This window comes from Lycium barbarum, chromosome 8 (assembly GCF_019175385.1).
Source record: "Lycium barbarum isolate Lr01 chromosome 8, ASM1917538v2, whole genome shotgun sequence".
Taxonomy (NCBI): Eukaryota; Viridiplantae; Streptophyta; class Magnoliopsida; order Solanales; family Solanaceae; genus Lycium; species Lycium barbarum.
This window is the reverse complement of record NC_083344.1, coordinates 130,499,623-130,556,935: the sequence shown is the minus strand read 5'-3', so window position 1 is coordinate 130,556,935 and position 57,313 is coordinate 130,499,623. Positions and strand designations below refer to the sequence as shown.

Sequence of the window (57,313 nt, the reverse complement as noted above, 5' to 3'; positions counted from 1 at the left end):
GACAGGACAAAAAGAGAAAAAAGGTCAAGGATTCTCCATCTTTAATCATTTAAATGATCAGTAAGCTTCCAACTCACTTTAATTCTTGGAATTCTAGGAATTTGTTTGCAGGCCTAAAATATAAATTAAGATGCCCCCATGTCTAATAGCTCAACTTCTTAGACGTGACAATTAGTTTAATATTCCCTCTGTCCTATAATAAGTGTCTATCATAGCAAAAAAAAATACGCATATTAAGAAATTAATACTGAAGTATAAAGTTTATTAAGTTATCTCTATATAATAAAAATCTAAGTTACTAGGACTCTTCACTTTCGGTGCCGCACCAGTGTTAACATGACGTGGGTGTGGGATCCTTACCCGATTTGGTCAAACGATTGTGTATACTTTGACCAAAATCGATAGATAAATTTGAGACATACAATGAATTCTGAAATCAAAACAAAAGCTAGGGCTATTACAATAGCCATTTTACACCTCTATATCATCCGCAACAGTCACGTTACACCAAAAAATAGTAAGAAGATGCATCTATACTTAATATTAATTACAGGTTCAAATTTGTCTCAATTTTTTTTCCATTCTTTTCCTTTCAAATAATCCACTATATTCTAGGCGTATTTTTATAAATCTATTTTAGATATTTGAATTATTTTTAGCCGAATTTCAGCACCAGTATCTATACCTGGATTCGTATCTTCGAATCTTAAAATTTAGATCATGAAAGATCCAACATCTAGATCCACACCTATATCGGACTCGAGTCCGAGTAACTTAGATAAAAAGTAAATTATTTTTTCCTCGTGATTAGAGCATGCACGAGTGTACTCCTTTTGACATTGAGAATCCAACATGCAAGTTACTATATGACTTTTTCAATCATTATTTAGATGTTATTTTAATTTTTCATTTTTCGTCTAAGAGTAGAGTTGGAAAAAACTAGCCAATTTATGTCTTGGTTTTCTAAAATAACACTTATTAAGGGACAATTTTTTTTTATTAAGATGACACTTATTATAGGTCGGAGGGAGTATCAAAGTGGAGCGAATATTTGAATTTCAGATTCTTCGTCACCGATCAACAAAATATTTCATTATGGAACCCGTTTGAGATCCCGAAGAAACCTCAGAATGAAAGGATAAAGAAGATCATATTCATATACTCCTTTTTTTTACTGGCCCAATGTAAGTATATCAAGAATATTAATTACTCCCCTGTCTTAATCTATGTGACACTTTTTTTTTTTGGTCTGTCCCAAAATGAATATCATCTTTTATATTTATAAACAATTTAATTTTATGAGATGATTTATAGCCACACATTTATATAAGACTTGTTTTGGATCAAATATTTTAAAAATCTTTCTTTTTTTTTAAACTCCATATCAAGTCAAATAGTGCCACATAAATAGGGACAGAAGGAGGAGTAGTTATGTATTATTCTTAATAGCCATCCAAAAGTCTCAGTGATGACATACCATTCATGTGCTTCAAAGTAGTAAAATAACACAACTAAAATAAAAAGAAAATACAAACTTCATAAATTAAACGAGTACAAAGATTCATCGCCGTCATGGCAGTAAGGTAATAGAAATGATGAATTCAACAAACATGACACTCATTATTTTCTGAAGAAAAGGAAAGAAAAAAAATGTTGTTTATTTGAATCCTATCATTACTGTCTCTATGTCTCATGAACTGCATAATAGGTTTGGATGCCTGATAGAACAGTATCAGTCACTTGCAAACCAATGATAAGAATTGCTACAATAAATGTAAAAAAAGTCCAAGGGGTGATAAAATGCGTGTTCTTCCACTCAGCAATCCATGCTTTTCCTTTGCTACTGCATTGTATCTCAATTTTGTATTTCACGTCAACAAAGGCACGTGGATTAGGCACCAAATCTTTTGCCATCTCTTTGAAGAGATTTGTTACTTCTTGATCAGTTCGAAGAAAGTTAAGAAGTATACCTTTTGATCTGAGCTCCTTCACATCTTCTGGATGATCAATAAGTGAATCCATGAAGCATAGATAAGATGTAACACTAAAGTCATCTGGTGTATCAGGGCATGCTTCATATGCAGCCAAGTTTAAAAGCTCCGACTTGGTTGAATCATCTATTGTTATAAATGGAAGTGTTAAAAGAGCTGTACAATCAAAAGATTTGAACTTAATGTCTGAAAGAGGACGACCCTTTCCACGCGCGAAATGGATTCCTGCTCTCCTCAGCTCCATGGCTGAGCGATACGAGCAGCATTCACCCCTTAGATAGCGTCCACCTCCTAAGAAAGCCTTCGGGTCTATGAGATGTGTTCTTAATAGCTCGAGGAGATGAGAAGGACGCTCATGATCATGACCTTTCCCATTTGTTGTCTCTGGAGAAAAGGGATTTCCCCCAAAGAAATCCTTGATACTTCGAATGAATCCATGCTCTTGAGGAGGGCTTACGTGTGAACTCGATATGAACTGGTTAATCATCTTCATTCCTTCATCTTTATTGAACTTATAGGTCATTAGAACCTGCAGGACTTCAAATGGTAACTGATTTTCAAGTAAGAAAAGATCACGGCGAATGAGAGCTATATCAGTGATCTTCATGTGAAGCTGCTTAATATTGCCAGGGACAAAGCCGCGGAGAATATATTGGAGGATGAAGCAGCCATCCACAAACATCATCTGTGCAAACTCCTCGTCATTGTAATCTTTAATTAAGTCCTCAGCATAACAATCCCTGACATTAGGCACAATGTTCTTGACTCTTATGTAAAGCTCATCTTTGGTCACTGAATTTGTTAATAGCCGTGATGAGACCCCAACATATTTACTTTCTTGATCAGCAAACTGAAATGCCAATTTCTCCTTGTACTTCTCCATAGGTTGAAGCTTTGGTTTTCCATGGTGAAATGGACCAATAGCTACAACAAGGGGCTCGTAGCAGCTAATGTTGGATTCAATCCCACGTAGGATTTCAGGGACCATTTGAATTTTTGGCTTCTGTGTTGATCCTTTGGCAGGGTACCCTCCACTCTTCTCCAAGGAATTTAGCCACTGTATCTCATTTTCACTGATTTCATGAGTATTTGAGTTTGACTCTTGATGGATTGTAATGCTGCATTCATCTTGATTATCACCAGTCTTTTCTTCTATAGTAATCGTTGTCCCTTTAGCAGATTGTTTATCCATCTAATTTTGTGAAACCTCCTCAAATTAAGGATCCCAATCTTGATAGTAATTGAAATTTAGCAAACATGTTTATATTTGTTTAAACTGAAACATTGGACTAGTACTTCATGATCAATATTCTCTTTTACTTTAGGCAAGGTGAATTCTCTTCATTGTCAAGTCAGGTATTTTCACACCAGATACATTTTTTCGCTTTCGGTATGAAAAATAGAATAAGAATAGGATTGGACAAAAAGAAAGAGCATTTAGTTATTTCATGCCTGCTTGTAAGAAACATATAAATAGAAAAAGGGCAAGGATTCTGCATCTTTTATCAGTTAAGTGATCAGTAAGTAAGTTTCCAGCTCTCACTTTAATTCCTGGCATTCTTGAAATTTGTTTGCAGACTTAAAATAAAGTAAAAATGTCCCATCTCTAATTTCTTCTCTTCAGCATGTTAGGAACACTAACTAGTACACCTCCGTTTTGATTTATGTGTCATAGTTTGAGTTGTTACTGAGTTTAAGAAGAACAGAAAAACTTCTGAAACTTGTGATTTTAAACATGTCATAACATTTGTGTGTCTGTGAGATAGTTGAAACTTGTGATCTTACGCAAGTAATAAGTAACATTTATGTGGCTTTGAAAAGTTCTCATTACGGGAAAAATGAGAGTTAAAGTTAAATTGGATTATATATTATTCTAAATAGTCATCTAAAGGTCTCATTCATGATCATGTGCTTGAAAGTAGTAAATTTACACAAATAAACACTAAGAAAAGAAATGCTCGAGTAGTTATATAAAGAAGAGACAAAGCCCAATAACAGTCATAGCAAGTAAGGTAAAAGAAATGATAAATTCAACAAACAAGCACAAATTATTATTTTCCACAGAACAATGAAGCTGGCTGGTTTTGGATCCTATCATTACTGGGTGTCCTTTTTTTGGACAGAATAATAGGCTTGAATACCTGATAGAACTGTATCAATCAATTGCAAACCAATAGCAAAATTTTCTGCAATAAATGCAAGAATAGACCAAGGGTTATCAAAATGAGTGTTCACCCACTCAAAAATCTATACTTTTGCTTTGTTATGTTGAAAATCTTATGGAAAATACTTAATTACGAACACTTGTATGAAATTCTTGAACAATTTCATAGCTTGAGGCATGTCACTTAAGACACTGTCCTTAAGGATATTTCACCCGGTATAGATGTATCCCAGGATTCAACAAGCTCTTCTAGTACAAAACTAAAAACCAAAATCTAACAAAGATTAAATAATATTATAAAACCCAACAAAAGAAAATGAGAACAAGAATAATGTTTGGCTCTACTGATCTCTATCAAATGAAAGGACTAAGATAATATATATATATATATATATATATATATATATATATATATATATAGGAGGATGGCTAACTCTTGATAGTCAGCCAACAGTATTGCCAAATGAATGGTCAGTTAACGATTGCTATTCAAGTAACCTTATTAGAGGACATTAGGTAACGGTAGTAACATTTTGATAGAGAAGAAGAATATCTAAATATTGAATACTAGTAAATGCCATTAAGGCTATTTCAATGGTCTTAGCCGTTAACAGCTAGTCACAAGACATATTTACAAAAAAAATAAAAAAATATGAAGAGAATAAATTCAAATATTATTCTAGTAAGAATAATTTTAGACACTTCTTTTTGAGATACAACATTTATTTTTTCAACAATGCCCCACATATCTCAAAAGGAATATTGAAGAATAAAATGAAAAGAGAAGTTTTGTTGGGTTTTCACATATGAATATAATGCATCGAATCTGGTGTTTGGTAGACTATGAACTAGACCTAGATAAAATAAGATTAAACTTAAAGAACAATTGGTGAAGTTTAGAACTTATATGATCCAATAATTCTTTTGTAAGCTCAGGAACTTATTCTATCACATTATACTCGCACAATCTTTATCGTTATCACGACTTTGTGCTAAGAGGCTATGCGCATGTCTTGGTATTCATGAGTGCTCTAAAAATCTATCACAATTTCATATGAGCGGCACCACCCCACACTCATATAATTCCAATCATCAAGTGTATTCTTCAGAGCAATACATCATGATATGAATTGGATTAAGAGTTTAATTCAACCTCATTTTGCCTTGCAGCAATGCACAATATTCACACATTATAGGAAGGAACATAATTTATTAGTGCACTTTTGATCAAATAATGGCTTATTGTTACTCATATGAACCTAATTCATGGGATCTTCAGTCACATAGGTTAGGTTACCATCATTGTTAATCTTCTCAAATGACAAAAGTCTCATTCCCCTTGATGTTTCTTTTAGTCTTGTAAAGTCATACATGCTAAGTAGTTTCTTAACCACTCAACCTCGTAACCAACCAACTCCAAAACCTCAATTCAGATATCTATTTATAAAGTAATTATGCTTTGTTTGGCTGATTTATATGTCATTTCAACCCCACAAAAGGCGAACACATAGTTTCTAGTGGACTTTGTGTTATTTGAATAAAAAATCCAAGTATCACCATTGCATCTCTCTAATACAATGGAAAATCCATTTAATACAAAGATTCATGGTCAAATATTATTTCAAAAATAGAACTGAACTCATCATCAATGGCTTCTTTCCAAAACTTTATTTTCAAAAACATCTTGAATAATCAGACCAAGTAAAATATTATTTCTTTTTGAAAAATTCTCTCTACATAACTCTAGCAAGACACCATGCACGATCTCCACATTTTAAAAAATTTAAGATAGGAAATACTATTTTCATAACTCATGACACCGTAGCCCCCACATTTTCAAAGCTTTTAAGATAAAGAATAATATTTCCATAACTCATGAGAAGTATTATTACAAATTTCTCATGAGAGATCTCATCTCGTAAATAATAAGGTAATAATATAACTCACCCAAATAATTATACTCACACTATGTCATCATATCAATGAATATTCTAAGAAAGCAATATGAGAAAAATAAGTATCAATACTAATATTTCGTCATTTATTTAAGAAATAGTAAGCACAAATAAACTATGATTACAATATTGCTCACAAAAATATTATTTTGGTTGACACAACCTTATCATACTCAAATAAACCTTCACTTCATTTTTTTTTCTTTTCCAAATGTATGTTTAAGAAGAACTTTTCCTTTTCAAGGACTACTCAAGTTCTTTTATTACCAAGACAAATAAATCATTATTTTTCTTCAAATTGAGTGTAGAACACAAAATAAATTTGTTAGCACAAAGAAGTCTAGTAGCACCAAAATCGTCTAACACCCAATGTCTCACATTAGCCACAAGATTCGCTTGAGAAATGACTACAATAATTATATTATCCGCTTAGTCTACTTTATTTTTATTTAGCGGAATTATTATTTTTCTGAATATTCTTCTACTTTGAGGATTATGATGGCTCAATTTGTCCCACACAAAACAATTATTATTTTCATTAAAAATTGATAGCACGTATTGTTGTCCGGAAAACTCTTCACGGCTGTCTCATTTACTCTATCCGATAAAGGAAAACAAAGATCTCATTTTGACTTACTAATGGAAAATAATCAAATAACCTAGAACTTGAACGAAACGCATATAAGCATATCACATCTAATGAAAAAATATATTATCCAAGCTATATATGATGTAGCTTTCTCTATTAAACACGTCATAGCATCATCCTTAAAGCATTATCCTCAAAATCAGTTTTGCTATTCTCACTCTCCTATCAATTACCTTCAATGTTTAACATAAACATTCTCAGGAGTCACTCCACTGCCCAAATAACTCATAATTTTTACACTAGGAACCAGCCCCACAACTCAATATTAAATCTTAGAGAAGATAATCACTGAAACTCACATAGAAATTTAATTGCAATTTTCAGAAAAGTATTTAGTTCAATTGCACATACCTGGTACTCTTGATATTATGTCATACAAAAATATAAGTACCCGTACAAATATTGTACGGTTCGTACTTTGTATTCTCCATAAGAACAAAGTGAAAATATCCTTAAGAACAATATCTTAATTGACATGCCTCAAGCTATGAAATTGTTCAGGAATTTCATACAACTGTTCCTGATCAAGTATTTTTTGTAAGATTTCCAACAATATTGTAATGATTCTCAATTTTGTCTTTCACATCAACAAAGGCATTTGGATTAGGCACCAAATCTCTTGCTACCTCATGGAAGAGATCTGCCACTTCTTGATCACTTCCAAGAAAGTTAAATAGTGTACGTTTTGATCTCAGCTCCTTCACAACTTCAGCATGATCACTAAGTGAATCCATGAAGCATAGATAAGATGTAATGCCAAAGTCAACTGGTGTACCAGGGCATGATTCATATGCAACCAAGTTTAAAAACTCCGACTTGGGAAAATCATCTATTGTTATTGGAGGAAGTGTTAAAGGAGATGAGCAATGAAATGAATTGAACTTAACCTCTGAAAAACGACGACTCTTTCCAGGCCTGAAATGGATTCCTGCTTTCTTAAGCTCCATGGCTGAACGATACGTGGGCCAATCACGTCGTTGATAATATCCGCCTACTGAGAAAGCCTTTGAGCTTATGAGTTGTGTTCTGAAAAGCTCGAGAAGATGAGCAGGAAGCTGATTTATTGAGCCTTCTTGTTTGGTATAGCTTTCAGGAACCTCTAGATGGGCACCTTCTTCATGTTTCGTCTATGGAGAAAAGAAATAGCCCCAAAGAAATCCTTGATACTTCGAACAAATCCATCTACTTTTAGGAAACTGAATTTAAGGATCCCAATCCAATCTTGATGGTAACTGAAATTTCTTGAACGTGCTTATATTCGTTTAACCTGAAACATTGGATTAGTATTTCAATATATTCCATTACTTTAGGCCAGGTGATCTCTCTTCATTGCCAAGTCAGGTATTTGCACATCAGACACACGTTTTGTCTCTTGGCACTGAAAAGTAAAATAGAATTGGATTAGAGACAAAGAAAGATCATTAATTATTTACCTACTTGCTAATAAGAAACATTAGACATGGATCGTATTATACTAAAAGTGAGAACACTCCAACTCAAAAGTTAGTTTATAAAAATATTAGTTTACGAAAATACCCTTTAAAAATAAATGACAAAAATATCCCTCACCTAAAAGTAAAATTACTTCTCATTAAATAATGTTATACACTACTTAATGTCACCATGCTACTTAATGGGAGGAGCTTTTCATTTTCTGCTAATTATTTTTGGCTCTCTGATATTCAGTTTTGTTTCTACGAACATGGTCATTAGTCATTTGGCCAGATTAGAAAGGGAAAAGTGAAATATTTACCAAAATTAAATAAAAATGAAGATGTAATGCAGCCCATCTAGAATTGTGGAAATTGAATACCATGGTCCCAGCAGCTAATAAATTGAACCTTTGGACCTCTTAGGTGGAGGATAATTGTCTAATAATTAATATCCACGTTCTCCAAATGAATTGTATAATAAATACTAAAAGAAGTATCTAAATTCATGGAGTTATATTAAATGGTAAATAATAGTTCCGTTGGACTGTTATATGGAAACACCGTGTTATCACAATCTTAAGGCTTTTCGCCACCAAAACTGAAGAACTTTTGGTTTTTCTTCAGTCACCTAACTTAATTGATAATGAATTATCTTATCTAATCCATTAAATTCAGCTCAATGATCAGCTTATATAAATAGACTAAAAATCAGATATGTATAATCTTCACCATTAGAAGAAACAGTATAGGAAAGCTGCGAATTTACCAGTAAGTTCATTTTCCTTTGTTACTTTTTATAAGAATTCATAATTTGTTTTTTTAGGTAATATTTTATTGAAATGCTTGACACTGTGAAGATATTCATTAAATGTCCTGTTCAAAAAAATATTCAAAAATCTATATTTTTGCTTATATAATTTTTGATGAGTTTAGTTTTTAAACATTGTCACTGTAAATTTTTTTTATATATTATCAGGTCACCAAAAAGAAATCTCAAGCCTTCGAAATGTGGGTTTAAAATCTAAAAAATAAAATGTACCTGCTACAATAAGTAAAAATGATTTGAGGGTGCAAAAATTATTTCTACTGACAATGTACATTAAGCACCTACACCATAATAGCCATTTTCACCGGATAAATGCACAGAAATTTTATAAAGTCTTACTGTCCATCCACAATAGAGGCAATGAGCTTTAGCCACCCTTTTTTTTTTTTTTTTGTAAATCTTATTATCACAAGCACACAGTTTACAAATTAAACTGATGTGTTTACATAGAAGTGGTCAGAGATTAACTTTTAGGTCTCCTACATGTCATGCCTCAACATAAGCTTGAGCCTTTGTTTTATAAAACCTGTGGATAAATGAAATGGATAGCTAAAGTCGGTAGCCAAAATAATGAAGTGGAATACACTAAGAACATCGTTTATAAAGAAATATCAGGTAACCTACGAATATATTACATATTTGCACCTAATAGCATCTAAATGTAACTTATTATACATTTTAACTACCTAACTGAATTTAGTTGTTCAAGTTTGCAGGTTCAGATAATATCTAATCATCTATAATTCAACAAAAGAAGTCATTCAAATAGATTAACTATTCATCTATTTCAGCTTGTACTTTTGTAACACCCCGTAAACTTGAACTAGGTGTGAATATGTAAAAATCTAGTGTTAAGATGATATTTTATCTATGTGAATCCATTCTTGATGAATTCGGGTGGAGGATGGTCGTTTTGAAGTCAAACCAACTAGTGAAGTTCTTAAGGGCTCTTAAATTCGTCTAAAGTTTGGTAGGTCTGTCTTCTGGGCGATTTTCATTGAAAATGTGTTGCGAATTTGGAAAAACTTCCTTGATGAAAGTTGTAGATCTTTGAAATAGATTTCCAAAGCTAGGTTACCCAGCTCAAACAAAGCTGCGTACAAAAAGTTATACCCGTTTTACTGAAGCCTGTCTTCGTTGGAAATTTTGCCTGTGTTACGGTGAGACGTTACGGACCGTAACACGTGTTACGGGCCGTAACATGAACCGTAACGTCTCAAAAATTTCCAGAAACTCTCTGGAAATTTCCACTAAGGGACGTTCCAAAGGACGGTCCGTAACACAAAGGACGGTCCGTCCTTCAGAGGCGTCCTTTGGTCCGTTTTCACCAGAAAAATATAAATAAGACCCTTGTTTTGTTTATTCCTCCACTTCCTAAACAACTGTAAGGACGAAAATCTTTCCCCCAAGTCTTAAAATCAAAGGTAAGGGCATCCTTAACATTACTAAATCATTCTAACATTAAACCCATGATTCTTAACATGATTTTTGTGATCAAAACCTAGGATTTGCAACATAATTCTTCCCAAAGTGATTCAAGCCAGGGTTTGGGTGTTCTTCATTAGAAAAGTGATTTGTTAAACCTTGTTTAACAAATTAAGGTATGTCTCTCTTTTAAAACCTTATTTTGAATGAAAGTCACTTTTTGAAACTATTGTTGGAAGTATAAATTTTATTCAAGATTCTTTAATGAATGAAAGGAAAAGCAATCTTTTCATGTTTCTTGAACTCTAATTCATGTCTAAATGGTGGTTAATGTGTGTGAGGGGACAAACCCACATTAAACCTAGATTGTAACAAACCCTATATATGTATAAGATGTTATGAATTTTTTCCTCTATGAGAGATGCTTAGTAATGCTAGTTAAGAGTTGGTAATAACATTCTCATTGGTGAATTGGGACATGGAAACCTTTGTAAAGAAGTTGTACGTTTCCAAAACATTGATTGGAATGTCTTATTCTTTCGATATGCATAATGAACGTTAATGTTATTGATGGTGTGACTACTTTGAGACAAATTGTGAATCGGCTTCTATGCCATGGACTTTGTTGTTGTGTTTGCCTTGCTATTCGGAAGGAAAAGTAGCCACTATGGATCCTAGTGTATTAATTGTCTTGCCATTCGGGGGGAAGAGTGGCCACTTCCGGGTTCGCTACCTGGGGTGTATTAATTGCCTTGCTATTCGGGAGAAAGAGTAGCCACCGTGAATCCATATTCCGATGTATTGGGCAGTGTGCCTTGCTATTCAGGAGGAAGAGTAGTCACCGTGAGTCCATATTCCGGTGTATTACGCAGTGTTGTTGATATTGAGTTGGGCCTATATGGGCGATTGTGATATCCATCTTTATTATGAAACTGGAATTTATGCCTGATCGATTTAAAGCATAATTGAAATCGAGATTTTGAAATGGCTTTATAAACTGTGTAATAAATGATATTAAGAATCATAAAGTGGAATGACAGTTTTTATACCATCTTTTCAAAACTGATTTCTTTATGTATTATTATATTTTATTTTTATATTACTTGTCGTCCCCGAGGCACTCACTGAGTACGAAGTACTCAGGCATACCATTGTTGTTTTTTGTGGTATGTTAGGTAACGGAGGAGAGCAGGTTCTTGATACTTCAGGCGCTTAGGAAGGACTTGCTGTTGCTGCTGATTTGGTGAGCCCACACATTCAATCGTGGGACACCCTATTATTTTGTTCATTTATTATTAGTTTTTGGGCTGCGTCCCGATGAGTCAAATTATTACCTCTTTATCCTAGAAGCTCCATAGTATACATTTTTGTGGGTAGTTGTTGAGTTTTGTTAACTCTTGGGCGTTGTCACGTTTTGATTAACTTTTATGATATTAAAGACTTCCGCTGATTTAGTTCATGTATTCATGATTTGTTACATTTGATTTATAAACTGTCGGAGGCGAATGTTGAACCTGGCGGGTTCAAGTATTATTGTTGTGTTGTTTAGGTTCTTCCGATGTTGTTCATGACGTCAGATGCTGGTCACGTCTAGGGTGGGTTTTGGGGCGTGACAACTTTCCAATTAAATTTTCAGTTACTCGGTACATTGCAGTTGTAAATTGATTCGTACCGTATATACTACTTGTATGAGGCACACGTGCAACACACGTGTTCGAAAACTAGTAAAGAGAAAAAGGGCAAGGATTTTCTCCATCTTAGCTTCCAACTCACTGTTATGACGGTTATCACAAGTCACACTAGGGGTGGCAAAATCAGCCCATGAAAGCATGACTCACTCAACATATCCAAATTTGGATTGAGCATTGACCTACCCATTTATTAGCTTTTATTTCAGCCCATAAAAGTTGGGTTGATATTTAGCCCAAATTGATCCATGAGAAATCTTATCAAAATACTTTCAAAAGGACATTTTTTAATATATATATAGCCATAATAAAGAAAAATAATTATTTTATTAAGTGCTAAAAAATTGTAAAAGAACAAATAAAGCAAGTAAGAATTGGGTGGGTCGGGTTTTGACCCGCTTTTTAGCCCATTTCAGCTCAAGTAATATTGACGCGCCCATTTATTAAGGGAAAACTACATATATATATATATATATATATATATATATATATGTATATATGTTAAGGAGAAATATTTACGAAATGTGACGATGGTTTTCCTTATTTAAAAAATATAACGATTTATTACGAAACATGACGGATTTTCATATATTTTTCGTTTTTTTATTTTTTTTCCAGAAAATATATATATATATATATATTTTTAACAAAATTAAAAAAAATTATTTTAAAAAAATTATTTTTCTATTTTTTTAAATATTTTTGCTCAAAGGCTTAAAAAATTACCTCAAATTTTTGTGTATAAAAGTTGTATGAAATGTGTATGTATGAGCGAAATTTTCAATATAATTTTCATACACAAAATTGTGAGCGAAAACTTTAAGCCTTGCCTTGAATATTGTATGAAAGTTGTTATAATGCTGTTGTAGTTGTATTAATTTTTCAGAAACCTAATATGAACATTATATACGAAAAATGTGAATGAAATTCTAAGTCTTGAGCGAGATATACACATTTCATACCATTCTCATGCATAGAATTTTGAGTGTAATGTTTAAGCCTTGATCGAGATATACACACTTCATACATTCTTCATAAATAAAATTTGAGCGAACTTTTTAAGCCTTGAGTAAGATATACACGTTTCATATACAAAAATTTGAGCGATTATTTTAAGTCTTGAATGTTGTATCAAAGTTGTATACAATGTTGTTGTAGTTGTATTAATTTTACAGAAATCTAACACACAAAAATGTGAGCGAATTTTAAGACTTGAGCGAGATACAAATTTCATACACACAATTTTGAGCGGATTTTTAAAGCCTTGAATGAGATATACACATTTCATACATTTTTCATACTGTTTTCATACACTAAATTTTGAGCGAACTTTTTAAGCCTTGAGCGAGATATACACATTTCATACAACTTTCATACATAAAATTTTGAGAGAAAATAAAGAAATAAATAAAAAATATTAAATTTTTTTTTTAAATAAAAAATATTTTAAAAAATATATTTTTTAAATAAAAAATATTTAATTTTTTTTTTTAAAAAATTAAAAATTATTTTAAAAAAATATTTTTTTTATTTTTTTTTAAAAGCATGTTTTGTACAGGGTTTGTAATGTTATGTTTTGTAAATATAAAACTATCATCACGTTTTATAAATAGTTCTCCTTAAGATGTATATATACGCAGTTGCCCTATTTATTAACTCAGTCCATTTAGACCAACCCAAATTCAGCCCAACTCGCTCATTGGCCACTGCTACAGTCACAACTCACAACTCAATTTGATACCAAGCAGATAGCCTTTAAGTTTAGTCTCACTGTTACCTATCAACAAAATATTTCTCGTGTTCGACTCTAGATGGATATGACCAATTAGGAATAAAGAAATATATAACAAGTTGCTTTGAAAAATCATTATCACTAATTCTTGTATTACTAATCTCGAAATTATAATCCCAACCTAAATTGTTTATGAATCAAATGACGATTAACCCTGGAAAGCCAAATTCTTCATGTTAGTTCTAATTTTCTTGGCTTTTCTGATACTTGGAGTAAAATGATAGGTAACCTATAGGATCTTTTAATTTTTACTTCCTCTAAGGTTTCATTTGATGTCAGGTCTAGTATGTTCTGTAATTGTAATTACTTTACTTTACTATTACTACTATATAGAAGTATGGGTTTTATCCATGCTTCGTCGTCAGTCACCTTTTAAAAAAAAAAATTTATAAGGTGGGCCTCATACTAAAAACACTAAGCAATATAAAAAAATAAAAAAGGAGAAAAAAGTGAACCCCACCATCTCCAAACTCATCTGAAAAAAAAAATGGACCCCATATTAAAAAAATCAAGCAATATAAAAAAAAGTGAACCCCATATTGTTTAAAAAAAAAAAAGCAAGGTCAAAATAATAAAACATGCACCCCGTATTAAAAAATCATACCTCTATTAAGTCAATAATGGTGGATTCATTGCCACATGCCTATCAACCCATTAGTGGGAGCAAATGAAATTATTGTAGAGCAAAAAACATGGACCCCATATTATTAATTTTCTTCAAAAGGTTAAGTAGCCAAATCATACAATTTTCTTTCTTTTCTTATATTAGCCTGAGATCTAATCTAGATATTTAACTGTTGTATTTGCTATTCCGCGATGTCATTTATTTTTTATGTTTACTAAAATAAATATACTTAAAATATTTATATTTTAAAATAAGATAGAATTTAATTACTTTTTTATTTTTATTCTCACTCTAATAAATGTGAAAAGAGATTAATGTCGTAAAAGAAAAAATAATATTAAATGGAGATCAAATAATGAATAAAGTAAATTAGTCAAATTCTAATTCTAATTGATGTTTCCTTAAAAAACCGTGCAAAAGACAACATGACAAGTAAAATGAGCTAAACCAAGAATATTTACCAAAAACTAAAAAAATAGTAGTTCTTCGTTTAAATAGAAAATCAAATTTCTACTTTGTTTCATTTTAAACATGTAAAATTAATTTAATAATTTGAATTAGAATTATCCAAATCAAAAATTGATAAAAAATAATAATTATTGTTTAGGTCCAATCTACATACATTAACAGTAGAATTATTTCTACATTTAAATTAATCGAATTAAACTTCAAAGTATCAACTGATGCTTAAATATTGCTATTGTTTTATCTCAAAGAGAGGAAAATGGTTTCCTTTTAAACAAGTCTTCTCTTTTAAAAAATATTAATAAATTTTTGCCAACTTTGTATTCGTAGTAAACACTAATATAATAAAGTTTTGGATATGGAGCACAAACTACAATGTTATATTAATCGTGTTTTGAACATAGTATATATATACATAAAAACAGTGCTAACTTATGTATGTTTATTAGCAATATAAAATATATATATTATCATTACCCAAACACAATTGGGGTAAGAAATGAATAACTCGCACCACGTGTTCCTTGTTCTTTAGAATAATAATAAGTTATAGTCCGAAGTATCAGCCACTTAAGTTTTACTTAAACATCAGATTCAAAGAGCCATTGAGAAGCCTAATCTCCTTTTATATTAAAAAAATATTCGAAGTCTGCTTTGATATCAAATTTAGTCGTGTAAACTATCACATCCAAGAGCTTAAGCAAATTAGAGATGGGGCATACTTTATTTGTTTATTGGTTACTTAGATGATCAAAGATGGAGAATCCTTGTCCTTTTTTAACCCTTTTGTCATGGCAAATGTTTCTGAGCAGGCAGGGAAAGAATAAAATAATGCTCTTTTTCTTAATGGGTAAAATACCAGACTTGACGAACAAGAAAAATCACCTTTGCTAAAGTAAAATACTAGTCCAATGTTTCAGTTTGAACGAATATAAACATGCTCAGGAAATTTTAGTACTATCAAGATTGTGGCCCATAGTTTGAGGAGGTTTCACTAAATATGGACAGACAATATTCTCTAAAGGAACAATAGTTACTAGTGACAGGTGTTATTTGAGTTATGGTTTATAATGTTCAAAGTAACGGATAAGTCAGGTGGTTCCCGGCCTACGGGTCGGAACCCGTCATACTCCTGATAGGGGTGTGACACACACGTGTCCGAAAACTAGTAGAGAGAAAAAGGGCAAGGATTCTCCATCTGTTATCATCCAAGTGATCTGCAAGTTTCCAGCTCACTATTATAACAATTATCACAAGTCACACTAGGGGTGGCAAAATTAGCCTATGAAAGCATGACTCACCCAACATATTCAAATTTGGGCTGAGCATTGACCCGCCCATTTATTAGCTCTGCCTATTTCAGCCCATAAAAGTTGGGTTGATATTTAATCTAAATTGATCCATGAGAAATCTTGTCAAAATACTTTCAAAATGACATTTTTTTAATATATATAACCATAATAAAGAAAAATAATTATTTTATTAGGTGCTAAAAATTTTTAAAAGAACAAATAAAACTTAGTAAAAATTGGGCAGGTTGGGTTTTGACCCGTTTTTTATCCCATTTCAGCCCAAGTAACATTGACCCTCCCATTTATTAACTCAGTCCATTTAGACCCGCTCAAATTCAGCCCAACCCGCCCATTGGCCACCTCTACTGTAACACCCGCATCTTGGAACTAAGTTTAAGCTCATATCATTAGAGTTCTAGTGAAAACACTGAAGGTTTGAGCGTTTGCGAAAATGGTTGATAGGCTTATTTCGGGCAGCGATAACTCCTTGATCCGTTGCGAATCTGGAAGAACCTCCTTGATGAAAGTTGTAGCCCTATTGAATAGCTTTCCAACGGTATATTATGGGGATTAAACGGACATCTGTGCAAAGAGTTATGCCCATTTGAGTGAAGCCTGTTCGCTGGAAAATTCGTCTGCGTTACGGTGACGTTACGGACCGTAACTCGTGTTACAGGCCGTAACAGTGAGCCGTAACATAGAGAAAATTTCCAGAAACTCACTGGAAATTTCCTCCAAGATACGGTCCCAAGATACGGTCCGTCCTTCGTGTTACGGGTCGTACCTTGTGTTACGGACCGTAACATTGGAACGTAACACAGGGAAAATTTCCAAAACCTTACTGGAAATTTTCACCAAGGTACGACGCCAAGTTACGGTCCGTCCCTTGTGTTACGGGACCGTAACATGGGCGTATCTTGGTCCGCAATTAAGTTTCGGGTCACCTGACTTCGGGAGGCCATAACCCTATCGTAAGTTGAGAATTTGGGAAAACTCAAAGAATGAAAGTTGTAGATAATTGACATACCTTTCCAACCATAGGTTGTGGGTTCACAGGCGACGTCGGAATAGGGAGATATGAACGTTTTAAGACAGATAGGTCCCAACCCGTTTTCAAGTTGGGTCAACCCATTTTCCCCTTAGTATTTAAGGGAAATGAAAACCCTAGCAGCCTCCATTTCCCTCAAATTTCAGATTTTTAGAGAGAGAAAGTGAGAGAGAGGAGATCTAGAGAGAGAAAGTAGAAAATCAACCAAGTTTAAGGCCCCAAATCCCGAAGCTCGTGAAGGACAAAGTGTGGTACAAATTGTTGCCGTCATTTTAAGATAAAGATCGGACTTGGGGGTGTTGATTTCGTGGTGACTACCCAAAAAGGTAATGTTTCTACTCCCTAATCATTTATAGTTGTGAATTGATGAATTCTTGGGAGAATAATAATTGGGTTTGTTGAAGAGAATTATATAAACTATGCTAGAATTGTTGGATTGTTGATTTGGGATTGTTGTATTCATATGGATGATGAAGAATGATGTTAATTACATCTAATTGAGATTGTAGTATTAGCTAGAAGTAAAAGAATGGGGATTTGGTGAAGAAAACACCATTAATGAGGGTTATAGAGCTTCATGCCCACTAAGTGTTTGATAAAATGCTTAGATGAACAAAACATGGATATTGTTGCTAATATAGAATCCCTATGACTTGTATTGCTATAGATTGGAGTTGAAGGGGTTGAAGAACATTGGGATACGCTCAAAAGTGGGAAGTTAAGGTATGTAGAACTTTCATCCACATGTGGGAACCTCTACGTTCTTCCCCATGATCCGTTTCGTAAAATCTATGAAGTTCAAATCCTAGGGCATTAAACCCAACATATTGGTAGCCCGTAATTATGTATGTATGTACATGAATCCCGTATATATGTTCGTTATTGTATTCCTAACCTTCCATTACGGACATTAGGAATCCTAGCTTAATCCATGAATCATGAATTCTTCCTCATGTGTTCTCATTATGTTCATATGAAACTGCATGAGTTATTTTGTAAGTTATAAACATGTTTTCAAGTCAACTACAAATATATGATTATGAACTATTGTATTACTCATAAATCAAGAACATGTTTACAAGCTATTTCATGAAACCATGTTTACAAGTTATTTCGTGAAATCATGATTCCAAGACAAGTACAAGTAAATTCACGAAAGTCATGGGCTTCTTAGCCAAATATATTATGTTCATATTTTTGGGAGTTGCACAAATTACCGAGAAGGCTCAGATAGCCTGAAAATACGGAGCCACCGTAGGACAAGGATCGCTCCGCCCAGATAGGACGATACCTTAATTTTACACTGAATGGATCCATCAGGTACCTTACTACCTTATACTCAGGCAAGGTATGAGGGCTCTGCTGGTCCGGTGATGTACCAGACTCCACGTACCCACGTGGTAAATTACTACCTTATACTCAGGCAAGGTATGAGGGCTCTGCTGGTCCGGCGAGGTACCAGACTCCACGTACCCACGTGGTGATAAGATATGATATGATATGTCGGTTTATGAAATGCTCTCCCTACTTATCATGTTTTACTCATGTTATGTATACATACATGTACTTATGCTCATGCTCATGTTCATGTCCAAGTTTTCAGTTTCAGTCCTTACCATGTTATTTCATGTCCCATGTTGTTTCTTCCGGGTGCTTTACATACCAGTACATTCAATGTGCTGACGTCCCCTTTTTATTTCCCGGGGGCCTGTATTTCACGATGCAGGTACGGATTTACAGGACGACGCTTCTGACCATTAGGATTTGCTCGTACCAGCTTATTGGTGAGCCCCATCTCATTCGGGGTTTAGACATTGTATTTCCTTATTTAGTGTTGCATTTAAAGGTATGCTGGGGGCCTTGTCCCAGTAAATATATTTTTCAGTTAGACTCATGATAGAGGTTTCATAGACTAGACCAGTCAGTTATGTTATGTCAGACATTTGGAGTCGTATAGCCATTTTGGCTCACTCATGTTTAAGCAAGTACTTTATTAAGTATTATGAATTATTACGTTTTACAAAGGCTCATCATGCATTCACGTTATATTCTGCTTATGTTATGCATCATGATGATTCAGCAAGTCATGTGGTTCGCTCGGTCACATGTAGTCAGGCACCGAGTGCCGTGTTACGTCCAGGCCATGGTGCGGGGCGTGACATCTACAGTCACAACTCAATTTGATACCCAAGCAGATAGCCTTTGAGTTTGAGTCTCACTGTTACCTATCAACACAATATTTCACGTGCTCGAATCTAGATGGATAAGACCAATTAGGAATAGGGATACATAAGAAGTCGCTTTGAAAAATCATTATCACTAATCCTTGTAATACTAATCTCCAAATGATAGGTAACCTATAGGATCTTTTGAATTTTACTTCCTATAAGGTTTCATTTGATATCAAGTCTAGCATGTTCTGTACTTGTAATAAAAAATAAAAAAAGAAGAGAAACACATGATGCTCTTAGTGTAAGAAATGAATAAGTCGCACCGCGTGTTCCTTGTTCTTGAGAATAATAATAAGTTATAGTCCGAAGTATCAGTCACTTAAGTTTCACTTAAACATCAGATTCAAATAGCCATCCAGAAGGCTAATCTCCTTTTATATTAAAAAATATTCGAAGTCTGCTTTGATATCAAATTTTAGTTGTGTAAACTATCACATCCAAGAACATAAGCAATCAGAGATGGGGCCTACTTTATTTGTTTATTCGTCACTTGGATGATCAAAGATGCAGAATCCTTGCCCTTTTTTAACCCTTTTGTCATCACAAATGTTTCTGAGCAGGCAGAATAAAATAATGCTCTTTTTCTTAATGGGTAAAATACCAGACTTGACAATTAAGAAGAATCACCTTTCCTGAAGTAAAAGTAAAACCTAATATACTAGTCCAATGTTTCAGTTTAAACGAATATAAAAATCAAGATTGTGGTCCATAGTTGAATTTTTTACCAAAGTAAGCTATTATTTGAGTCAATTCTCCAAAATAATACGTTTTTTTGAAAGTTAACTGAACTAGCATAAACGTATTCCTGAGTAACGAATTAGGTATTATTTTATTCAAAAATTCCAACGGACAAAAAAGTCACCGGTTAACAGCGTTAAAATATAATTCGTTACTGCCAATAACGTATTATGGCTAATACGTTACTGACAGTAACGAATTTAGAAATTCTAGGTACAAACAATCTTTCTATGAAATCTGACATTGATTGATCCTAAAGTCGTAACCCGCAATTACGACTTCAGCATAAAACGTAACTGACAGTAACGTTTCTTCTGAAACTAGGCACGCGCAATCTCTTGCAGAGAATCCTCACTACAAGAAAGTAAAGATACGACGACATTTATTTAGTGACATTTGAAATAAATGTCGGGGAAAAAGGAATTTCTCGACATTTATGAAAAAATGTCATAAAAATAATGACATGTGATGTAAAATGTCGTAAATATAGTGACATTTGACGAAAAATGTCACTAAAATAATGACATTTGGCATAAAATATAGCTAAACAACGATTTTTGGCGTAAAATGTCCTTAAAATAACGACATTTGATACAAATGTCGAAAATATTATGACATTTATTTCAAATGTCATATTATTAGTCGCTAATTACTGACTTTTACACCTAATGTTGGAAATCTAAATCTTTTTAAATTATGTCATCACTCTTTATATTTAATTCTAGGGAAAGAATTAGTGGATGCATAAAGTAGTAATTATATATATATATATATATATATATATATATATATATATATATATATATATATATATATATATATATATATATATATATATATAACGAATGAGTTTGGAACTAAAAATATGGCTAAATTACAAACAACAACAACACATCCGTGTAGTCCCACACGTGACTAAATTATTTGTGTAAATTAGTTAAAATTAAATTATACAATTATAACAATAGAGCTATTGAATATTTCTACCAATTAAAGAAAACTATCGCACATATGACTTTTTAAAAAGTATTTAACTAGTAGTATTAGAATAGGTGTCATTGCGGATAATATTTAAAGAATATTAATTATTTTCAGAATATGACTTGGCTTTTTTATCCATTATTGATCTTTTCATTATTGTTATGGCCAGATTCTATTATGAATTTTTACAACATTCTTCATAGGGCACTCTTATTTTTTTCTTGTTCGAACTCTTGTAATGGAGGAAAGAACCGAGAAAAAGGCATCGACGACAATCGATTTTACTACGGGACAATTCGTGTCATATTTATTTTATTTATATGCATTTGAACTTTATTTAAGCTCTTATTAAAGTAATTGATTTTGCAAGGAATACTATTTCCTACTACTAATAAAAAAAAGCTTATGAAATTATAGTAGTTATAGAAATAGGAGCGGTATTTTTTTTTATTTTGGTTCTATGTACTTTAATACTCTTTTTCATTTGGACCCAGACTTTCCCCCCAAAAAATTAAAAAATCCCCAAAGACTAAATCTTCCCCTCAATAATTTTAAACTTAATCAAATACTACTCCCACGAATAAAAGCTGGAACCCTAACCTTTTCCCTTCCCCCAATTCCCTTTACGTCATAGGCTGCACCGGCGGCCTAATTTCTCCATTTCTCTTCTCTCTCTCTCTGCTTGAATTTTATTTGTCATTTACTTTTCTTGATTTATTTTTTCTTTTGTAGGTTTTACGAAGTGGAGTCCCGAAAGAGATTAATTGTATAATATGATTGTTGCATTGGATCATATTTTTGTGGATGTGAAGGTAATCCTCTGTGGTGTGGGCTTTAGGATTGACACTAAATTTTGAGATCTGTATTTTACTTTTTTAATTGTACCGTGAATGTAGCAATACTCTTATTTCACGATCTTTTGTCTTCTATAAAAGTTACCTGCTATTTTGTTTAAACCATATTTTTCTAACTTCTAATATTTGCCCTTATTTTTGGTTTGTTGTCAGAGATCTCTTTCTCATCTTCATCAGAAGTCGATATGCAAAAATTAGAGTCAAGAAGAGAAGTCTTTTGAAGAGGATGCATGTTGTCATAGAGATTCAAGATGCTGCTTTGTATGAAGGCTCAACAAGTGACAATCAATGAATTGGTGTTTTTGTGGTCACTAGTCAATATTAGATTTTATTTATAGCATTCTCAGCTTAGGAGAAAATTTTGTATTCTTCGGGAACCATATATTTAATGGTGTTCACGAGATTTTTCAAAAGTTTGTCGAAGTGACTCTTTTGTTTAATTCAAAGTTCTATTGTAGTGTATAACTTGTGTACTGGAATTATATGATTCATCGTGGCATTAAATTAGATTTTTTCAGTATATAAAAAAGAAAAATGATGCTATTGACTAGAGATGATTTTTCGACATTTCTATGTATGCGTAGTAAGGATGGTATGATTTGATGACATTTCGTTATATGTCGCAATTAAATTAATTTCAAAATCGGTGACATTTAATAAAAGTTGCAAATAAATGTCGCTAATTATTTTGCCGACATTAATCTAAATGTTGGAAATTTTGTTGTGACGTTTTTAAAAAGTTGTAAATAAATGTCGTAAATTATGTACCGACATTAATATAAATGTCGGAAAATTCCCGACCCTCAAATTTACGACATTTGTACTAAATGTAAAATAAATGTCGCTAAGTGATTTTGCGACACTTATGGCACTTAATATGACATTTATAAAATGTCGTCGTAAGCCTAATTTCTTGTAGTGCCTGTAAATTGGGAATCCTTCTGACTGATTTGACTATAAAACGTTATCTGTAGTTACGTTTTATTTGTAAAACGTGACACACAATAAGATTGTACACTTACAATTCTTCTGACTGATTTGACTATAAAACGTTATCTGTAGTTACGTTTTATTTGTAAAACGTGACACACAATAAAATTGTACACTTACCTTTAATAGTTGTTATCTGTTATGTCAATGTCATTTCCATGCTGACAACATTTTCTTACACAATTTAGTGTGCAAGTTATGTGATTATTTTATTCACATAGAAAGAAAAAAAAAATTGGATATTGTTACCCACGTGATTAGATGGCAGAGTCAGAGCCAAGAGTTCAACTTTATGTTTTTAGATTTTAGAACGACGATTTCAGATTTAATACTTATGTTCTAAACTTATTATTTATACATATTTAATAAATTTCTTAACACAAATATATTATTTGAGCAAAAATTATTGAGTTTGGCGAAACCCGTGTCCAGGCTTCTAGTTTCGCTCTTCCAACAAAAAAAATGTTACAAAACTACCTTTAGCGCAGTAAAATACTGCGTTATAGAAACAGTACCAAAAAGCAAAAAAAATTGGCCAAACTTTATTTTTTGCAACACTTAGTGTTTTTTTCCATACTTTGACCAACGATTAGTCGTGTGTCATGACTCCGAAACGTCAATATTTTATATAGAACCTGATATTTTTTTCTGCGTACAATAATGTAGGCCCAATACATCAAGGATACGTAGACGTTCAGATCGTCATTTTAGGGGCTGAAAAGGTGCCCCAAGTAAGTTTTGTTTGAAAAAACTTAGTGTTTTTTTCATACTTTGACCAACGATTAGCCGTGGGTCAAGACTCCGAAACGTCAATATTTTATGTAGAACCTGATATTTTTTCTGCGTACAATAATGTAGGCCCAATACATCAAGGATACGTAGACGTTCGGATCGTCATTTTAGGGGTTGAGAAGGTGCCCGAAGTAAGTTTTGTTTGAAAAAACTTAGTGTTTTTTTCATACTTTGACCAACGATTAGTCGTGGATCAAGACTCCGAAACGTCAATATTTTATATAGAACCTGATATTTTTTTCTGCGTACAATAATGTAGGCCCAATACATCAAGGATACGTAGACGTTCGGATCGTCATTTTAGGGGTTGAAAAGGTGCCCGAAGTAAGTTTTGTTTGAAAAAACTTAGTGTATTTAAGTATCACTATCTTTGTAAGGCCTCACAGGCTAAGCAACATGAGATAGCGGTATTTCTACCACTACTACAGGTATACCTAAAAATATTAATAAAAGTACTAACTGTATTTATAAAAAAAAACTTGTTCAATTCCGAGATGAGGCTGACTGGCCATAGCAAATCCATAATTTTGAGCCAACAAATTCATGTGATAACCATGCTGACCACTCATTTGAAATATATTATTTTGATTTGCTGGTTTGGTCTTTACATAAATCTCCAAAATATTTATATCGATCTTATCCGCAAATTTTTGCCGTATGGAGAAAAATTGTAGCAAGGACTGGTCATTCTCAATTTTAAACTCAATGAACCTTGTATTGTTACCTTGTAATGAGCATGGATATTTTCCAGAAATATCAATTTGAATATTTTCACTATTTGTCCCCATCTTCTCATGCAATAGTTCAACCAATTCAGCATAGTTCGTTGAAATAAACATGCTGACAATCATTTTGGCACCTTCAGTGTACCTGAATCCGTTCATTTCAGTAATTATTTCGCCACCCCAATACAAAGCAACCATCACATTATGTTCAAAATTGGACATCTTTACTCCTACACACGAAAATAAGACACTTATTATTATTAATATAACAGAAAAATAAATTAAAACTATAGTATTATTTTAACATATTACGAAATATTTGACTTAATTAACTTATACCTGTTGAATTTTTTAATGTTGTTCCGACAATAGGCCACACAAGTAGAAGCTTTGATGAAAATTGTTCGAATGTGTTTGAACATTCGTTTCATACACTATATTTTATAATGATATGTGGTTTGTTCAAAAAGTATGAGGAAGAGGGACTTTAGCAGTGTGTCGTTATTGTGTGTCACGTTTTACAATTAAAACGTAACTATTAATCACGTTTTATAGTCAAATCAATCAGAAAGATTCCCAATTTGCAGGATTCTCGGCAAGATTTGCGCATGCCTAGTTTGAGTAGAAACGTAACTGTCAGTTACGTTTTATGCTAAAATCGTAACTCCTAGTTACGGCTTTAACATCAGTCAATGTCAGATTACATAAAAGGATTGTTCGTATTTGGATTCTCTAAAGTCGTTACTGACAGTAACGTATTAGGAATAATACGTTACTAACAGTCACGAATTAGCTTTTAACACCGTTAACCCGACCTAATTTTTTCCGTTAGAATTTTTGAATAAAATAATGCCTAATACGTTACTCAGGAATACGTTTATGCTAGTTCCGTAAAAAAAAATAAAAAACGTATTACTTTGGTAAATTGATTTAAAAAATAGCTTATTTTGGTCAAAGGCTCTCCATAGTTTGAGGAGGTTTCACTAAATAAGGACAAACAATATTCTAAAGGAACAATGGCTACTAGAGACGAAGGTAGGAGCATCGGCAATGAAAAATCTGATGATGAATGCCGCATCACAGTTCCTCAAGATTCAAACTCAAATTCTCATGAAATTAGCGGAAAGGAGGGGGACTGGCTATATTCCTTGGCGAAGAGCAGAGAGTACATTGTCTCATCACAGAAGCCAAAAATGCAAAAGGTCCCAAAACTGCATCGCAAGGTTCAATCAAACATAAGCTGTTATAAGCCCCTCGTGGTTTCTATCGGTCCATTTCACCACAGGAAATTCAGACTTCAACCAATGGAGAACTACAAGAAGCTACTTGCAGTTGAGTTTGCTGATCAAGATAGTAACAAACCAACAACTGAAGGGGCCTCACCATGGCTTTCGACAAACTCAGTGTCCATTGACGAGCTTTACAGAAGGGTCAAGAACATTATGCCTAATGTTAGGAAGTGTTATGCTGAGGACAGGATCAAAAAATACAGCTACGAGGAGTTTGCACAGATGATGTTCCTGGATGGATGCTTCATCCTCCAATACCTTCGGTGCATTGTCACTGGCAATGATAAAGAGCTCAAAATGAAGAGCCACGAAATAGCTTTCATTCGTCGTGATCTTTTCTTACTTGAAAATCAGTTGCCATTTGAAGTCTTGCAGGTGTTAATGAGCTGTAAGTTCAAGAATAATGAAGGAATGAAGATGATTGACACGTTCATCTCGAGTGCACATAACAAGCGTCCTCAAGCTCAAGGTTGCAGGTTCATTCAAAGTATCAAAGATTTCGTTCTTTATTTCTTTCCTACTCAGAAATTTGTGAACTGTCTTGGCAAGATTTGTCAAGGAGAAGGGCCTTCCCGTCCCCCCCAAAAAAAGGAGAAACCTCCGCTTCATCTCCTCGAGCTATTAAGAACATATCGCATACTCCCAGAGACTACATATCACATAGACCCGGAGACTTTCTCAAAAGGTGGATGCTATCTAACGGGTGAGTTATGCTCGTATCGTTCAGCCAAAGAGCTGAGGAAAGCAGGAATCCATTTGAGGCCGGGAAAGAGTCGTCATCTTTCAGACGTTAAGTTCTATTCATCATTTCATTGCTCATCTCTTTTAACACTTCCTCCAATAACTGTAGATGATTCAACCAAGTCGGAGTTTTTAAACTTGGTTGCATATGAGGCATGCCCTGATACACCAGATGACTTTGTCGTTACATCTTATCTTTGCTTCATGGATTCCCTTATTGATCATCCAGAAGATGTGAAGGAGCTGCGAAAGAGACGTATACTACGTAACTTTGTCGGAAGTGATCAAGAAGTAGCAGATCTCTTCAATGAGATAGCAAGAGATTTGGTTCCTAATCCACGTGCCTATGTTGATGTGAAAGAACAAATTGAGAAACATTGCAATAACAGAGGAAAAGTATGGATTGGTGAGTGGAAGAGCACTCATTTTACTAACCCCTGGACTATTATTGCATTTATTGCAGCAATTTGTGTCATTGGTTTGCAAGTCAGTGATACATATCTAGCAAGCATCCAAGCCTATTATGCAGTCCCTCACAAATAGAGCTAGTAATGGTAGGTGTCAAAACCAACCAGTTTTTTTTTTTTTTTTTTTGTGTGTGTGTGTGTGTTTTCTGCAGGAACTCATGAGTGTCATGTTTGTTAAATTCATCATTTCTTTTACCTTTAGTGCTATAATGACGATTGATATTTGTACTCTTGTTTGTGTATACGAACTAGTAGTTTGTTTTGTTCGTAATGATTTATTTGTGTAAACTTATTATTTTGAAGCACGTGAATGGTATTGGATCACATGAATAGTATTGTTTTTTTATGTTTTACTGAGACCTTTATATGAATATACAATAATCATTAGTCCAATTGACAATATTCTTTCAAACTAATCGAAATATCAATCTCATGTTTTTGGAGTAATAGTTTAAGTGAACTTCAAGTGATTGATACTCCGGAATAAGGAACACAAAGCAACGCGAGTTCTTCGTTTCTTACACTAAAGCATTGTGAGTTTTTTGAAGTACAGAACAGGAAAAGAATTACAGATAACAGAATATACAAGACTTGACAACATAGAAATCTTTATACTAGGAAGTAAAATGCAAAAGATCTAGGATAACTACCATAATTTTCATGCTAAGTATCTGAAAAGCCAGCCAGAAACTTCGAACTATACATAAAAGCATAGTCACAACTTCCTTGGAGATTACAAAGTTCTTTTTTGTGCCTAATCCTTACTTTTCCGTCAATTGACAGGAATCTTACTACCTTCCGTCCATATCGTCTGTCTTTTAAAAACTTTGTTAACTCTTTAAGAAAAATATTTAGAGGTTGTTTGGCCTAGCGGTTTGAGGCCACATTTTTTTTTTAAATAGAGAAAAAACACTTTTTTGGGATATTTGAGGTGTTTGATAAATTAGTAAAATTGTTTTTAAGTAGAAGCAGAAGTAATTTTTTTAAGTAGAAGCAGAAGTAATTTTACTGCAGTTGGGGAAAAGTAGAAAATTTCTGCTACTTGAAAAAAGCAGAAGCAGAAAATTATTTTTTTAAGACACAAATATCCCTATCATAAATACATATTACCAAGTATATCCCTTATTAATCCATTCATTTTTAATTAATAATTCTTTTATTTTTAATTTACATAGTATAAAGTTGGCTTTCACGTATGTAATAGACTTTTATAATTTGTGGAATGATTTTGAATTTCATTTTGGTTGTAGATTTTTATTATATTTAAATAATCGTGTTGATATTATATTAATATTTAATATTTCATTTACATATGTATATTATATTAATTGGAAAATTTTAATATGTACTTTTAAATATTAATTAAATAAAAGTAAAAACTTAATTATAATATTTCATAATAGGTATTTAAAGTAATTTCTCTCTTTAAAATAATCTTGATAGTAAACATTAGTTGATAATTGTCCTTCTTCCTAATATGACACTCAAAAGCCCTTTTTAAAGATAATTAGCCAAACACAATTTTACTTATTATAAGCAATGAAAAACACTTTTCAAATGAATTAACCAAATAAAAACTACTTCTCACCAAAAGTACTTTTTTTAAAAGCACTTTTAAAAATAAATAGATAATAACTTCTCAAAATAAGCAATTTTCAGCCGCTAAGCCAAACATGCTCTTAATAGCATTAAATGAGTGTCTATCTGTATTATCCCTTGTTTCTTCTTAAACGTGTCAATTAGTACTCCATTAATTGAAAAAGTATATCTGAAACTCCCGAAACTCACTGGTGTGACTAACCCCAAACTCACTGGTATTATTGGATCATCACTGAGACTTTTGAATGGCTATTAAGGATAATGCATAATTACTAATTATAGTATTCCTTACATACTCACATTGGGCCAGTCAAAAGAAGGAGTATATATATGAATATGATCTTCTTTGTCCTTTCATTTTGAGGTTTATTTGAGGTCTCAAACTGATTCCATAATGAAATATTTTGCTGGTAGGTGACAGTGGGACTCAAATTAAAAAAATTCTCTCTACTTTGATATCAAACTAAGTTGTGTGACCACTCACAACTAAGAAGTTAAGCTATTAGATATGGGGCAAACTTTATACACAAATAAACATACGCAAACAAATTAAACAGATTATTAGTTTGTACGCATAAAACAAGAAGAGTACAAAGATCAATCACCGTCAAAGCAACAAGGTTAAAAAAAAAATGACGAATTCAATAAACATGATACGCAAGAATTCCTGCAGGGAAAAATAGAACTGGTTTTGAATCCTATCATCACTAGATCTATTTTTTATGGACTGCATAATAGGTCTGGACGCCTGCTAGAAATGTATCAGTGATTTGCAAGCCAATGACAAAAAGTGCTGCAATAAATGCAAAAAGAGTCCATGGGGTAGTAAAATGAGTGTTCTTCCACTCAGCAATCCATATTTTTGTTCTGCTTTTGTAATGATCCTCAATTTGTCTTTTGACATCAACAAAGGCATGTGGATTAGGCACCAAATCTCTTGCTATCTCATTGAAGAGATCTGCAACTTCTTGATCACTTCCAAGATAGTTAAGAAGTATACCTTTGGATCTGAGCTCTTTCACATCTTCAGCATGATCAATAAGTGAATCCATGAAGCAAAGATAAGATGTAACACCAAAGTCATCTGGTGTATCAGGGCATGCCTCATATGCAACCAAGTTTAAGAACTCCGACTTGGTTGAATCATCTACGGTTATAGGTGGAAGCATTAAAAGAGCTGAGCAGTGAAATGAATTGAACTTAACGTCTGAAAGACGACGACTCTTTCCAGGCTTGAAATGGATTCCTGCTTTCTTCAGCTCTATGGTTGAACGATACGAGCACAACTCACCCCTTAGATAGCATCCACCTTCTGAGAAAGCCTTCGGGTCTATGAGATGTGTTTTTAATAGCTCGAGGAGATGATAAGGAAGCGGAGTTTTCACGCTTTTTTGTTTGGTAAGGGAAAGCCCTTCTCCTTGACAAATCCTTCCAAAAAAGTTCATAGCTTTCTGAGCAAATGTGTAGCTTTCTGGATGGGGACCATTCCCTTGTATTGTTTCTGAAGAAAAGAGAATTCCATCAAAGAAATCAAGAAAGAAATTCTTGATACATTGAATGAATCCGTGATCTTGATCAGGCTTTTCATGTGCACTCGAGATGAACTTTTTAATCATCTCCATTCCTACATTATTCTTGAACTTACAGCTCATTAACACTTGCAGGACTTCAAATGGTAACTGATTTTCAAGTAAGAAAAGATCCCGACGAATGAAAGCTATATCATGGCTCTTCATTTTGAGCTCCTTAGCATTGCCAGTGACGATGCAGTGAAAGTATTGAAGAATGAAGCAGCCATCCAGGAACATCATCTGTGTAAACTCCTCGTCGCTGTAGTCTTTGATCAAGTCCTCATGATAACAGTCCCTGACATCAGTCACAATATTCTTGACCTTTTTGTAAAGTTCATCAATGGACACTGCATTTGTCGAACGCCATGGTAAGACCCCTTCAGGTCTTGGTTTGGTACTATCTTGATCAGCAAACTGAATTGCCAGTAGCTCCTTGTACCTCTCCATAGGTTGAAGCTTTGGATTTCCATGGTGAAATGGACCAATAGAAACCACGAGGGGCTCATAGCACCTTGCGTTTGATTCAATCTCGCGATGCATTTTTGGGACCATTTGAATTTTTGGCTTCTGTGATGAGCCAATGCACCCTCTTCTCTTCTCCAAGGAACATAGCCATTGTCTCTCACTTTCACTGATTTCATGAGAATTTGAGTTTGAATCTCGATGGATTATAATGCTCCATTCATCAGCAAAATCTTCATTGCCGATGCTCCTACCTTCTTCTCTAGTAACCATTTTTCCTTTAGCTGATCGTTTGTCCATCTTTTTTGAAACCTCCTCAAATTATGGAACCTATATCTTGATAGTAATTGAAATTTCTTGAACATGTTTATATTAACTTAAACTGAAACATTGGACTAGTATTTTAATATCTACTTTTACTTTGGGCCAGGTGATTTTGCTTCATTCTCAATTCAAGTATTTTGCAAACAATTCTTATTTCTAAATTCAGCTCCCTCTTCGTAAAGAAGAAATAAAATAAAATAGGATTAAATAAGGAGGAAGAGCATTTACTTTAATCCTTTACCTCCCTGCTAAGAAAAATTAGTCATGACAAAAAGGGAAAAAGGGCAATGATTCTCCATCTTTGATCATCCAAGTGACCAATAAATAAATAAAGATGCCCCATCTCTAATTGTTTAAGTTCTTGGATGAGATAGTTAAAACAACTAAATTTGATATCAAAGCAGATTTTTAACCTTTTTCAATACAAAAAGAGATTAGGCTTCTGGATGGCTCTTTGAATCGGATGTCTAACTGAAACTTAAGTAACTGATAATTCGAACTATGTAACTTAATAGGATTTTCAAGAACAACAAACACTAAATGCAACGCGAGTACACTTCATACACTAAAAGCATCATGAATTTTCTTATTCCAAGAATAGAACAAAAGAAGAAATTGCAGATATAGGAATATCGTAGAATTGACATCAGATGAAACTTTATATGAAGTAAAATTTAAAAGATACTATAGGATACCTATCATTTTCATTTAGGGGGTGTTCGGTACTGAGGAAAATAGAATTTTTTCCAATTTTCCTATGTTCGTTTGGTCAAAATTTTTGGAACAAGTTCCTCAAAAATCAGAAAAATGACTTCCGTAGTAGAAATAAGGAAAACAACTTCCATAAGTGTCATTCCACATTAATTTGTCCTCCCCACCCTCCAATGCACCTCACGTTCACCGCCACGCCGTAGCCCCATCCCCATCACCCCACACCACACACACCCTACCGCACCTCCCATAGTTTTTGTCTAAATTATATATAAATGTTTTTAAGATAATATTTTTTACTTACATACCGAACACAAACAATAAGTAAGAAATTCACTTATTTTCATGGAAAACATTTTCCTTCGTACCGAACACACCCTTAATCCATATATTTTCTTTCCAAAGACTAGTAATATGCACTTGAACTTAACTGCTAAATGAGTGAGGTAATTATTCCCTGCTAATGCTTTATTTAGAAATTTGTGTATCGGCTTGCAAGTGACTATTAAAGAAAAAGCCAAAAGTCTGATGAGATTATTGATTGTAACAAGGCTAACGTGGTAGCCAAAGGCTACAACCACCAGTAGGGAGCTCCGTTAAAGTCAAGAAAAAATACAAAGACAATTTGCTAATTGGTAAAGGTATGAATGACCAAAATATATCGAATAAAGACCAAAATATATCAAACTTAAGATATTTCTTATTACAACCAACTTATACAAGCATGAGAGGTCTAGCAGTAGCACCTTTTGTTAAGGAGTGTTTTACCCTATAATGTGGGATTTTTCAGCGCGAATCCAGATTTAGTTGAGCTGCAATACAGATACCGGACAATCAGACACGGGGTGGGAAAACAAAAAAGAAGAGAGATCTAAGGGTAGAGCTCAATGAGAGACCTCAAACCCAGAGTCTGATTAATTTTATGGGTACTAAAACCAGCATCTAAGAAAAGATTTTCCCATTCTTTTCTGTTCCTCTCCTTGCTACCCAGGAAAACCATCATCAGCATGTCTATGAAGAGCTGTGCTTGGACAGATTCATCATCCATCTCTGGATTTTCCATCACCATGTCTATAATGATAACTTTCTTCACACTTTTTCCACTTCCAGTTATTGCCTTCTTGCAGTTCTTCAAAATTTTCAGACATTCTTCATCATTCCAATCGTGTAGTATTGACTGCTCAATTAACATGTTCAAAGTTAATTAGGAAAGTCGCAAGGAAAAAAAAACTGAGAGTAAGAGAAACTAGTACTAATACAGTTATTTACGAATTTATGTATCGCCTTGCCTCTACTATATGTAGGCCTTCATCAGTTGCGGAGCCAGGAGTTTTATCAAGAAAATTCAATTTAAAAACAAAAGAAAAAAAAAGAAGGAAATATGCCAGACTTGGAATTTAAACTTGTTACCTAAAGCGATTTTTGCGCTACCTATGTCACTACATTAGAAGATTTCTCTATGTTCAGGAGATTCAATAATTTACATATATATAAAACATTGTCTTTAGACTATTTGAACACTATTACTTTCTGACGAAGGGGATTTAATTGAATTCCTTGTGAACCATGTAGCTCCGCTCATGACTTACATATACCAAGCTACATAATGCTAATCTTCAGCATTTTTCTTGAAGTATTTCCTAAACAATCCGCTGTTTTCTCGAATTTTACTCTTAGAAGTCTTATGGTCGAAGCAAGGTCTCGTCTAATTAGACCACAGTTATCGTTCTAGCTAATTAGTTCCTACAGGAGGCTGATACAACCTTTTATCTATATACCAACTTACCCATGATTTGAAGAATATTTAAACATCAACAACAATAACAGCAACAATTACGTTTCAGACAGGGGCAGAGCCATAGTGGTGGTTACAGGTTCGATAGAATCCAGGGAATTATTAGGGAAAAGTCTAGTTTACCTTGAGTAAGACAGCATTAGCAGGGGGGATATTCAGAAACATATCCCCTGCTACAAACTCCAAGTTTTCACTTCCCTGCAAGTTAGCCACCACAGGTGGAAGATCAAGAACAACACATTTCATGTCAGGGAAATCCTTGGCGATGGCCATTGCAACAGTTCCAGTCCCTCCTCCAACATCCACAAGAGATGTCAATCCTTCGAACACATACCTGAAGAATGTGATACTGATTGATAAAGCTCAACGAGTAGGCTTCACTATTAATATACACTCATTGATTGTTTGAACTTTGCACCTATGTTGCTCGTACTTTTCAAAAATGATGGCGGGTGCGTTGAATCCTTCAAAAAGTACATTTTTGGAGAATCCAGCACGGGTACAACAATATATTGGGAGAACCCGAGCAACATAATTGGAGAATCCGGCACGGGTACAACAATATATTGGGAGAACCCGAGCAACATAACTTTGTTGTTTTACTTGTATGCATGGAAAAAAGGACATTTAGTGGACAATTATTGCCTTAGTTTGGGGTAGAAGATGCTATTGTGTCTCCTTTTTGTTTATTTGTATTTGGAACCATTGCAAACTTTGTTCGTTATTATCCAAGCAGTTAAAAGTCACTTGCGAGAAATGAAAATGTTATATCCAAAGTGATTGGCATTAATGAGAAGAATATTTATTATTAACCTTTTGGCTTTGGTATTTGGTGATTCAACACGTACATAAAACATACTAGCCGTCCGCCAGCAGCAAGAATTTTATTTCGAAGCAATCTCTCGAGTTTTTCCTTATCCGATTTGACCGAGCAGGCAAGAGTTTGACTCCTTCACGAATTTGTTGTTAATGTAAATTTGGAGTAAAAAAGGGTACTCCTGGTATGAATAGCCTACAGACGGCAAGTGATTGCATTTGAGGAGTTAGTTTTACAAGTGATCACTCCATAGTCAATTGGACAAAGAACGTCCGTAGATAATGTAAAAAGACATCATACAGTCCATGTATTTTGATTCACTAGGTAGATACTGTTTACCTGTGTTTTTCACACATAATAACAAATATCGAAGCAAAATTTACTTGACATACAGTAACTAGTAATTCTAATGTGAGGCTTTACCCAAACGAGCAGTTAATCACAAAATCTCAGCCATTTGGCCTGTCATTATTCTATAGAACATTCATTGGCTCCCTTAAACGAGACTAAGAGAAGAAAAAGGCAGGGAAATGGAAAAGAAACCAGCAAATATGTTTCATTCATCTTCTTTTTTCAGTTGAAACGGATTTTTGTGGTGTTTTAATGAGCGGTCAATAACCTCATATGGTTGTTTTCATAAAGCATGATAGAGCAGTCGAAGATCAGTTTCTTCGGACCAACGATGCTACAATCCCACCAACAATGAGTCCTATAGTAGTCACAGTAATTCCTATACCAATGACACCATCTGCATCACATAAACACAAATGAATCATATTCGGTATGTTGGTATACAAAATCGAGCAAGGAAGGAAAGAAATTTCATGTCATTACCTTTAGTTATTCTATCTTCAATAGCCTTCTTAAGCGACAACGCCTGTCTCCAATCCGGTGCAATCTAAAGTAAAGAAAAGGCTTTTATGAAAACTAAATAGGGTGGTCAAAATCTGATTGTCTCAAATGATAGATATATAACAAGTTGATTTCAAGAGTTAGATATCTGAGTGAGTAGAGATTTCACAGCAAATGACTAATAACAGTAAAAAGATTAGGACCAAACCTCCAAACATTGATCGGTAAGCTTTCTGCTCTTCGAATATTCCCCACTTCTGTAATATCCAACAGCTAAAAGATAAAGCTTTTCTCGCTGCTGTAGCGGACTACTTGAGTTGGCAATTGAAGCTGGAAAAAAAAAACACATAAGACGAGCAAAATAGAGGATGAACTTATAAATTGAAATTAGGAGTTAAATGATAAAAAGAGATAGTTGGTGGTAGTATAACAATTCACAAACACTTCTAAACTAGAATCCGAAATACGTAGAAGCACTAGAAAGTCAAAAGATAATTTGCAACACAAATGGAGAAAAAGATCTGACTAATTTTCACCCTCAAGCATAGCTATCCCTCGTTGAACATCATCAGGTTGTTTAGAATGAACAAGAGCCCACGACAATCTCATAATACTCTCATTCTTTCCTTCATCTGAGGCGCCCTTTGTAGCATCTGCAACTTCTTTCTCACAGCCCTATCAATATGCATAGGCACATGAGACTAAGCACCAAAAGCAACATAGTATAGATATCACACCATTTCTGTTTCTTCATACAAGTCAAATTTGATTCACTAACGAGTAGCTAATAGGAAGAATTATAATTGTCCAATTTACAACATTGAGTTCAATTAGAATTCAAATATACACCTAATCACCCACAGTGCAACAAAACGTTGTTGCAAATGAAGATCTCACTAGGTTTCACCTGTATAAAATATTAAATGATTTCAAGTTTTGTATCTTGTAAGACAAAAATTAAACCAATTATGGTTTATACGTTCAGGGTTCTATAAGGCCACTACTGCATGCTAATATAACCAAAAACACCACTTGAACTTGTATAATCAACAGATTAAAATGGTTAACACACGTATCTCCAATGCAACAGCAAAAGAATCCTAAATTCACTAATAAGAACGGTGTTAACCGATAGACTCTTCCTTAACACAATTTTCTACTGTTAATCCTACAAACAACTACAATTATGCCTCAGTTCCAAACAAGTTGGGGTCAGTTATATGAATCCTTACTATGTCATTTAAGCTCAACGTATGTCATCATCAATTTTCTACTGCTAATAAATAATTAAGAAAAAAAAAAGATCTTTCTTCAAAGTTCCTGCAACCTAAAACAACATAGTATTTCTTATCAATCCTCTTCACTCTCAAGAAAAAAATCTTTTAACCCAAATAGTCAAATCATAGCAAAAACTACACGAGGCAGATACAACTGCCAAATACTCCCTTTGTTCCAAAAAAATTGTCTTAGTTTGACTTGGTACAGAGTTTAAGAAATAAAGGAGGACTTTTGAAATGTGTGGTCCAAAACAAGTCTTAAATATGTGTGTAGCTATGAATGATCTCATAAAATTGAATTGTTTCTAAATATAGAAAAGTATCAATCTTTTTAGGACAAACTAATAACAAAAGTAAGATAATCTTTCTGAGACGAAGGGAGTAGCATATTTGTGGCAAAGAACCTCCACAAGACCAAGATCAAGCTCTTTTAAAATAAAAAAGTACGTTGTGATCAAGAAATTTCAGCCAGAAGAATATCACCGATTTTAAGTGGCCGAGTTAGAAGCCTAGCTACAAATTCGGCCCAACTCAGTTGCTTTTGCTCAAACAGTATACTTGTGTTAAAAATTCATCAACTATGCACACATTAAGAAGGGAAAGTTGCACATTTGGCTGGTCGGCTAAATATAATTACATTCGCTAACCAAATATACACTATTGTATATAAAATATGTATATTGTATGTATATTTACATTAATATACAAAAAATATACAGACTTCTATTTTGGTGGGCAGTTATACCGTGTTAAATTCTCAATTAAGAACCCAGTTATTTAGAGCCTGTTTGGATTGACTTATTTTAGGTGCTTTAAAGACTTTTTTAAAGCTAAAATGACAAAAATAAGTCATAAGCGTTCATAACTTATGAATTTTGACTTACAAGTTAAAAGCCATAAGTCCATCCAAACGGGCCCTCAGCATTTGAAGTATGTCGTTCTAAAATACAGAACTCATAAAGTTGAAATCTCAGTTCCAGCCACAATTACCCATTTATATCAATAAAAATGATAAATATACCCTGATACCTCAAATTACTCGAACCCCAAAGTCTCAAAATATTAAAAACATCAAATATGAATGTAAAAATCAGTGCTTTAATGAAAATTTTATAATAGCGGGTCATTTCAAGAATGCTTACAACAATTATGTCAGGAGAGCACCAAGGAAGCTGGTCCCCACCATTGATGAATGTAACAATTGGCCCAAATAATTGGTTTATTTTGGCCTCCATTTTTGAATTTTGGGGTTTGAAATCTACCAATTATGCAGCCTTTGGAGTAATGGCGGAGCTCAAATTTTATAGGTTTTGTCTCATATATGGGGAGGAAACTGATACTTGGCAAATATTTCGGGGTTAGAGTTCACTTTGGTTCTAATTTTAAGCAGAATTTTTTTTATGGTACTAAGGTAGTAAGGTGTGCTCCGCTAGAGTTATGCAGGTACTAGTAATACATGATTAGTTATGATTTTTTTTTTTAATATTTTATGTAGATATTAGTTATACAATCAGACATCTCTATAACGATACCCGCATATATAACAGCACCTCTCTATAACAGTCAAGTTTTTTCGGAATCGATTTTTATGTTATATTTTACTTCTCTATAATAATATTTTACCTATAACAATAACAGCCAAATTTATAACAGTATGCTCTTTATAAAATTATTCCCCGTATAACAGTTATCTTCTTTTTTTGGTAATATAATAATTAATCATCTTTATAAAAATAGAATATATATGATTACCAATAATAAAAGTAGAGATTTTGACAAAATATTTGATCATTAAATACACTATTTATGACAAAAAATATCATATGAATATATATATATATATATATATATATATATATATTCATCATTAAATGATTTTCCTTCGTTATATAAAGTGTGATTAAGTTTAGAATTTGGCAATTAAATAAATGAAAATTAGATTTTATGCATCTATTTTGCCTATAATAATGAAGTATTATTTAAATGTCAATGCTGTTATAGGTGTATAAAAGTCATTCTTTATAACAGCTGAAAAATTTCAAACCCAATAATGATGTTATAGAAAGGTTTGACTATATAGGATTTCATTATTGCGTTCTAATTTATGTGATATAGTTTAACTAGATACGGAGTTTAAAAAAGAAATGAAGACTTTTAGAACTAGTGGTCTAAAACAAGCTATATATATTTATGTGGTTGTAAATTATTTTATACTAATAAAAAGAGAAGTTTTAAGTAAAATTGTTTCTAAATCTAGAAATGTATCATTCTTTTTGTGACTGATTAAAAAAGAAAGTGTATCATATAAATTGGCACAGGGAGTATTATTTATTCCACATTCTATCCTACGTAAATTGATACATAAATTCCCTCTTAACTTATACATGTACTAGTAAAATTGGCCGCGCTTCGCGCGGTCATAAAAAAAAGATCGTGAATTTAAATTACACTATATGTAAATTTAGTCGAAATAAAAAGAAATTATTTTTGTTTATATGCAATTATGCATATATAATAATTCTTTTCTCCAGTTAGATGCAAAAGTCATATTTAAAAGTAAAACAACATATACTTAACGCATGAAATTAATAGATGAAACCAAATAAGCAATGACAAGAGAGGTTAAAATATCAAATGAATTAAATAAACACAATTATACAGAAAATTAATGGTAAAAGTTTGAAACGATTGAAGAGCACACAAATTAATTATTGAATTTCTAATTGTTCTAATATATAAACAAAGTCTTTTGGTTCTTTACCTATAATTGTTTTTGATATTTTTTTCTTCTGAAATTGCCTCGTAAATTTTCTTATCGTAGTTGTAATTTTTTTCCATAGAACTGAATATAGACCACAACACTGCTCCAAAAATTCTGATCCTATGCTGGAAAGAAAAAAGGAAAAAATTAATAAGATAAGGTGAATAAGTAAATACTCGTAAAAGGCGGAATAAAAGAAACTAAACTTACCTCCAACAAAGATCTTCTCGGCAACAATATTGATCATCATCAAGGGACTGAAAGCAATCACAAAGATAGGCTCTCTTTTCTCCATTATAAGACCTTGAACGTAGAGGCAAGTTGATTTTAAGATTTGAAGTTTATGGATACGTACAGCAATCTCAATTTAATATACAATAATAAATTATATTGCATTCAAATATTTGTACATAGTTAATAAATTTTTCAATATATACATCCCGCATTTTACTCTCCAAATCAGCCACTGCTTGAACGTGGTATATGATGTCATGAGGAATAAAAATTTGTTTTGAGTGTTGTACAAAGATATCAATCATGTCTCTAAAACATTAAGATTGCGCTTAATAAATTTACCTAGAAAAGAAAGAAAACTGAAAAGTAAAAAATAGAAAGATCAACTTAAAAAGGCAGCATTGCTCCAAATAAATTTATATAGAAAAGAAAGAAGATTGAGAAGTGAAAAATAAAAAGATCAAAAGAAGCAGCATTGATAATTACCATCTTCGGAGATAGTTGACACTTTTATCGAGCAATATATTAGTTACGTAAAGCTACCAAATTAAATCACTTGAATAACAAATTAAGGTAAACAACATATGTCAAGCAAAATAATGAAGGAAATGATTTTACGTACCTTATATTACGAACCTGATCATAAGTGTAAACTCGGTAAAACGCAGAAGAGTTTTCGATGTATTTGCTTGTATTGGTGGGATGACAATTACAGGCAACTTTGTTAATTAGCAAATTCCTCCTTCACTTCAAGGACTCTGTTGCATCTGCAATTAAAATGGCAAATATTGGGATGGACATATTATGAATTGTTTGAAACGAATCTGGAGGCTATACTATTAACTGCAAATAAAGGAAGAAACTGTTTAGAAACGTAAAACTTGTAGGGAAGAGAAACCAAATGATGAGGTAAAGTTATTTAATAAATTTAGTAGACAATTACGGTGGTCGGTGGAAAGAAAAAATTGAAACAACACAAGAACGTGGGCTAGGGAAAGCGGTTATATGTGATTTAATGGATTCTCTTAAAGATCTGATTGATTACTCATACGTGAACTCGTTTAACATTTATTCTGCTTAGGCTTTTTAATGTCATTTAGCTAATAGATTATGTATGAAAAAATAATTAAAAAATCTAAAAAAATGAGAAAAAAGATAAATATGAATGGTGGCCATAGAGAGGTGCCACATCACCTTGTCTATGCCTAGCTTTATATTATATATAGATTAGTTATGTGGTTTCTAAATTACAAACCAAACACCGTATTAATTTTATACATTAATAGCTTACCTCCTAACCAACTACCAAACGTGGTATTACTTATGCAGAATTTAATATCGACATAATTCACCTCCAAAGAAGCTACCAAACACCCTTAAGTTTTCCGTAAATTTATTGCATATTATACTATTATTGTATCATGTCAACTGTTTTATTTTTTCTTTAGATTTTGATTTGTTTTGCCTCGTCATTTACAGAAAAAAGAACCATAAGAATGTTGAGATACTATTATATTTCATTCGTTATATCACACATAACAAACTCTTTAACATAACATCAAGATAAGTATAAAATGTTCCCCACAAAATTAAGAAATAGGAACTTATATCAATATTAAAAAAAGTCGGTCAACTGCGCAAGTGGATCGATAAAAGACAATTTTAGAACTAGATTCATGATAAGTTTTGACTTCATTAATTAATTGTTTTCACTAATCCCACCGTTATATAAACTCATTGGATAAAAGGAATTGCAAATGAAAAAACTTTAAGTTAAGAACTTTTAGTGAAAAGTCAACAAAATGCAAAAGCTCAAAGTTTTGGGGCTCGGTAAACTGGAGTTCAATTTTATAAACAGGTCCAGATAATGGGCCTGATTCTAATAAAGTGCCATTGAACTATTAATAATTTGTTTTTAAACTTGTCCTTTATCGTGTAAATGTTTCTAAAGAAGTTTATAGTAATCTTTTAGGTCATTTTATTCATTATCTTAAGATTTTGAGTTGAATGTTCAAATTGACATATAGTATCATAACTAAACATGATGAGATCACGTGTAATCCTTAAAACCAAGTTACATGTTCGAGAGAGTGCTAGAAAAAAGCACCTATCCTTCATCGATTGTATAATAGTTTTCAAATGGTTTATAATGTCATCAGGCACTCCGCTCAACTTAAAATTTTGGATTGGATGCTCAAAATCTTTCTTTTTTTGTTTTTCCACCCTGTCTTTGGTACCCGCGTTGGAGCTCGACTATATCCAGATTTGCGTGGCCTCATTTGGGGAGAAGCGCTCCCTACCAAGAATTTTTTTCTTATCCAAGGCTCGAACTCGAGATATCTGATTAAGGGATGACTAATCACATCCGCTGCAGATGCTCACAAACTTTATCCTCCGTTAAGATTTGCCAACTTATCATTTACGTAAAGACAAGCATAATATATTACTACAATAATTTTGCTGTGTATCAATGAACCGAATATTAAGTACAATGTTTGGCATACAATTTAGGTGTCTAAAGCCAGTACAAGCTTTACTGGCCAAACAATCCACTTATACCGAGTGTGGGGTACAATAATGAGGTTCTGGTTTTGTGGCCCAGACATAACGATGGACTTCCAATGTATTGCCACCATCCCTAGGATTTCTTTATGCATCCCTCTTTTTCACCTTTTCTTCTTTGTACAGAATGATGGTAACTGTTCAGCCTTCTCTCTGTTTTCATTTTGAAAATTCATAATTTGACATGCTAATGTGGGTAAAGAGTAGGAAGGAGGTGTTACTAAAATATCTACCGAATCTATAGGCTAAATACCAACAAAATGAGATCTGAAGAGGGTAGAGCGTACGCAGACCTTGTCCCTATCTATCTAAAACGTAGAAAGGTTGTTTTCGACAGACTCTCGGCTCGAGAAAAAATGGTTTAGAGCAGTTTGAAAAAGAAAGTCGTGGAAATGAAAACTATGGGCTAAATATAGCACATAAAAATATGACCTAGTGATCAACAAAGTGAAGTGAGAATCATAAAATCTCAAGTTGAAATCCCAACAACAGAAAAAACATTTTTCTTCCTACCTGTTCAAGTTTTAGCGAACAGAGTTATCCGACATCTGTACTGGTAGAAGGTAACAAGCACCCTATGAAATTAGCCGAGTTGCAGACAAACTAGCTATCTGTGTTGGTGGAAGGTAACAAGTACCTTGTAAAATTAGCCGCGTGTGGACAAATTGGCCCCAGTATATGTACCGGTGGGAGATGACATGTGCCTTATAAAATTAGTCGATCTGCGGACAAGCTGTCCTGATGACTAAAGTGTCTAAACAAAATATATTGTCAAATTTCGATAGCATCAATGTATTTAACCTTAGTTTAGTAAAGAAAAATTGGCACTAAATCAGTTTTTGACCATTGTTTGATTCCTCCTTCTCTCAAATGTTCATCTCTTCTTATGCCAATATTCAACACTAAAATTATCTCTGTCCTGAAGAGCATGAAGAAGCCAGTAAAGGATGTGAACCCTACAACAACAACACCACTACTACTGGAATCAGTCTCACTATTGACTTCTGACCAACTTCAAGTTTTTATGTATAAATATAAACACTAACATGCTGATCTATCTATATAAAAATCAGACCTAAAATTACTGAAAGAAGCTGTTGTAACATTTGTTGGTGATAGATAACGCCCCTGTAGCAGATAGTTAGGTGTCCATTACAACATAGATCCTGGAGCCAGAGAAATATGGGAAAGCTTCAAAGCAACTCATCAGAACAAAATCATTTTTATAAAGGATGTGCATGGAGTGATATGCATGCACCTCGACTATTTCACATGCTACATTCCACTAGCACAGGTACCGAATAATTGAGAAATCACCTAGCGTTATTATATGAGAAACTCACCAAACAAATTAATTGGTCTCAGACATCAATGAAAGCAAAAGAAGGTAGATAAAAGCATTTACTTTCTTAGCATACCAAACAGAACATGGAAATATCTGTATCACCAAAAGAGAAGATAATACAGAAGCAGAACGAAGTCGCCTAGCCCTGAATATTATGGCATAATAGCTTACAATCATCTTGTTAGAAGCATGTATCCTCAAAAATCAGAAGAATTTCGAGAACTGCCAATTCAGTTCAGTCTGAGAAAAGCACATTACCTTCCGGAAAATATTATCTGTAGATTTGTTTTGCAGTTCTTTTGGACTTCACCATCACTTAAGAATAGTATATTTTGATTCAATTTCAGTCCAAATCCCAGAACTAACTCCAGACCTAATCCGAAAAAATTGGTCATCCCCATAGTCTTAAGGCTATAGTAAGACAGATGGTATTTTTCAATCCAACAAGCAGCTTATCAAGTTACAAATAGTATATACTAATATGTGGTAATCCACAAAATATAATATCAACCAAAACTTAATAGCATCTACGTAGAGGTAGTAAACCAAGGAAGGAGTATCCGTACACGAATCCATGAATTCAAAACAGTTGATACTAACTATATGCTGCAACAAAAAAAAAAAAACTTGTCGAAACATTTGATAATGTAGCTTATCAAAGGTAAATATCTCTAAGAATCCTACGAATACTTCCATTCAAACTAGAAGAAACAGAACATTTCAAAATCACATGTTTGTTCACAATATTTATTACTTGTGAGTTGTTCAAAAAGTCGGTGAACATGAATCTTCCAGAGCTAGAGAATATGGACACTTGAAATAGGTCTACAAGAGGAAACTACACATTTCAATATCAATACATAAGTAGTAACATAAATTCATAGACCTCGAATAAGATAGTGGAAGCATGTACATGACAAATGCAAATCAATATTCATGGGCAACAGCCAGGGCATCGAATCAATCCATTTTCATTACAATTAGGGCACCTCCTCAACTTCCCTTCCTCCTCTTCGAATACTTTGCGACTCCCACTGCAATTCGGGCAGGGTACAAACCTCGCATCGCCACAGCTTTCACAAACGAAACCGGATTTCTTAACTGCAAACCCTTCCACAAGCTTAGCCAGTTCTCCAGCCTCATGAAGTTGCTTAATCTCTTCCGCGCCACCAACGTACTTTCCTCCAATAAACACCTGAGGCAAATTAACCATCTTCCCTTCCAAAACGCTTTGCAACTCTTTTCTGTACGATGAATCCATAGATACATCTCTTTCATCCACACATACCCGAAACCCTTTAAAGATCATTCGCACGGTGCAGCATTCTTCATAAGTCTTCCTGATTCCTCTTAAACTAGTAAAATACAGAACAATCTTATCCTCTGAACCCTTCAATAAACTTGCGTTACTTGAGTCTAACTCTATCGAGCTAACAATTTCGGGCTGTAATTTATCCTCTGTACCCTTTAACTTTCCATTACTTGACTCTTTCTTTATCGAACTAACAATTTCAGGCTGTATTTTATCCTCTGTACCCTTTAAACTTGCATTACTTGACTCTAACTCTATCGAACTAACAATTTCAGGCTTTGAACAATCGTCCGATTCTTTATACCCGAATCTTTTGGAAGACAATGCTTGTCTATAGCTTGAAGCTACATTAGGATCCATTTTAGAAAGCAACTGTTCCTCAGACAAATGCTTCCATAACGGCTTCGAATCCGAATGCTCAACAAACTCATAGGTTTTTTCCAACTCATTTGTATCTAGCTCACTTTGAATATCAAGACTCTTGGACTTAGTAACCATATGGAAATCAAACTCATCAAGTCCTTCCATTAGCTCCCATGTGTTGATTACTGAATCAGGAGACAAAGGGTCTTGTGTGTCAATCCCATTTAGGGAATTAGGGTTAGGGTTAGGGTTAGGGTTTGGAATTTGGGGTTCAATTAAGACAAGTGAACCATAAGTGGTGGAAGTAAGAGAAACCAAATGATTTGTGTCACCTTTTCTCATAGCAGGATGATGAACTAAAGGAGTAGGAAGAGAAAGTGTTCTTGAAACTGGAGTTGAAGATGAATCTGAGTATGAATATGGAGATTGTGTATGTGAAGAAGATGAATAATTCCATGGATTTTGCTGATCTATTGTTACAAAGTCATAAGAACGTGAAGCTGAGCAACCCATTGATGGATTAGTTAATAAAAATTGAATCTTTTGAACTAAATTGAAGCAACACAGCAAAAAAAAAATGAAATCTTTGAACAGAGAACAAGAACTTAGCAGTTAAAAATGTAATCTCTGAACAGAAAAAGAACCTAACTGTTAAAAAACAAATCTTTGAACAGAAAACAAGAACTTAACAGTTAAAAATGGAATCTTTGAACAGAAAACAAGAACTTAACAGCAACCCATTAATGATTTAGTCAATAAAAACTGAATCTTTTGAACTAAATCAAAGTACCCAGAAAAAAAAAATCTTTGAACAGAAAACAAGGACTTAACAGAAAAAAAATGAAATCTTTTTAGCACAAAGCAAGAACTTAACAGGAAAAGATCAATTTTTTTCCACAGAAAACAGGAACTCAACAGAGAAAATGATTCTTTTTTTTTTTTTTTTGGCACAAAGCAAGAACTTAACAGAAACAAATGAAAATATCTGAAGAGAGAACAAGAACTTAACAGTAACAATGGAATCTTTTGAGCAGAGAACAAGAATTTAATGAACAAAAACGACGTCGTTTAGCAAATAGCAGGAACTTTAACAGGAACAAGAAAAGAAATGATTTGACAGAAAGCAATAAATTAACAGAAACATTTAAATCTTTTGGCAGAAAGCATTAAATTGAAAAGACTAAAAAAAAAAAACTTTTGACAGAAAAGGAACCTTTACAAGAGAAAAAAAAAATGATGAAATTTTTGAGAGAAAGAAGGAACTTTGTGGGATAAAGGGGCTAGTTGTGAAAGTACAGTTGGGAAGATGACGAATTGAATAACAGAAAAGATTGGAAATAATAAATGCTAAACTTATTGGTTTCTTTTGGAAGTTAATTATAATCATATCTATTAAAAAACAGAATAAAGTATTAGTCAAATCTCTCTATGAATACACATCCTTTGTAATATCATTCCATTATAATTGTTAAGTTTTTTTTAAAATCGATTTTTCATATTATGTTGCAGCATATGTTCTCTACAATAACATTTTGCTATAGCAGTCAAAATATATTCAAACAAATAACATCGTTGTGATAGAGAGATAAAGATTTTTTCACTCTTAATCGAAAGTTTTGAATTTGAGTTCTAAGTATGAAATCCTCTTTGTTAGGGAGTATTTTATAACTCGATATGGAATTTTTCTATGCAAATCGAAATTTAATTGGGGTCCTAATATAGGTATCGGACGCCGAATATGAAAAACCAATAAAAAATAATTAAAGATGGCAAAATACTATAAAGTATGAATACTTCGTGATGAAGATAGAATCCTCTCTTGAAAACAACTTATTTCAATTTGTTAAGCAATCTACAGGTGACGAATTCTAATGAACGATTTATTCTTCTTTCCTCTTTGAAAATCTTAGTAACGTCGTAAAGCATATAAATTAATTCAAGATTTGATTATGGATAGCCACTTACTTAGGAAAAGTCTTAGGAAATACTAGCATAATACTCCCACAGTTCAATTTTACTTGTCCAGTATTCTAAAAATAAATTTTTATTTTTACTTATCATTTTTAGCATATCAAGACAAGACAATTTTTTTTCTGTTTTACCCATACTATTAATTACTCATTTCCAAATCATTTTTTAAATTCATTAAAAATATGCAACAATTAATATGAGTATCATGATAAATTCGGCACTTCATTTATTATTTCTTAAAGGGTGTGCAAAGTTCACAATGGATAGGTAAAAGTGAACGGATGAAGTATATGAATAAGATCAAGAGTGTTTTATGTTGGGAGTACTCCAAAAATTGATTGATTTCTCAAATCTTTAATTCAAGCTAATTTAATGCTTTACAAAAAACAAACATGTGAGATAAAATATACTCCGTATTTTGTACTAAGCTGCGGGGTTAGCACGTTTCATTTAATGTAAGAAATAATTAATTACTAAATCCTTAATAGTATCGTCCAAGAACTGAACAACTGTCAGAATGAAAAGTATGCATTGATAAAAGATTAAGCAAACACCATGTGAACTCAATTATCCAAATGACAAGCACACAATTTCATTAATTATTTATCAATTAATAAATAACATTCTCCATACAACACCAGTTTTCTACTTTTGTTTTTTGGATATCATTAATTTCTAATATTCTAATTTCTCCATTGTGATATATGTTGAATGTTTTACTATCACTAGTTTGCTAAAAAAAATGTGAAAAGGCGAATAGATGATGGTCAAGCAACCGAAGAAAAAAGTACGCAATATTTTAAATGTTACATTCACCTCTTTCTTTTTTTTTTCTTTTTTTTTTTTATGGGAAAGCCTCGGATGGGAATTATTTTTTCTCACTTGGAAGTGAAAAGTAATTTTTGTTTTATAGATTTGAAGTGTTAAACTCCTTCCATTTCAATTTATGTGGTATCGGGAATACAATTTAAGAAGAAAAGAAAAACGTGTAGAACTTGTAAATTTAATCATGTCTTTAGATTTTATGACTATAAAACATGTCATTAAGAATAAAATAAAAGATTTAAAATTAAAATTTTCTCTAAATATAAAATATATATTTTTTTAAAACAAATTAATAAAATAAAATCTTTGCCTTAGTACTTCGAACAAGTAACTTCTAAGAGTATAAGATTTATTAGTATTGAAAGATAATTATTTTCAATCATATTATGATGAAAAAATTATATTTGAACAACAGTGTATAACAGAAGACTTAATAAATAGAACCAAAAATAAAAAATCGGATATAAATGAATTCAAGTACCACATTAAAAATTGGAAATATATATTAATTTTGCATGTGGGCAACTCTAAAACATAGTAGCTTTCATAAGTTCTTTTGCTTTCAAAAATAACGTTTATAGTGAGTTACTTAACTATAGTTTTGTCAAATAAACCTTTTCTTTTATAATTATATGAATTTTATATGTCATAGATCAATAATTAATCAGGATTGTATGATGAACAAAGTTAATCAACAAGATTTGGATTTTACTAAATTAATATAATCTAATGTGTTCAAATAAGTAATCTTATAATTTAATATTTCACTAATTTATTTAAATATGTCAATGTATAGAATAATTTTTTTATTGTATCAAATAAATAAGATAATAATTTTCTATTATTAGTTTCGTTTGATATCCACCGCGCATCGTGCGGGTATAAATACTAGTAAAATAAAATAGAGAGAGTAATGTAAACTACTAAAGCTATCTACGTAAATTAGTATGATGGTGGATGACATTTAATGATCTAAAGCTAAATTGAAAAGGTCGAAGCGCATAAATATCGGATTTTGGTGTCACTGTTTAGCATATGCTCTAAATTTATAATTTTTTGTATGTCTATTTACTTTGGAACAATTTCATATTTGAAGTTAGTCTTGACAAAATTTCATATGGCTGAAGTTCAAACACATATAACTAAAGCTCAATCATTTTTGCTTGAATGAATTAAGTTCAACTATTTGTGCTTGACTTCAACCATAATTACAACCATTTCTGCATGAAGTTCATGCATATATGACTGAAGTTCAATTATTTTGCCTGAACTTCAGTCACATAAAACTTCAGGCACTGCATATTTAAAATTACTTCATTTATGGTGTCACTGTTTAGCGTATGCTCTAAATTTATAAATTATTGTATGTCTATTTAATTTGGAATAATTTCAGACATACGATATTTGAAGTTAGTCTTGACAAGTCTAACTTCATACAAAATGTCTAAAATGGAAGTTCAGAAACATATAAACTAAAGTTCAATCATTTTTGTTTGAATGGATGAAGTTCAATCATTTTGCTTGACTTCAACCATAATTATTTTGCCTGACGTCAACCATTTTTGCATGAAGTTTATGCTTATATGACTGAAGTTCAATTGTTTTGCCTGAACTTCAGCAATATAAAGTTCAACCACCACATATTTAAAATTATTCCATTTATGGTGTCACTGTTTGGCGTATGCTCTAACTTTATAAATGTTTGTATGTCTACTTAATTTGGAACAATTTCGGACATACGATATCTGAAGTTAGTCTTGACAAAGCCTAACTTCATAAAAAATGTCTTAAATTTCATATGGTTGAAGTTCAGACACATATAATTAAATTTCAATCATTTTTGCCAGAATGGATGAAGTTCAATCATTTTTGCTTGACTTCACCCATAATTATTTTGCCTGACCTCAACCTTTTCTGCATGAATTTCATGTATATATGACTGAAGTTCAATTATTCTGCCTGAACTCAGCCATATAAAACTTTAGATACCACATATTTAAAATTATTCTAAAGTTAATAGACATGCAACAAATTAACTACAAATTAAATAACAATAAATCTAAATAAGATACCCCATGAAATTTTTACATAAAAAAAAGGTTATAGATGAGCTAGAACTAAAAGAGCAATTTGCACGATTGCCCTTATTCGGGGATGGTCTTTAATTTTTGCCCTTCGCCTAGGACCTCGAGATTCTGGGTTCGAACCCGGCACAATAAAAAAAATTACAAGGCAGAGTTTCATAGTAAAATTAGTCCTACTCGGATAAAAGTTAGGCCTTAAGACAATTTTTTGGGCAAATGTTAGATCTTAAGGCAGAAATTTCGTGAAAATCTTACCTTGCGATTTTTTTTTTTTAATTGAGTAAAAATTTAAACCCGAAACCTCAAGAGTATATTCGGTCACTTGTTTAAACGACGAGAAAAAACAAAGACGGCTATAATCAAAGACCAGCGCCTTTCAAGGACAATCCACGCAAAAAAGTGAACTAAAACATGGTGAAATGAGCCCAAGGTACATATTGAAATGGACTAATAGTAAACGTGCAGGACCCACTTTCTAGTTTCTTCCCGGCAACATTTACGCGGTATGTCCACTGTCCAGACATCCAAAGGAAATTATGTGAAAATTTCAAGATATCATCCTTTATACCTATTTAGAGAGAAAATATTCAATATATATTTGTATTTTATATACCTTTGTGAGTTTACAATTCACATTAAAATATATTACAGTATTCCATTAGTATGAATTGAATCAGGAGATGATCTAATTCTTATAGATAGACAAATTAATAGTTCAAACTACAATGTAATGCTAGTTTGAAGTCTATGATGGAAAAATATGTTCTAATTATAGCTTTTACTAGTTTCGCGAGGCCCAGGATTAACTCTTAACATTTTAACTTTCATTTTTAATGAAATTATTTAGTTTAATTCAGATACAAAATTAGGATTTGAAGTTTATGAGTTCTGAATTCTAATTATTTAAGTTATTCATACTAAATTAATAATCTATAGACAAATACAAAGTATGTGAACATAAGCTACCCGATTCGATCGAAAGTATCGCCGACACTCTAGTTCTGCCCTGCTTATAACTCATTGTGCCCTAAACTTAAACTCATTCCTAATAATTATTTTATTTTCAGCTGTATTAATAAAACTCATGTTTTCATCTTTTAGAATCATCTAACACAAGAAAAAAGTTTCCATTAACTTCAAATATATACTGCAATAAATATAACTTTAATTTAGAATTACATAAATTAACCTAGTGATCTGCAGGAATATTACAAAATAATAATTAAAATACATTAGTAAAGAAAAATATTTTAAAAATATATTTGAAAATATTTTAGGATAGTAAGCGTATATGAGCTCACTAAAGAAGCAAAATATTGAATGTTTTAAGGATGAACAATATAGTAATACCTAATAAATGCTTCAGTTGTAAAAGAAAATTTGGCTCCAAAGTTAACCTATTTTTACCCGAACATATAAGGACAAAAAATATATTCTCTCCGTCCCAAAATATAAAGGTAGTTTGACTAATTTCGAAGCTAAAAATAGTTGGATTAATTCAATAAATTAAGATATTCCAAAAATACTAAAAATACTATAAATTGCAATTCTCCTATCAATATAGTGAAAAGATTATTAATATTTGTTAAAATAGAAGTGAAACGTAACAAATATTTTGAAACAAAGGTGTAAAAAATAAGCAGCAAAAAAAAAAAAAAACACAAAAAGTCACTATTATATTGACCAATTACAAAGGCCCAAGTGGAAAAAAGAAGAATAATGATAAAAGTGAGAATATAGAGGGAAAAGTAATAGCAATGCCAATTATAAAAGTCCCAGTGGATTGTCTTAGAAAATAAATGAGGACAAAAATGAGAACAAAAAAAAAAAAGAACCAAAGCCACGTATAGAAGCTTTCGTACGATCAAAGTTCAATGTGAGGACTACAAAAATCTTTGATTTCCTCTTATATATAGTTATAATTTCCAATTGTAACATTCACCTTGGCTCCACTAAACCCCATTCATAATCTGAATGTTAAGAGAATAAATGTAAACTAATTCTTTTTACAAATCATTTTAAAAATACACAGCCTAAATCACTTAAAACTAACTATTATTAGCCTTTTCCCTTAGCTAGTACTGTACAACTCATCATCAAGTATTGATTCCACCACTATTTGTAAATTAAGCGAATTCTTTTGCAACCACACGAAGTACAAACAAATTAAGTAATTGTATTATTAACGCGAAATTTTATAGATAGTTGGTAAATTTTATAATACATATTAAATTAAAGATTTATAAAACAATACGAGATTGAATACAACGTACTTCTAATTAAAGATTTGGAATTGGACTAGCAAACTTCAAAAGCTCGAGATCTCTTTCAAATATAGTCATATCTTGTTCGTCAAACATGACTATTAGCCTGTTTGGCCAAACTTCTAAAAACAACTTATTTTTAAAAGTATTTTTCAAAAAAACACTTTTGGCTAAAATCAGTTTGTGTTTGGCCAATTAATTTAAAAAGTACTTTTGCGCAACAATTAGTGTTTGGCCAAGCTTTTAAAAAGTGCTTCTATGTGTATTTTTCTCAAAAGTACTTTTCAAAAAAGTGCTTTTGGGCAAAAACTATTTTTTTAGCTTCTGAAAAACTGCTTCTGCTACTCCCCAAAAACATTTATTTTTCTCAAAAGCTTGACCAAATATCTCACTTTTTTTAAAATAAGCACTTATTGAAAAAATAAGTACTTTTGGAGAAAAAAATAAGTTTGACCACGGCTATATGACTTCAACCCCACCTTCACTTTGATTATCCACTAAATAGAACCACTTATATAAGGGCCCAGCTGCAAACTTGCGACTGTTTTTTTGCGCGGATTGTCATTCATTTGGGGTGGTCTTTTACTTTTTGTCCTTCAAGTAAAAAGGGAATTCCTCAAAAAACTTTAACATTTTTTCAAATATTTTTTTCCAACTTAACTTCAAATACTATCTTTTTTTCTTCAAATATTACTTAATCTATATTCAAATTAAACGCCATTTAGACACATTACTACTATATAGAAAGGTGAGTGTGGGCACTTTTTGGTCATCCGTTAGTAGCACTTTTTCGTCGTCCGTTTGTGGGCCCAAAAAAAAAATTGTGAGCCCACATATTTTAAACAAGAAAATTTTACTTGTCATAGCTACTTCTAAGACCTATTTATGAATAGTAACTACCTTTTATTTTATTTATTGTTCATAACTAAAATATTTTCTTAAATTACATATCATAACTAGTGTCCTGTATTTCACAAGTTTCTCTTTTAAATTAATTTTCTCTCACCTCTCAAATCTATTTCTCCCTTACCCTTCTTTTTCTCTCTCTCCGTTCCCTCTCCTGCTCCCAGATCTGTGGGATCTACTTCCCTTGGACAAGCCATCTTGCTAAAAGATTGTACGTGCAGAAATAATGGTCACCAGTTTCTTAAGCCAACTGGACATGAATACTTTTATATATGAGAGCGTTCATAAGAAGAAGGAAATCTGAAGAGACAAATTCTTTAACTATACTCATAATGGCTAAACTGGCAAATTGCTTCAACCAAACCAGTTAGATTTGATAAGCTTCTTAAATTCAAACTTCTATTTTTCCCTGCAATTCTTGGCTTTAGTCAAAATTTGAGGTGTTAATTCAAAGTTTCTAGATCTATAATTGGATTTTAATGCCCACAGGTCTGGTGATTGTTTGATGTCAAAGAAATGTGTGTTTAAATGTTTCTTAAAGATCTTCTTCAATCTAAAAAAGTTGAAATTCGCTGGAACAATTCCAAATTCATCAGTATCCACAACCCCACAAGTTATCAAATTTCTGAAAATACTTGAAGTCTCATTTGAATAGCTTCTACTCTTGTTCAATTTCGGGTTTTTTGACGTTTTGGTTTGTTCCTTACTTTTGCGACACTGCCACTTCTTCTCCGCGGCGGCAGCGGTGGTTCACCAGTGGTTCAACGCATACTCCACCTCCGATGAGAGTTGTGGAGCTTCATGCTCACCAAGTGTTTGATAAAACGTTTCAGTATATTTCAGTGTACTGTTTCAGTATATTTCAGTATATTTCGTTGTATTTCAATGTATTTTTAATTTATAAAATAATTTATGATATATTTCATTGTATTCCATTGCATATACGCATACTACAATTTTATATTTCTTAAACAATCAACCATATTTCATTGTATTCCAGTGTATATTTTTCTGTATTTGGAAGTATTTTTAAAAGTTTGGAATTGAGTAATTTGGAGAGAGAAACGCGGGTTGTTATGGAACTTCAACAGTTATGTGTGATACATGGTTGATTTAATTTGACTTACCATTTAAAATGAAAGAAGAGAATCTGTTCCATAAATACAACCTATTTTGACTCTGCCAGATTTTGTATTTCAGTGTATTTCAAAAATGCGAACTCTGCTGGATTTTGTATTTCCGTGTATTTCCCTGTATTTCAAAAACGCGAAATACAACGGAATACAACAAAAACTAGCTACGATTTGTAAATATAGAAAAAGTAGCTATAAATTGTTAGAAGCTATTAAAAGGTAGCTGTTTATGTAAGTTTACCTTTAAACAACTACTAATATTTTTTTAAAAAAAATTGTGGCCCACATATTTTAAACAACTACTAATATTTTTTTTTTAAAAATTGTGGGCCCCATATTAAACACCAACCAGTAATAAAAAAAAAAAGAGAAGAAAAAAAGTGGAACCCACCACATCCAAACTCGCGGGAAAAAAAGTGGATCCCATATTAACAAAATCAAGCAATATTAAAAAAAAAGTGAATCCCATATTAAAAAAACAAACAATGTTAAAAAAAAGTGCTTAGAAAATCAAACAATTAAATCAATAATGATGGATTCATTGCCACATGCGTATCAACCCATTAGAGGGAGCAAATGAAATTATTGTACAGCAACATACTTAAAATACAAAAATGCTTAGAAAATCAAACAATTAAATCAATAATGATGGATTTATTGCCACATGCGTATCAACCCATTAGTGGGAGCAAATGAAATTATTGTACAACAACATACTTAAAATACTTATATATATATCCGTTTTCCAATTTTTGAAAAAAAAAATTGTGGGCCCATATAGCCTGATGGATTCATTGCCACATGCGTATCAACCCATTAGAGGGAGCAAATGAAATTATTGTACAACAACATACTTAAAATACAAAAGTGCTTAGAAAATCAAACAATTAAATCAATAATGACGGATTTATTGCCACATGCGTATCAACCCATTAGTGGGAGCAAATGAAATTATTGTACAGCAACATACTTAAAATACTTTAAAAAAAAAGTGTGGTCCCCATATTAAACACCAACCAATATTAAAAAATTCAAAAAAACACCAACCAATTAAGCATTTTAAAAAAAAGTGTGGTCCCCATATTAAACACCAACCAATATTAAAAAATTCAAAAAAACACCAACCAATTAAGCATTTTAAAAAAAAGTGTGGTCCCCATATTAAACACCAACCAATATTAAAAAAAAAAACACAAAGCAATATTTTTTTTTTTAAAAAGTAAATAAAGTGGAACCCACTATCTCCAAACTCACGGAAAAAAAAAGGTGGACTCCACATTAAGTAGTCAAACCATACAATTTTTTTTTTTATATTAGCCTGAGATCTAATCTAGATATTAAACTGTTGTATTTGCTATTCCGCCATGTCATTTATTTGTTATGTTTACTAAAATAAATATACTTAAAATATTTATATTTTAAAATAAGATAGAATTTAATTACTTTTTTATTTTTATTCTTACTCTAATAAATGTGAAAAGAAATTAATGTCGTAAAACAAAATCAAATGCAGATCAAATAATGAATAAGATAAATTAGTCAAATTATAATTCTAATCGACGTTTTCTTAAAAACCATGCAAAAGACAACATGACAAGTAAAATGAGCTAAACCGAGAATATTTACTAAAAATTAAAAAATAGTATTTCTTCGTTTAAATAAAAATCAATTTCTACTTTGTTTCGTTTTAAACATGTAAAATTAATTTAATAATTTGAATTAAAATTTTCCAAATCAAAATTTGATAAAAAATAATAAGTATTTTACACCTTTAAATTAATCAAAATTTTAAACAAGTCTTCTCTTTTAAAAAATATTAATAAATTTGCCGATTTTGTGTTCATAGCAAACATTAATATAATAAAATTTTAGATACGGAGCACAAACTATAATGTTATATTAATCGTGTTTTGAACACAATATATACTTTATATATATATATATATATATATATATATATATATATATATATATATATATATATATATATATATATATATATTATCACTATTCAAAAACAACTACATACACATAAATGCACTATAATCTAAAGTGTTGGGCCCGTGCGCAGCACGGGCATAGGCCGTCTAGTAAAATGAAAAGAGGGAGTATTTAACTTACCTGAGTTATGGCTAAATTTCCTTTCTGGTGGCCATGAGGTTGATCTACTGGAAAAACTACATGTTCAGCATGAGTGTAAGGTTGTTTAAGAATTTGAGACATGGGGCAATGTACACGAACGTGTGATAACTCAACTTCCATATCATTACAATCAACAGAGCAACCATCCTTATTCAACCTTCCAGCATAAGGATAATAAAATGAAAGTGTTTTAGAAAGGGATTTTTCAAGAAGTTCATATGACTTGTGAACATTAGTGCCAGTTTTTGGGTAGAAAAATGCCACAGAAATAGACATATGAATAGCTTGATCAATGAAGGAAAGTTTGTGAGATCTTAGAGAAGGAGGAGTGAGAATAGAGGGTTTGATTATTTTCGTGGAAATCAATGATACAAGTGGTGCATCCATTATATATGCTTTGTGGATCTTCTATGAGAATAGGTTACATGTATTACATATATATATATATGGATTTTTGAAGGATTAATTACTGCTAACAGTTCAACAGTGGATCTTTGACACTGTAGTTCTTGCAGATAAGATCGGGTCGGTTCATGGGGTGTATGTGTTGAGATTATAACATATATATATACACACACTGTAATTAAGTTAATAAACGTATGTTTTCATAAACGTATGTTTTCTCTAACGGCTTAATCAAACAAAAAAATGGATGCATTTCTCTCGAAGTTAGAAGATACCCACGAATCATAATCTTTTCTTTTCTTTCTGTTATGTTACCCGAGTAATCACTAGACTCAAGCTACCACGTTTTTGGGTTCTTGGTGAAGATACCTAATAAAAAAAAGAGAAGAAATATCCTCTCTTTTTTTCTTCTAAATCCTTCGATCATATATATTAAG

General features: G+C 32.4%; 6 protein-coding genes and 2 long non-coding RNA genes across 8 annotated transcripts; 2 read left to right on the top strand and 6 right to left on the bottom strand.

Moving 5' to 3' along the window:
- Positions 1-1,554: 1,554 nt before the first annotated feature.
- Positions 1,555-4,489, bottom strand: LOC132605497 (UPF0481 protein At3g47200-like). Its single transcript, XM_060318630.1, has one exon. The coding sequence runs from the start codon at positions 3,181-3,183 to the stop codon at positions 1,684-1,686; it is 1,500 nt and encodes a 499-aa protein (XP_060174613.1). The 5' UTR covers positions 3,184-4,489; the 3' UTR covers positions 1,555-1,683.
- Positions 4,490-17,428: 12,939 nt separating this feature from the next.
- LOC132605495 (uncharacterized) lies at positions 17,429-19,329 on the top strand. Its single transcript, XR_009569203.1, has 3 exons — positions 17,429-17,679; positions 18,021-18,076; positions 19,080-19,329. It is a non-coding gene; the product is annotated as an uncharacterized LOC132605495 (long non-coding RNA).
- Positions 19,330-25,157: 5,828 nt separating this feature from the next.
- LOC132605494 (UPF0481 protein At3g47200-like) lies at positions 25,158-27,539 on the top strand. Its single transcript, XM_060318629.1, has one exon. The coding sequence runs from the start codon at positions 25,681-25,683 to the stop codon at positions 27,235-27,237; it is 1,557 nt and encodes a 518-aa protein (XP_060174612.1). The 5' UTR covers positions 25,158-25,680; the 3' UTR covers positions 27,238-27,539.
- Positions 27,540-29,320: 1,781 nt separating this feature from the next.
- Positions 29,321-31,214, bottom strand: LOC132605493 (UPF0481 protein At3g47200-like). The gene has a single exon (XM_060318628.1). The coding sequence runs from the start codon at positions 31,091-31,093 to the stop codon at positions 29,474-29,476; it is 1,620 nt and encodes a 539-aa protein (XP_060174611.1). The 5' UTR covers positions 31,094-31,214; the 3' UTR covers positions 29,321-29,473.
- Positions 31,215-32,699: 1,485 nt separating this feature from the next.
- LOC132608353 (probable O-methyltransferase 3) lies at positions 32,700-34,796 on the bottom strand. Its single transcript, XM_060322387.1, has 3 exons — positions 34,780-34,796; positions 33,747-33,957; positions 32,700-33,005 (listed from the first exon to the last, which is right to left on the bottom strand). The coding sequence occupies exons 1-3, from the start codon at positions 34,794-34,796 to the stop codon at positions 32,700-32,702; spliced, it is 534 nt and encodes a 177-aa protein (XP_060178370.1).
- Positions 34,720-37,954, bottom strand: LOC132607455 (mitochondrial fission 1 protein A-like). The gene is made up of 5 exons (XM_060321426.1): positions 37,712-37,954; positions 35,829-35,967; positions 35,501-35,622; positions 35,275-35,338; positions 34,720-35,188 (listed from the first exon to the last, which is right to left on the bottom strand). The coding sequence occupies exons 1-5, from the start codon at positions 37,802-37,804 to the stop codon at positions 35,103-35,105; spliced, it is 504 nt and encodes a 167-aa protein (XP_060177409.1). The 5' UTR covers positions 37,805-37,954; the 3' UTR covers positions 34,720-35,102.
- Positions 37,955-39,261: 1,307 nt separating this feature from the next.
- On the bottom strand, positions 39,262-40,320 carry LOC132605492 (uncharacterized). Its single transcript, XR_009569202.1, has 3 exons — positions 40,187-40,320; positions 39,541-39,633; positions 39,262-39,455 (listed from the first exon to the last, which is right to left on the bottom strand). It is a non-coding gene; the product is annotated as an uncharacterized LOC132605492 (long non-coding RNA).
- Positions 40,321-44,141: 3,821 nt separating this feature from the next.
- Positions 44,142-46,511, bottom strand: LOC132607453 (uncharacterized protein At5g39865-like). Its single transcript, XM_060321424.1, has one exon. It carries the CDS (start codon positions 45,657-45,659, stop codon positions 44,406-44,408), a length of 1,254 nt encoding a protein of 417 aa, XP_060177407.1. The 5' UTR covers positions 45,660-46,511; the 3' UTR covers positions 44,142-44,405.
- Positions 46,512-57,313: the final 10,802 nt, after the last annotated feature.

Bases quoted from the DNA above. Each gene is read 5' to 3' on its own strand.
- LOC132605497 (XM_060318630.1), bottom strand. From the start codon at position 3,183: ATGGATAAACAATCTGCTAAAGGGACAACGATTACTATAGAAGAAAAG.
- LOC132605494 (XM_060318629.1), top strand. From the start codon at position 25,681: ATGGCTACTAGAGACGAAGGTAGGAGCATCGGCAATGAAAAATCTGAT.
- LOC132605493 (XM_060318628.1), bottom strand. From the start codon at position 31,093: ATGGACAAACGATCAGCTAAAGGAAAAATGGTTACTAGAGAAGAAGGT.
- LOC132608353 (XM_060322387.1), bottom strand. The intron at 33,006-33,746 runs GTAAACTAGACT...TTAATTGAGCAG, and splicing joins CTAATGCTGTCTTACTCAAG to TCAATACTACACGATTGGAA.
- LOC132607455 (XM_060321426.1), bottom strand. From the start codon at position 37,804: ATGGAGGCCAAAATAAACCAATTATTTGGGCCAATTGTTACATTCATC. The intron at 35,339-35,500 runs GTTTGGTCCTAA...TCTTTACTTTAG, and splicing joins TTACCGATCAATGTTTGGAG to ATTGCACCGGATTGGAGACA. The intron at 35,189-35,274 runs GTAATGACATGA...TATGTGATGCAG, and splicing joins TGAAGATAGAATAACTAAAG to ATGGTGTCATTGGTATAGGA.
- LOC132607453 (XM_060321424.1), bottom strand. From the start codon at position 45,659: ATGGGTTGCTCAGCTTCACGTTCTTATGACTTTGTAACAATAGATCAG.